The sequence below is a fragment of the Physella acuta genome, unplaced genomic scaffold (genome assembly GCF_028476545.2).
Source record: "Physella acuta isolate Inbredline_101_S28 unplaced genomic scaffold, ASM2847654v3 ptg000472l, whole genome shotgun sequence".
NCBI lineage: Eukaryota > Metazoa > Mollusca > Gastropoda > Physidae > Physella > Physella acuta.
Genome location: NW_026731991.1, coordinates 38,681 through 110,769, shown reverse-complemented (window position 1 = coordinate 110,769; position 72,089 = coordinate 38,681). Strand labels below are relative to the sequence as shown.

Sequence of the window (72,089 nt, the reverse complement as noted above, 5' to 3'; positions counted from 1 at the left end):
AATCACCATATTCTAACGTAGGTCTCACATAGCTGGTGTAGGTTTTTTCAGGATGTGATTATTTCCTCCCCAGTCTGTTCCTGCCAATTTCCTTATTAGATTAAGTCATTTGATCCTTTTACTTTGTGTGTTTTCTATTTGTTTTCTCCAGGAGTCGAGTGTCAAAGTGACTCCTAGGTTTTGGGGTGGTAAAACAGCATCTGAAATTGCATTGTTTTACTCTTAGACTGATTTATAATTTAAACTACTTATATTTTAACCGTTTTTTAACTTGAATTCTCGCAAAATTTAAAGCTGAACAATAATTTTTTTTTTTTAATTAAAATATGTGTACTTTAAATCAGTTTAACTAGATCTAGCAGTTAACAACTAAACATTAACGAATGTTACATGACTATTCAAAAGAAATATGAATTTAAGAAAAATGTTTTAAAACGTTTGAAATACAATCTTGGTGAGACATATCGACTTACATTTTCTTAATTGTTGCAAATTTCAAAATCATGTTATTATTTTTAAAAATTCTCCTGCAAAGCTGTTTGATTGGAATTGAAAGCAGGCTATAACCTTTCTTTTTATATGTTATTATTGAAGAAATAAAAGACGAACAGCTGAATAGCTTGGTTTTTCTTGAGTGAAAGCTTTATAAGTTGAGCTTAGACTAGACCTAACTTTTCCTAAAGAGCTACAAAGTGTTGTATAGGATTTTATTTTTTCAAATTAAGTTTCGAGACAACAAAAAAAAAAGTTCATATTAAAAAAATTTTTTAATCATTTTTTAAAATTTAAATATATACTATTATTATGCGTACTAATTATCTAAATATACAAATAAGAGTGCTCAGGATCTTCCAGACGTCTCCTTTAATATGGCAGTTACTCAGGTCTCGCAACCAGAAAATCACAAACTGGCGTTTTATCCCGTGGAAGCAATAACACACACACACACATATATATATATATATATATATATATATATATATATATATATATATATATATATATATATATATATATATATATATATATATATATATATATATATATATATACATACATACATATACACACATGCACATTTAATGATTTCAGTGATGGATTTCTTTCACAACCCTAGATTGACAAGAGCCATTTATACCTGCAGCGGCAGGACCAAGTACTTTACCGAATGTTCGTACCAATAGGGCTGGTAAGTAGGTCACCAACCAGTTCTACGCCTCAATAAAACCTGCACGAGCCATAGAACTGATTGCTGACCTACTTACCAGCCCTATTGTGCAAATGTCGCTTCTGCTGTCGTGATACCGTATCCATGCTTCTATCACATAAATAAATGTGTCAACATACATATCAAGACGGTTAAGACGTAGCATCAGAAAATATAGTGTATTGAGCTATGAAGATGAAAATATATAAAACGTTATTGGAACTGGTTTACAAAAAAAAAAACACAGCAGTAATTAAAATATATTTATATATTAATATATATATATATATATATATATATATATATATATATATATATATATTGCTATGATAACTGTAATGCAATAAATAGTTTAATTTAAAGCCGGATATATTATTATTATTATTGATGCTAAAAAAGTACTACATTATTTTAAGACCAATCCAAAAGTCATCGTTGACATAGCTATAGTCTATGTCTACACTAATCACATTTGAGTGAACACATACATCAGTTGTATGTAGCATGCAATTGTCTCATCTAACACAAACTTGGTGAAATATTCATGTAATAACCTACAACATGCAGATGTAACTTGTTTATTAACTAAGACATGTGTATTACTAGTGGAGTCTTTATTTGGACATAAAAACCTAGTGCATATGTAAATCAAGTATGCATTTACATTAGTAAATGTTGCTAAATTCGAGTTAATATCATATTATAAATTTGAAAACCTTTTACAGAAAGATTTTTTAAATAAAAAATGATGCCTACAGAAAGTCACGGAGTCCAATACATTCATCACAGCCTTAATTATTTTATTTTTGCGCACTATATTGTCGGGTTCTCAAATGGGGAGTCTAGGGGTATCATCGTACATACTATTAAATTTTTGCTGTGAGATATTTTGTCTGAGATATTTTGTCTGAGATCATTTGTCTGAAATCATTTGTCCATATGTATATATATATATATATATATATATATATATATATATATATATATATATATATATATATATATATATATATATATATATATATATATATATATATATATATATATATATACTGGCCACCAGTTGTTGCAACCTACTATTATGCCACTCAACAAAATCTAAACAGTTCAAGTAGTTTATAATGACCCATAACACAGCACACGTCACTCCACACCCAGTCAACTTCACAACTCGACTGCCAATTGTAACACACTAACACGCGTCCTAGCACAAGTGAAGATTAATGTCCCATAATAAAACACACCAACAAAGAGCTATATAAAAAAACTTATTGTTTATTTAATTACATTTGGTTAAACAAAATCATAATGGGTGAAGACATTTTAATAGAAAGATTTTTTTTTCATTTTCTTAGAAGAAATACCAATATGTATAACATGTATGGAAAAAAACCACAACAGTTAAACACCTTATCAAAACGAAATCCGTAACGCTCTTTACGCATGGGCGGTCGCCAAGGTGTGTTCTACTTCACTATTATGGAATGTGATTAACGTATATTCAATGAGGTCATACAGCACGCCCTGGAGCTTCTGGGCTTTAGTGTGAACAAACCCACATTCCAACAACTATGTACCAAGTAAACAGCGTCTGCTTTGTTTACATTTAACTAACTCCGTTTTAGAAAACAAAATCACAGTCTAAAAATGCAAGATAAGTAACCCGTTGATGAAACATTTATAAAATGTTGCGTCACTCTGGTGTGTAGGACAAGATCGCAGCAACGCGCGACGGATATGATAGTAGAAAAAAACCATTATGAAATCTGTTTCGAAGAAAAAAGATATCCAAGTAAAGATCAATAATACAGACAACTTAATTCGCTATAGTTGAATGAACAGCCGCTTCGGATTACCGAATGGTAGGCTGTGTTTTGAAGAGATTTATATTAAATTTAGAAAAAGATATTGTACGTAAGAGTATGTTATCAGACCAGAGTAAGATGTGGCTACCTATCGCATCAGAATAACATAATTATCTGTTTTAGAACACATAACAGAGGTAACACGTCTTAAAATGGACCAATAGTAGCTGTTAAATCGCTTAAAGAGTTTCTTTGAATTTCCTCTCTACTTCGATCGGGTACGTTAGTTTGCATATAAAACCAAGCAAACTGGTGAAAAAAATATATTTAGGTTTTACCTATGTATAGCTGATTTATAAAGAGCCTTATATTATTAGTGTAGATAAACGCATAGTTAAACTACCATCTATCTTTCGGAAAAGCGTAGGCATACGCATAGTTTGCTATATGAGAGCTTATCAGTATTATAAACTTTTAGTAATCTTTATTTATAATATACAAGCCCTAAAAGAGGAGTTGGTTGTGAGTGTGTATGTGTGGTATGTGTGTGTGGAGGGTGTCGTGGGGAGAGGTTACCTGTGGGATACACTGTACGATGTTGATTTATAACTCCACGAGCTAACCCGCGACGTAGAATACGCCGCTATTTAGTTTAATTCCTATTTTTCAGTATTCATAATTTGTGAATTCGACACTACCGAGGCTGTAACTGAAAATATTTTGCTTAAAAACCCTATCAGTAGCTAGTGAAGGACGATTATCCTCACCCTCACTTTGAACTCCCTCCACCCCCCCCCCCCCTCCCCCACCCCGCCTCCGTGAATGCAGCCGTCTTAGACGACAGTTTATAGGCGACAATGAAAAGAGCAATCAGAACATGTTAGTATCTCCCATTAGTTTCAAATCGTTTAAAAACTAAATTATCTGCCTCTAATAGCTGTCACTACCATTGTAAACAGCTCAGCAGACTGGGGAGGGGGGCGGTAGTGATATAGTCTGTTGAGCTTACGTCTTGGTGTCTCGCATGGTCCCGATGAAGAGAATTATATATAGAGATTGTTCGTTCTTTCACGCCTGACGTCATTTTTCACTCATTAAACGGGATAGAACATCAAAGTGATTCAAATTACAGAACTATATTTTTTGAAGTGTTAAGATCTAAAGGTAAACTTGTAATGGGCTAGATCTTAAAATAAAGCTGACGTTATTTTCTTGGCAGCAGTTAGTTTGTGTAGGTACTGTATACATTTATAGAGGTGACGTGTTTGTCTACACGTCTAACGTCTGGCGTCATGGTTACATAAGAGTAAGATAATACTCGGCGACATCTGAAACTTTGGACTACATGCCAATCAAATTGACATTGGCTTTAAATTAAACACCGACAGCATAGTTCAGTAAAAATAAATATTCGTCTTATTTTTTTCGAGGAAGATATTTGGGACCCTTACTGAATACCCCTCTCATTTCCCCAATAACCATCCAATATTGTATTGAACACTATAGCCTTAGTTATTAAGGCTCGCAAAAACTAACGGGCATAGGTACATGTGATATAAATAATACTAACGTTTTTCTTAATTAGCTTATATTTAGACCTTGAACTTGTTTCATAATTAAAAACATGTAACGACATTATCCTCTACTAGAAACTATTTGTTTGTATTTTTATAATTCTAAAGTTGTATAAAATCTTGAACAATTTACATGGATACATACATAATATTTACTTTCTTTATAGTCGGCTGTATAATTACTAGTGTGTGTTTTTGGGTCTACTTTCTAGGCGAACGTAATATTAACTTTACAACATTTGGATTTGGAATTCCCGATTACGTGTCTAGGAAAGAGCAGATAAAAATAGCACAAATCAAGTCAGCCCACCACTCTTGCAATATAAGAGAGAAAGAATGGGCCACAAAAAGCGGTAAGCCACGGGTTTTCAGTTAAACTGTTTGTTCCCTATATATCTATATCTATATCTATATCTATATCTATATCTATATCTATATCTATATCTATATCTATATCTATATCTATATCTATATCTATATCTATATCTATATCTATATCTATATCTATATCTATATCTATATCTATATCTATATCTATATCTATATCTATATCTATATCTATATCTATATCTATATCTATATCTATATCTATATCTATATCTATATCTATATCTATATCTATATCTATATCTATATCTATATCTATATCTATATCTATGTCTATGTCTATGTCTATGTCTATGTCAATATCTATATCAATATCTATATCTATATATAATATATATATATATATATATATATATATATATATATATATATATATATATATATATATATATATATGTATACATATATATGTATATATATATATATATATATATATATATATATATATATATATATATATATATATATATATGTATATGTATGTGTGTTTGTGTGTGTGTGTGTGTGTGTCTAGTGATTTATAAATATTTTCTCTAGATTAAAATCAGACAATAATGAGTGAAGTAAAAAAAAATACAAATTATATTCTTTACGTAGCATAATTATTAATTAATTTATTTATAATTTTAAATACAATTCTCCTCCAACAAAAATCTAAAAGTCATTGTAAGCTTATTTGAGTTAATAAAGATAACAGTAATGTGTATTTAATGTTATATTAAACTTACTCTCCCGTGAAAGTTTGATTGTCTTGTAATTAAGTTTTCTCTTTTTGACCATATGGTCATCTAGCTTTTAAAAAACATAGCGAGAAGGCCTACTCTTTCTTTATTTAAATATTTTTTTAATGAAATACGTTGTTATTTAAGGATACTTAATGGCAATGTTTTTCTGAAGTTTTCTTCTACTGTTTTTTTTAATGCAAAACATCTATAAGTTTTTACGCAGACTTATTTATTGCAGAAGTAATCACTATAAGGGAGACTTTAAAAATGAAGTTATATACATATATCTGGAAATGGGTGATTCAGATATTTGTGGCTATGTAAACAGATGTGCAGATGGCTTATTTATAAAGTGTGGTAAAGCATCGAATTTCAATATTTTTTGGGGTCTAAAATAAAAATTCATGTTCGTTCCTAATTCTGGTATTTGTATTGGTTGTACAGAACTTTGCTGTATCTATTGAGATGTGGTATGGATTTGTATGACGAGTTGGGGCGATATGGGGAAATAAATCAGATTTTAAAGACTGACGTCATTTATGGACGAACCCTTAATGTTAAATAAATGCGCCATACGAAACCAGTCAGTATCTTTTCAACACGACACATTGGTTTACCCCACTTGTAGCAATTTCCGTGTTAGGAGTAACCTGATTCAAGAATGATTCTTTAGATTTGAATCTCGCGAACTTCCTGAAACTTAAAAATAGATGTGGGAAATCCCCAAACGCTGTTACCACAAAAGGAGATTTATCCTCGAAAACTCACCAACCCACTTACTGTTAAAACCCTATTTTTCCGAATAGAATGCTAAATCTATTTTCGGTATATTTAACACGTTGGTTCCGAAATTAGAATGTTTTCCACGTCTAGCCCATTTTTACTTTCTTGCATATACAAATTTAGAGAAAGTGTCTTGTAATCGTGAAAAAAAAATCGCATTTTTTGCAAATCTCGACGTTTTACACATCCCTGAGTCGGAAAAACATAGTTTTGCAATCTTGTCCTTATGTATGTGTGTGTGTGTATGTGTGTGTGTGTGTGTGTCTGTCTGTAAACACGATAACTTGATTACCGTTACAGCTACGTTAATAAAGTTTCATATATAAGTATAATATCGAAATCGTTGATACGTATCAACTTTTGAACGATTTCCGATAACCGGAAGTGGAATTTTTTTCAAAAGCCTTTAATTTGAGTACTTTTTCAGATAGATAAATGAAATTTCACATATAAGTAAAAGATATAATTCTCTGCCTTCTATCACATTTTGAGTAATTTCCGTTGACTGGAGGTAGTAATTTACGCTATTTCCGATTTCTCAAAAAATGCATTTGAATTTATAAAGTACTTATAATATCCGACACTATTATGCACATTTTGTTTGGCGTTCACTTGGTTTTGCAATTCTTTTTTCTTCGAAATTCTTTTCTATTATAAAAAGTTTAAGTAATTAAAAATGGATTAAAATATTGTTTACATCCCGAGTTGCCATCCCCCGTAGTGTTATACAAGAATATTCGAGAAAGTTTATGGGAGATCACTCCAGGTTTATTTAAATATAGAAACAAATATGTACAAAAAAATTAATTTTACCCGACACACTAGCACAATGCATAATTTTAAAAATAAAATTTCCTATTCGTTTGTATACACCTAAGGTACTTTTGGATATTTAGACTGCCGTATGAGTAAAAACTTTTAAGATAGTATACATTTTAATGGCCTCTCTAATGTATATATCATATTTACAACTGTATTTGATTTTTTAATTTTTGTTGTAGTAATACTATTATTTTTTATTTTAATGTGTTCCCTTAGTTCAAAATGCAAAAGACGAGGTAGAAAAAGTAAAGGTACGCGACCCACGTATTCAAAAAATAAACCAATAAAGAAAAAAACCACAAAGAAAAAATGTGAACTAAACGTTACAGACGAAAATAAAAGGTAAAGAACTTCAACCACTTTTTTAGTGTTATGTAAACTACAAAGCTTTGTTTGGCATAAATTAATAGAATTTGTTTCACAGCCCCAGAAAAATGGTCTATAACATCCATCTCACTTTATTAGAATAGTAAAGCCTAAAACAAAGTAAATAGCACGCATGGTACCTAAACAAAAATGTAGCCTATCTGTAATTGTTTTAGCCAATTTATATTTCATTATATATATATATGTGTGTGTGTGTGTGTGTATATATATATATATATATATATATATATATATATATATATATATATATATAGTCATGGATAATGAAAGTATGTTTGTGTCTTTGATGCATAACTACTCCTTTCATCCTATCGCTATAAAATTCATAAAACGTAAGGAAGTTATTGAGGATGATAAATATCTAAGTCGCAGCGCCCCGATATCCCCATTCGCTACCTTAGCACATGCAGTCTGTTACAGGGTAACAGGGACACTACTTGATTCAACGGTTAAATCGCACCAGGGTCGAGTAGTTATCCATGAGCACCTCAGGCTCCTATTTAAGCTCTATGGCGCCTACATTAGTTTTAAAGAGCACACTACAATAGGAAGATACGACGGGCCTCTACATTATACATTCAATGACTAAACAACGATGTTTTTAGATAAGTCACGGGGAAAATGTGGGAGAGCATAGGCGGGTGGGAGAGGGTTGGATTACTAACTCCAATCATCCGAGTTCACACCCTGGGCCAATGAGCCTCGATAGCTGACGATAGCCACCATCTAGCAAAGAACACTAAAAACACTCTAAAAAGAAACAAAGAAGCCCCCACATCAAACAGACTTCAATAAACAGGTTTTATTTAAAAAGCTGAAAATCTAAAAAATGGAAAAGGAATATGATAAATAGAAAACAATACCCAAAAATTTTAAAACGTAAAATCTCTCTTCGCCATTGCACTTAGATCCCCCATCAACCATCAGCGATTTAATGGGTACCAAAGATAAAAAAAAATATGACTACGATCATGGATAATTAAAGAAAATAATATTAGAAGCTCATTAAAAACAGTGCCCCGGAAATTATTGGGTTAGGATATAAACAAATGACCCAGCTGAAGATGCCACCGAAATGGCGTTGCTGGAATTCTTATTTAAATAGCCAAACGGTGAATGATTTTAAAAAGTCGATTACTACAGGCAGTCTTTCTGATAAATTTAGAACAGAGAAAGTAGCTATAGAACATGCAGATAACATCCGGTCAGGTCAATCTGAAACCTAAAACAGTAAGATAGTCTTTTTAACATATGCCAAACCGTCTTACAGTCTCCGAAAAACCAAAAAGTCTCTTAATTGCAATTCTTCGGGAAAGTTCTTGGAGGGTAAAGTAATAGTTTTAGCAAGATGAGCTATAGTGGATCCCGGGACACACCCAGATACCAGGAAATGAGCTTCGGACAAGGTTGAAAAAATTGGAGAATAGTCAAAACAAAGCCGCCAGAAACTTCACTACACCCAAAAGAAATACAAATATTTATAAAAGGGAAACAATTGAATAGTTGGTATGACACCTATCCAAATTATAAAAAGACCCACCACTAGCAGACACGCCATAGAGTTAGACCAGGCCACATCAGGATGCAACAACATGTTTTGTCAAATAAAAGTTGATCCAAGCGTGACATACCTTTGTTGTATGGTCCCGGAAAATACCGAACATGTTTAATAGCTCAGCACTTTGTACTCACAGACTCTGGTCCCTAAACACCCCACTCAGAGAAAACTGGTTGAGACGACTCAGCAGTTTGTCTGTGATGTTGGACTAGAAGTATGAACCTTTATTGTATTAAAAGTAAAAACGAAGAAGAAGAAATAATTAATGTGAACGAGAATTATTGCTGCCGACTCCATCTTCATATTTATCCGTATGTCGAGACTGAAGTTGACTCAAGTCTGATATAAACAAAATCTAAATATAACCAGTGGCGGAACTAGAAAAAATGGGCCACCCCGCAAAAAAAAATTGTGGGCCCCCATATTATATATATATATATATATATATATATATATATATATATATATATATATATATATATATATATATATATATATATATATATATATATATATAAACACACAATACGAACATACGAACATAGGATACTCATTTCTGGCCTGATCGGGTTGTGAAAAAAAAATCAATTTGATCTAATCACAACAACTCACAAGTGCGTGAGTACATTGGTCTGATTTGAAAATCTCTGTTTTCATTTATGTTTAAAACATGAAGCTTTGTATAAGTAATGGTTTCTCGTGTTATGTTTATTTTTATGATTTTTTGTATTTATATTATTAATTTTAACTACATTTCATTTTTATACTATACGATTCTATAGTACTTATTTTAAAAACAATTATAATTAAGATAAGTAATTGCTGTTTAATTTGATTATTACAAATCTATTAAAAGGAGCACATGAGCACCCCTATTTGACTATTTGAAAAAGGGAAATAATTTATGAAAGTGATTTGAACGTTTGCCTATCTTTCACACTACAGCTCATGTGTATATTTTTAAATTTTTTTACGCAACAGCATGTCTTAGCTACTATATAACATCACTACAGTATTAGATCTGTTATCTGTTTGTTATTTACAAAACCACTATCAAGGTGCCAGTGATAAAACTAATCTTTGTATATATATATATATATATATATATATATATATATATATATATATATATATATATATATATATATATATATATATATATATAACACGCTATTAATCGTGTATTTATTTTAGACGTTTGCCTTGTTTTCTAGAACAGTGGTTATTAAACGTAAACAATGTCGGCACTTTATTTCTTGGATATTAGTTGTTGGAGCGCTAGTTTGTCAACACTACCACCACTACGAGCCAGCTTAGTTGTTGAGGCGCTATCTATTCCCTTCTTGTAAGGCTAAGAGCGGGAGGGGAGGTCTGAGAAAGGAACTTAAAAGGGACAACAAAGCACCGATTTGCTTTTATCCATCAGTACCAAATTTGGGATGGTCTCAAAAGGCCGTCTTAATATCTAGCGGCCTCTTGCGCAATTGATGTTTTTTCAAAAGAATTATGCCGACAACAGCGTATGTTTGATTGTAGGACAAAGAATATACAAGAGCGTGGGATGGTGTCTATAGAATAAAGATACTCAAACCGCAGCTACAGTATTCTTTTTTTCATATCAACCATCAGGTCAAAATTGCAAGAAAATTAATTTTAACTATAAAAAAATGATTATCGGCGGCTGTGGGCCCCCTAAACGGCGTGCCCCCCCCCCCCACATTGCAGGGTCTGGCGGCACTGTAGTTCCGCCCCTGAATATAACACATCAAGTGCAAGGATTTTTTTAAAATAACATTTTAAAACGTCTTATTAGTTTTTTCTCTGTACTTGAATGTCAAAGTTAGAGTAACTAGGTCTGAACTCAGCGAACAACAATCGTTTATACCCTACCCTCCCTACCACACACACACACACACACACACACACAAACATGGGGAGGGGGGGCTAATACTATACACACGAAAAGCCAGTTCAATCTCCGCACTAGTTTCTAATGTGTACACACATTTTTAATGAAACATATCTTTTACATTTCAGTATATGTAGGCCTATATTACCTCCTAACAAAAAAGAAAATATAATAATTAGTGTAGAATTCATAGAGAAGCTTACGGAAGAGATTCCAAAATATAAAAACAAAGATCATAAAGACAAGGAACCAAATACTAGAGTCTCCAGTGAGCTACATGCAAAAGATATAATTAATGATCTCTGTAGTTTTAAAAATTTAAAGGTCAGGTTACAAAACGTACCGGTGTATCATGTGCAGACAGCCACACGAAATCATCCGGTGTCAATACAAAATATACAGTGGAAATTATTTAACAAGGAAAGTCTAAGATTAGTGACGTATATTAAATATCCAGAACGAGGCCCGAAGTCGGCCATGTTACTGGCGAACCATGGGTTTGTGTACACAGGGGAAGGTAACGACAACGACGACAGAGTTACCTGCTACTCTTGCTGTTCGACCAAACAAGACTGGCTTCTCTTGGACGACGTGGCGGAAATCCACAGGCAAATGTCGCCTGGGTGTTCAATGGTAACCAACATCAACAGCGATAACATACCAATGTCAATGGACGTTGTCACTAATTTTGATAACATGCTAGAGAATGCGGAAAAAATTTTGCCATTTTATGATGAAAAAGTTAAAGAAAATAATACACCGTTACCTCTTCATAGCCAACTACATAATTTCAATAATAGTGAAAATCAAAATATAGGAAACAGAAATTATCAACAAAGATTGAACCAGACAGATGGCAACATTAGAACACAAGGTGACGTCATGGAGATCGAATCTGACTCTGTTCCCTCAATAAATCGCGAATCAATCACCAACAGGAGTCAAAACGTAGGTGTTTTAAACCCTCAGTTGCAAAATGCCCAGACCAAACAACTCTCATTAGGTTCACCCAATAGAATATCATCTCAAACTCCTACCATCCCTGCTGCTGTTTCATCTTTGTCAGTCTCGGAAAACAGAAATCTGACCACAGGCAATCTTATAGAAGCTCAGCATCTAAACCTACAACCAGATTCAAACAGTGATATTCAGTCACTGAATATGGCTTCACAAGAACAGATATCGCCTTTCATAGAAGTTCAAATTTCTCTTCCTAAATCAATACCATCCAAACCTCATGAAAATAGAGAAAATTCTGATCAAACATCAGCTAATTTAACATCCCAAGTACCCAGTATTTCATCAAGGTCTTTATATCCTAATTCCCCAACAATAGCGACTACAGGAGTAGTAGACACCAGCAGACAAACAGAACCATCCCAACAACCAGCACCAACCAACACAGAATCAGCAGCCCCAACAAGTTCAAACCCAGACGCAACTCCACAACTCACCACAGTAAACACCAACAGTGCAGCGACTAACAAACCTGGCAAAAGAAACCCAACATACTCAGAACTTGGCATAATCACAGAGAGACCAAAACGTCCGGAATATGCCGTCAAATTAAAAAGAAAAGAAACTTTCTCTAGCTGGCCGAGAAATCATCGCTTGACTGAGGATGAACTAGTGGACGCTGGTTTTTACTTCGCTGGTAAGGGGAGTTTCATAGTTTCCTGTATTCTATCACTGTTTTTTATAAATTGATGTGTTAACTCCAGTTTGCTTACTGGGTGTTAGTTAACTATTTATGTTGGAAGCACAATTAATTTTTTAAATATTCTAGAAAAAAATGCAGGTTGCTTATTTTTAGTACAGCATTCTATAATTTCTTTGAATTTTTTTTTTTTGGCATTGAAATAACTTAGTGCTTAAGTCCATAGAGAAGAGAAGAAAAAACTGTGATTTTATACTTTACTTAACTGGGATAGTCACTGTGTTGTTGAATGTTCCCCACAGGTTACGGTGACTGTGCCAGATGTTTCTACTGTGGTGGTGGACTCAGGAACTGGGAGGATGAAGATGACGTGTATGTTGAGCATGCCAGATGGTTCCCTAAATGTGCTTTTATTCGTCAGAGAATGGGCCAGGTCTTCGTCGACCAGGTCCAGAAGTTAAACAAAGACCGTGATCAGGTAAACAACGTCTACTTTTATTGTCCAGGTGAAACGATTGTGTGAGCAAGCTCGTTGATTAATTGAAATGAGTGTGTGAATAATATCAATTCTGAGAAATAGCTATTTGAGAAACCTATTTTAAAAACTATTATTTTACTTACTTCTGATTACTATTTTAGTTAAAATGTTTGTCTTTTTCAGATTTCATTTTCTTTAGTATTAAGTACACTTAAAGAAACATCTTCAACTTTTCAACTAGGTATATATGTGTTTAAATTTCACTGATTAAAAATACTTAGCAAGTTATAATAAAAACGGCATAAATATACTTTAAATACATGACAAAACAGATGATGTTCGAAACGCGGAGGTTTCATAATTGGATCAGAGAACCAACTTTTAGTTAATTACACTAGAGACAAAATGTTATGTAGACGGTATGAAATGTGTACTGTAATTCTATATTACAGAGTCAAACGACGAGCCTTTAAAGCGAGATGCGGCTGTGAAAGTTGTTGTTGAGATGGGTTACAACATGCTCGATGCCATAGCTGCAGCCAAGTTCGTCAAGGAGAAGTGTAAGTTGCTATAGTTGTAGGAATCATTGCGTTGGTAGGGGACCCTAAGTTTCTTAATCACTTCAAAATATAAGTTATATTTAAATAATTTAGATATATGAAATTTCAAACACATATTGTAAACGATAATTTAGATAAAAAGCAACAAAAAACATCAGCTGCAATCGAGGACAGAAAAGCAAATATTTAAATTATTTTGGAAAAACATCCACAAGTTAAATGTAAATTGTGTATTGTTAGAGTAAATAGTTCAAGTGAATAAAAAATGTTAAAATTTCTTTCGTTTCTAGAAATATTTTGAATGTAAAAGGTAGTATGTTTTAATTTTGTAATCCACAGTTTCAATTGTTTCTGCAGATGCTGTTGTAGAATGTAATATCCTAAACTTTCTATCCCACAGACACGATAATTTCTGCGGATGCTATTCTCGAGAAACTACAAGCTGATCAGCGACCAAGAGACCAGACTAAAGCACCTAGACCAACCAATACAGGAGCTTCATCAAACGATGCTAAACATTTGGGTATGTCCGAGCTTCAGCAACATCTGAATTAGAATTTAGTAGTATAGTAGTGGTATGTATTATAATGACGAATAAAAACACTTTTTAAACATTAAAATACGAAGAGCTAATCGGAAAAAATAAGCGGCTATTTTAGCCTGGCCGTAACTTAGGCTAGTTAGTAAATACGAACAACCAAGTGAAATACCGAACACAAAACAAGCCAAGAAGAATAATTGAGGCTTAGGGATTTTGAGATTTAAACATTTATTTTTTAAATTCCTTACGTCCAACACGTTTTGCTGCTTGATTTTAATGTCTAAAAATAATTTCACAACTTAAACCACGTTTTAATCATCTCACCCATCTAAGAAACATTGAGGACAATAAAAGAACAGAACAACCAGCTACGTCAGCAGACTGTGTGTAAGATCTGTATGGACCAGGAGGTGGCTGTCGTCTTCCTGCCCTGTGGTCATCTGGTGTCCTGCAATGATTGTGCTTCAGCCATGAGAGACTGCCCAGTCTGTAGGAAAACAGTGAAAGGAACAGTTAGAGCATTCATTAGTTAAATTATGATTTTATAATTAATAAATAGTTAAAAATAAAAAATAAGCTATAAAATCATGTAAATTTTTATATTATTACTTACTAAAATTTTGAAATATTATGTCAAAATAAACATCAATAACAGGATTCAAGCTTTAATTGCATATTTTTGTTAATTTTACAGTTGAAACGTTTATCCCTACAACGACATTTAGTGGAATTATTTCTGTACTTTGTCTAAAAAACGTATTATCGCATATAATATACATGTATTTTTTTAATGCCAGAATATTCACAGATTTAAAAAAGCATTATATTTCCAGGCGTAGACATGAACAACACCCACAGTCAAAGTTTAAAACGTTTATACTTTTAATGAATGTTTTAAAAAAAAAATATTTAACGTATTTTAGAAAGGCAGAAGACATACAATTTAAAAATGCACCATGTTTGGCATAATCTTGATCACAAACATTTTTTACTACACTTCGGGGTAAAAGGCACACAACATGGTGTCAAAATGTTATATCCAGTTCATTATGTTTACTCGCCACTGTCATTGCTTGAGTATTTTGTAGATATGAATTAATAGGCGCAGGGTGCCTCCCTCTTGTGTCTAGTTGGTTCAGTTGCTACTTCCTTCCTTATTCTTTCGTGCACCTTGATGAGAAAAGGGCTGCAACCACACCTCTCCACCGGACTTGATTTAGAGCGTCTCTATGTTTGCGCCCACGTAAGCCCGATAGCCCTTGCCTCATTTTGTTCTGTCCTCCTCCAGGATTTCCTTTACCGAGTTACTTCCCTCTTCCCCTGGGGATTCCAGTCTAATGTATTCCTCGCGTTTTTTATCATCTCCCCTTCTCAAGTTATGTCCTATCCATCACTTTTTATGGGTTTTAATGTCCCTGTCTATTTGCTGCTGTCAGTTGGTACATCCTATCCACTTTCCTCATGACTTGTGAACAATATATTCCTACATCTGAATTTAACAACACCACCGTGTATCTCCAGAACTTTCTTGTATATTTTATTTCATTTCCATTTGCAAGATACTCTGGATTTTATTGGTATTTCTATCTAATAAACTTTAATTCAGTTTGACTGTCTTAAAAGAATAAGTGATAGTTTTAGTTGCACAACGATTTGCTATAGTATTCATCTTTGCGCTGTTTAGGTCGATTTTGCTAAAGATCAAGTGATCTTTATTGAGGGACAATGCAAAGATCGGAAGATGTATAAATAAAATGGTCAGATTCTTTTATATATTTGCGATACATTACCGGGTTATTTAGTTAATAGTTCCCGGAGTTATCCTCTCAACAATACTTCTAACGAAAATTACTGGATATATTATATATATATATATATATATATATATATATATATATATATATATATATATATATATAGACTGCTATATACTAACATTTAGGAAGATATATATTTCATATATGGTTGCATATTTAATTCTTGTAATTTATAAGGTTTTCTAAATGGTTCTTGATAGTCAAGGAGTGACCGTATTTGTATTTGATAAAAAAGTAAACACCAATAATACAATAGATTAACGGCATCCAAATGTAATCGCCCAAAGCTGTAAAACCTAGACCTTTATCAAAGCAGCAAATCACCTAGCAATACAAAAGGTCTAATATTTAAATATGACTTTAAGACTATTGTTGATTGTGTAAAACCAAAAAGATTGCCAAATTGTATTGCATCACATGAGAGTGGAAATGAAGCAAAAGAGGACATAATGGAAAGCTGAAATAAATTATTCCCGTTGAAGAGCTTTGATGTAGTAATGACCAGTCACATGGACCAGATTTATCTCAACTCGAAGCTCCAAAGCAGTGCAGCAGCAGATACTTAAGCAACACCCCAACAAATCATCACTCACTCCACCACTCCGCTTAGTTGAGATGTAAAAGCCAAACTGCCCTCAATTCCACATATAATTTGTAACAGGAGGCGTCAGTCAACGTCATACGATTTAACATCCCACACCTGATCAAGGAATGATGCTCACATCTTTACTCCAGATCTAATTGCTTTTAGCTATTAAAATTTCGACGAATCAGATTTACCAGATGTTTAACAAGTAAATAAAAGTGTTTTTAATCTAGTTATGAAAGAGAATAAGCAATTCGCGTGCTTCATTTTTATAGAGATCAAGCTATTAATTAAAAAAAAAAAAGAAATATTATTTTGTTACTTAATTCACTGAAAATTTAAATTAAATTGAGACAAATGACTCGTTAGCGTGGAAATAAAATAAACAATAGGCGAATGATAAGAACAAAATTTTAATTAAAAATCTATTATTTAAGGCTAGCCACACTCGTTAATAGTTGTTCCCTAATTTGTAAGCACCGCACTAACATAGTTATTAAATAACAAAATCTATTGCGTTAAGATTTAAATTTCCATACTTTTTACTTTCTTGGATACGATGTATAGAGGAAGTATTGAAATCAAGCTAAACAAAATAGAAAGGGGTCAAGATTTTTACAAATATCGACGTTTAACACCTCCCTGAGTCGGAAAAACTAAGCTTTGCGAAATTTTTTCTGTATGCTTCTGTGTGTCTGTTAACACGATTACTTGAATACCTTTTCAAATTTCCAGTTTATTACTCTACTCTATTTCCGATAATTTTATAACAATTTCAGTCTGATACTTGAAATGTTTATATATAAGTAAAAGATATTATATTTAAATTACTTTCTATTTTTGAAGGACCTCCAGTATCCGAAAGCTCGATTTTTGGTTTGTAAAATACTGATAACTTGAGTGCCGTTTCAGTTAGGTGGACTAAATTTCATACATACGTATGAGATCTTATTCTTTTGTTTTGTTCAAATTTTGAATAGTACTTTTCGCTGTTTCTGATTTCTCAAAAAAAAAGTATATTAAATTCAATTTTTAAAAAGTAATAAAATTGTCATTTATAAAGCATTTATTTTCCGCTCAATTATTCACAAACTGTTTTGTTCATTTGGTGCGCAATTCTTTCTTCTTCGCAATTCTATTCTATTTTTTAAAAATATAGTTTTTGTCATGAACTTCTATATTGTCACGAACTGCAAATGCCACCTCCTTTACTGATTTAGAAGAAAATGCAATAAAGTTTAAGAAAGATCCCTATCGCTTTATAATTTAATCGTTTAAAAATTCTAACTCAAAATATATTGCTACAAATGCATTATTTTTATTTTAAAAAAAAAAAACAATAATATTAAAAAGCATCCAGTGGGATTTTTTTAATTTATAAATCGTAAAAACAAAGTAGGCATGAATATTTTTTAAATTAAAAAATTCCGTTTCTGATGTTGTTCCTGCTACTTGGTTGTATTTTTGTGAGCGCTGTGTTTGAAAACACGTATCGTCTCAGACAACGCCACTTGGTACGGCCCCATCATCACAGTAGCAAGGCGAGCTGGGAATAATATTACAAAAATAATCAGGAGTTATTGATAAGATAGGAAATAAATATTTATTTATAGCAATCGAAATAGAGCTTCTTTTATTGAGAATTTTCGAGTTAATCTACGACTACTACTAGATCTACATTTATTTTTATGAAATTATCAACTTTTTTATTGCTACAAGTTTAAATTTGTGTTTTATTTATTAAAGCCAATTTCAAATTTTGTTGACAAAATCAAATAAGTAGTCAGAAGTGCGAACTATATTTGTAACTAATGCTGTATGTTATAAAAAAGCATAGTAATTAATATTCTGCTGTTTTTTTTCTTACCCTATTTTTAAAAATTGCAACAATCAAAAGACTTACTTGCCATCTTGTTTCTTAAAGTAACACTTGCACTTGTATCTAGGCCTATATCTTTTGTAGAAGAAAAAGTAAAATTTCATTGAGTTTGCAAGTTAGTAAATATTCATAGCTACTTTTTGTGTTGTTTTAATACCATAGCTATGTATTTATATATGAAGTGGAGAATTTGTTGACAGCAGCCAATAGATAGGGACATTAAAGCTCATAAATGGGGATGGATAGGACATAACTTGAGAAGGGGAGTGGATAACATCGTGAGGAAAGCGTTAGACTGGAATCCCCAGGGGAAGGGGGAAAGGATATCCTGGAGGAGGACAGTAGAAGATGAGGCAAGGGCTGCTGGGCTTACGTGTTGGCTAAGTTCGTAGGACAAACAAAACTAACCACACTTATATCCAGATTTTTGTTCTTCAATAGATGACAAAACTTTGAGCTGAAACAAACGAAACAAATATACTTGAGCTCTTCTTTTTAGACTAACACCTTTAAAATTCTTTGTATTTATATTTTAAAATAGTTTAAGTAAAGCACATACTTTTTTGTATGTATGAGTAAGTTGAATAAAAACACTACACTACTAACACTGTAAATTTATTAACATTTTCTACAAAATATGTATCTCTCTTTAAAATGTTTAATATATTTTTAAATTGTGAACCCTCCATGAATATAATAATTATTTTGCATTTTATATATGATGCTAATTGATGCATTTGGCGCACAATTACCCAGTTCCAGCCACATTTAGTGTATGTAACATACTTAATTTATGCATAAGTACCACTTACCCCCACATTTAGTGTATATAACATACACCATGTATACATATGTACCACTTACCCCCACATTTAGTGTATATAACATATACCATGTATACATATGTACCACTTACCCCCACATTTAGTGTATATAACATATACGATGTATACATATGTACCACTTACCCCCACATTTAGTGTATATAACATACACCATGTATACATATGTACCACTTACCCCCACATTTAGTGTATATAACATATACCATGTATACACAAGTACCACTTACCCCCATGTATAGTGTATATACCAAACACGATGTATGCACAAGTACCATTACTCCCACATTTAGTGTATATAACATACATGATGTATACATAAGTATCAATTACCCCCACGTATAGTGTATATAACATACACGATGTATACACAAGTACCACTTACCCCCACATTTAGTGTATATAACATACACGATGTATACATAAGTACCACTTACCCCCACGTATAGTGTATATAACATACACGATGTATGCACAGTACCATTACTCCCACATTTAGTGTATATACCATACACGATGTATACACAAGTACCACTTACCCCCTCTTGCAGTGTGTGTATACTACACGATGTTCGCACCATGCATACCAAGTAATCGTTGATGTACCTTTATGTCAAAATAAATGTATTCAAACGATTGTTATTTGACCTTTTTTCTAATTATTGTGTTATTTTATTATTAACTAATATATCATGATTTAAAAAATTTAGTCTTTTGTTTGGGTAACACGAGTTGAAACCCCCGGGAAGATCAGGCTCTATAATTGGGTACAGCAAGCCATCTGGGGAGAAAACTCTTAATTCAAACATCTGATTCTAACACGACATCATTGGCAGTTTGGCCTTCCAGTTCAACGGCCACGAGTTCGTGACCAAGGCGAGCCTCCTAGATGCAGGAATCCAAGTATGGTCAGGTATGGAGAGGGTTGGGCGCCGCCGTGCGACACTTAGCCCCAACATCACTCTGTGGAGCCCCAATGATCCCAACAAGGGTTAAGGAATTGTTTATATTTATATATATTGTTATATTGTTAAGACGAATCTCCAAAGTATCTTTAAGTCAGCTAATTAAACAACTTACGGGCATTTCGAACCGTGAATGTCCTTAAAAGCGCCATCGGATTGCTTGTGAAAATATGACGTCAAACACTTTCCAGCGCCCACATCACAATCTGCAGTTAACAGAAAGCAAAGTCATTTGTTTTAAATCAAACCATGGAAAACTTTCTTCTTCTTCTTCTTCTTCGTTCTTAATTTTTAGTGTTGGAAGGGATCGAGTCTTATCTGCCCGAGGGTTTAAACTCGAATTTATTTCGAATTTATGAACCATGAGCTTTTGCCGACTCGACCATGCTTCCATCACAATTAAGGATTACGTGTCAACTGGTTATGCGCCATTGAGGCCATTGACTCCGATTTCAGCCTGCTTTTTCTTTTTGGATTTGCTTCCATAGCCTTTGTCCAACCAAGAACAAACTACAAGGCAGCAGTTGTTTGATTTTGGAGCTGTCTCTCCTAGAGGAGTGGCTGTCCCCAGCTAACGAGCCTCATCTGCCCGAGGGTTCGAACTCGAGACTTTTCGGTTTAGCAACCATGAGCTTTACCGACTCGACAACGCCGACCCCCCCCCCCCCCCCCCCCATGGAAAACAAATTTCGCCTTTTACTTAGGTAGCAGTAGAGTGCTGACCCCTTTAATCAAATGGACTAGTATAGTTAATCATACTGTTTTAATTAAACGTTAGGAGAGAAAAATTGTGCAAAACAATTTTAAATACATTAGATGTGAACATATTAAAACTGCATTACAACTCTTATATAAATTTCATTATTATGACACATATGTATAATTTTTTAAAATATTTTTAGCAAACTGTTTATCTTCTGCAATATAATAGTTAATTGAAATATTATCAGCAAAAGATTTTTTAACCATGAATTTAATGTTAAAAAACCATGAATATGATAAGTTTAAATTTAATATATCATAATCATATACATTTTTATAATTGTATTTTTTATAATTATAAATTTGTCAAAACTTGTATATAAAATTTTGTTTATGTACAAAAGATAGCTAGGTTGTTGACCCTAGTCTAGTCAACACATTATACCATAATTAAGTTATACTCAAATAACGCTACACATGCTAGACGTCTAAAAGTGAATCCATATTTTATTAACAAAAGAAGAAACTGAATGTTTCACTGAAAAAAACGTACCCATAATTACTGTCTCTCTGGTGAGATCTGAAGCGAAAGAAATTTATTTCAAATTAAATTAAATTAAACGAATAAATTGTGCGCGCAACACAGTCATTAAAAGCTAAATAAATTTTGAGGTAACGTTTTAAAAAATCTCACTATATTATTATTTTATTTTGTGTTCTAAATCAAACCTGAAGATATTATATGATATATTGATTTTCAACGTATGAAAAGTAAGTATTCTATGAACTCCATAATTCTGCTATGGTTTCCTATTACACACATAAAGGATTAACGGTAACACGAGAAACGTTAAAAGAAGTGATTTAAACACAACAATGAAACTACATAGACAAAAGACAACATAGACACAACAGTGACAGAGAAAAGACAACATAGACACAACAATGACAGAGAAAAGACAACATAGACACAACAATAAATGGAAAAAAAACAGACAAAACAATCAAACTACAAAGACAACAAACACAAGAATAAGAAAACAGAGAAAAGAAAGACACAATTTTGAAAGACAAAAGACAACATAGACATAATAATGAAAATATAAAGACAACATAGACAAAACAATGATATAAAATTGCGAGTTAGATACAACAATTAAGGAAAGAAAAGAAAGACAACAAAAGAAAAGAAATCTTACTACAAAAGAGACCGTATTCCTCCAGCACGTAATTAAAGAGAGTGATGGCCTTGTCCAGGTCTTCAGCTGACCTCTGGTCACTCACACATTTGAGGAAGACGTTAATGTCCCTGTTAGAAAACGTGACGTTTGAAAAAACAAAACTAGGCTAACATTTGTGTTTCAAATATTGAAAATACATCTACGCCATGACATTGGTGCTTTAGTGGTCACATGGGCTAATGCGTGGATAGAACAGCGTCACAATACTGGGATGTAGAGGTACAATTATAAAAGTACTGTAATAGTAGAGGGATGTAGCGGTACAATTATAAAATTACTGTCACAATACTGGGATGTAGAGGTACAATTATAAAAGTACAGTAACATTGTAAAAGTACAGTAGCAAACGTAGTATGTACTAGTACTGTAAAAGCGATCGACATGTTAAAGTACTGTAGCAGTAGTGTCGTGTTACTGTACAGTAACATTCGTTTAGAGCAAAAGTACTGTAACATAAATTTTATGTCAGCACTGTAGTAGTAATATCGTCACAAAGTACCTTAACATTAGCGTCGAGTAAAAGTATTGTAATGATGGTGCTGGTATTATAAATAACAACCAACCTCCAACTGTAGTTTGACAAACACAAGCCCACACTTAATGGCAAACACATGTGACCATATTGACAAACACTTGACCATACTCACTGGCAAACTAGCGACCGAAAGTTGACGTGTGAATCTATATTTTCCAGATAAGTGTCGAGACAAACACTGCCTGCCTCTGTATCGACTGTAAATATATGCATATATATATATATATATATATATATATATATATATATATATATATATATATATATATATATATATATATATATATATATATGCATATGCATATGCATATGCATATATACATAAATATGTATATATACTTATACGTATGTATATATATAAATATATAATAGATAGAGTGATATATAAGGTAAGTTGTGTGTACAAACCTTTAAAGACGTTTACATTCATTAAATTCGCAGGTTTATTTTCCAGCCCTGAAAGAGAAAAGAATGTTTTAATGACACCAGGTTTTGTTGCTGGTTTCACCTGTACCTGTCTGTTATTGGTTAAAAATGTATTTGACTTTTAACTACAAAAGATAAAAACAATAAAAAAAATATGTCTTGTAACTTGTATAACGTTGTTTCATCTTGGTTGTGATAACAAAACTGACATCGCTATTTTCTTTTCAAAAATTAAACACGGTATTTATCAGTGGCGTAGGCAAGGGTGGGGGGTTAGGGGGGTTATAACCCCTTCCATGTACCCCACTCTTATAAATATAGCCTATGTATACTATATATATATATATATATATATATATATATATATATATATATATATATGTATATGATTGTATACATATGGAAACAAAATTGAACCCCTTCCATCACCAATTCCTGGCTACGCCACTGGTATTTATGTACAATATTTCGCGTTGGTTACTGAAAGAGGTTTCTTCTAGTGATAGTGGTGGTAGCTTTTTTTTTGTTGTTTTTTTTTTAATTCAGTCTTATTAATTCCTTGTTTTAAAGAAACACCTCAAAATTGTGATCTTACAGAACAGCTAAATGTAAAATAAGAGGGTCTTCCAAAAATGATTTCTACACACGATATGGTTTAGAGAAGGGAGTTTCAGAATTATTTTAGGATTAAACCGCGTGTGTGTGCGCGCGTTTGCGTGTGTGCATGTGTGTGAGTGTGTGTGCGTGTGTGTGTGTAAGTGTGCGTGTGTGTGTGATTGTTGGGGGTGGAGGGGGTAAAATAAAGACATGCTTTTATGTTTTAATAAAACCAAAGTATTGAAAAAGTAATGCAAGCCTTACTTTACAGAGTTATTGTGGCTATTTTTAGTGATCTGTGACATTTTAGCAATCCCAAGTAGATCAGACGACTTTGTAGCTATAAGCTGGGCGGGGTGGGGGGGGGGGGTAATTTGACTTAAATTGTGTGCTTTTTTAATGGACGATTCCTTAAACATTAGATTAGATTACGAGATAAAGTGGAAAGAGTAGATCAGAGGCGTAGGGAGGGGGTGCGGACCGCACCGGGTGACACCATTTAGGGGGGTGACACCAAGGCAAAAAAATAGCAAAATATATAGAGAAAAATGATAATTCCACTTAATTAAGTGTTAAATAGCCTTTTAAGAGGTGCAAATCGAAAGTTTGTGTGTGTGTGTGGGGGGGGGGGGGGTTGATGCAAATCGAAAGTTTGAGAGGGGGGGGGGTACAAATCGAAAGTTTGAGTGGGGTTGCAAATCGAAAATTGAAAGTTTGTCCCCGGGAAGGGTCGCTACGCCTGTAGGGGGGGGGTGACACCATTAAGTGTCGCACCTGGTGACACCCGACCTCGCTACGCCACTGGAGTAGATGAAATACAAAAGGAAAAAAAAGGAATAATATGGGCTAATGGATAAGGGCTTAAATATAGTACACGGTCTAAATGGAAGAATTAAAGACAGAGTGGTGACTAAATACAAGAGAACAGAATACAAATAACAAGAAACATAACGAGCAACAGTGGAGATATATTTAAAACTAATGAACCACATTCTAGTTAAAAATAAACTCCCATGCTATAAAACCACCTGACTGTTAACTAGGTTAGTAGGTTCCCAACCTAGTCGCACCAGCCCTAGCATTCAAGTTGAAAAACCTGTTAGTGGAAACTAAATAGGACGGAGAGTTGAACGTGTAGGAACTTACTTAAAGTTGATAACAGCTCAGTGTCGATGTCTGGAAAGAATAAAGTCCTTATGACGACAAGTAATTATAGATTATAGGTTATCTAATAAATGACGTAACTATACGTGTATATATATATATATATATATATATATATATATATATATATATATATATATATATATATATATATATATATATATATATGAGCTAAAGGTTAGTTAGGTAGTATACTAGAACACCCATGATCCTATTCAGAACTGAGAGTATAGCAGATGCTGCTATTTTGAATCCTTTAAGCTATCTACAGCCACACAGCACACCATAACTAGCTTCCTGCTCATCTGCTAACCTCATCTCACTTATGTAATACACCATCTACCACATACATCTACCAACATGATCTCACTTATGTAATACACCATCTACCACATCTACCAACTTCATCACTCTAATGTAATACACCATCTACCACATCTAACAGCATCATCACTCTAATGCAATACACTATCTTCCAACTTCATCTCACTTATGTAATACACCATCTACCACATCTACCAACCTTATCACTCTGAAGTAATTCACCATTTACAACATCTGCCAACCTCATCACTCTAATGTAATACACCATCTACCACATCTGCCAACCTCATCACTCTAATGTAATACACCATCTACCACATCTACCACAACTACCAGCATCATCATTGTAATGTAATACACTATCTTGCAACCTCACCTCACTTATGTAATACACCATCTACCACATCTGCCAACCCTCTTCTCACTTATGTAATACACTATCTGTCACATACATCCACCAACATCATCTCACTTATGTCATACACCATCTACCACATCTACCACATCTACCACATCTACCACATCTACCACATCTACCACATCTACCAGCATCATCACTCTAATGTAATACACCATGTTCCAACCTCATCTCACGTATGTAATACACCATCTACCACACTCACCGCATCCAAGGCCTCCAAACGTAACGTCTGCCATTAACCTCTCTATCATCTCTTTAACCTCGCCGTCAGTGGCAAGCCCCACGCCCATCTTACAACGTAAAAACTCGTTGACATTTCTAAACAAGAAGTATAACTATTGTTTTTAAAAAATAAAACTGGCATTTTCCAAAAACAAAATAAATATAATAACATTGTAATTAAGTAACATTAAACAAAAAAACGTATTAAATAAATGAATTTCTTTTTATATTTTCCGGATGGTTTTATTAATGCTTTAGTTTCTAATTTAATAGAAAATAATTATTTATTGTTGAAAAAGAAGTTTTTATTCTTGAAAAGTATGCAATAAATAATTGTTCAAATACACAAGTGCATAAAATTAAGGAAAGTATTAAACAATGAGTTAGTTATGATATAAATATTAAAAATTCATACCTCTGAAAAAAGTGTTAAGTGTTAGAAAAAAGAGCCCGGGCTATCATGGCGAATGAAATCAGAATTTAGCTACTAATAGCTAGTTAATCACAAATAATTGTTATGATACTTACTTGCATAATGTAGAAGATGTGTCTTCTAAATTGTTGATCAATAAAGTCTGGCAAAAGTGTTCATTTTTGCAGCAAGCTGTAACTTAAAAGATGATTGTTAGTTTTAATTGAAGTGTTATTAAGTATAACATGTTTAGCTGTGTGTTTGTATGGAAGTACAATTAAATGCATTGGATGTATTTGTGTATTTATTGATATGGTACTGTGTGTAGGCCTGCTGATGTATTTTCTGTGTATTATATATATTATTGATAGAAAACATTACTAGTTTTTTCTAAATTAATTATCATTAATCTAGTATGTGTAAATTAGATTTATTAAGTATATTGATGGATGTATTTAGTAAATTACTGCAAGCTGCTTTGCAAATAACCAAATACATAAATTCTACTATCAAAATTTAATTCGTCTGCGTGACCCACAATATTTTACCGGTTTTTTTTTATAAGGCATACAGCCTGCTTATTACGTCTGTAGAACAATAACGGCGATATCGACACCTGTCTATTATATGTCAATTGTTGTTTTCTTACGTAATTTTTAAATACTGTAGCGAATACCAATTAAATTAATAAATACTACATTGTTGTTAGTTTTCTTATTCGTTCTTACTAAGGCACAATTAAGTATAATGTATCAACTTGGTATGGGCCGTTGACATTGAATTAGTTTCCACAGCCGTTGCCCATCCACGAACAAACTACAATACAGCAGTTGTTTGATTTTGGAGTTTTCTATACTAGACATGTTCTGTCCTTAGCTACTGAGCCTCATTTGCTCCGGGGTTCGAACTCGGAACTCTTCGATTTAGCAACCATGAACTTTACCAACCCGACCGAGTCGTCCCCAATTTTTTTTTATTCTGCACTTATTATTTTAAAAAGATACCTTTGACAATCTTTCTCGAGCATTGCCCTCTTCCAGTAAATGGGGGTCTTGTGATTATCGCAATAGTTTAATAGCAGATATAAGGCAGAGGTGTAGCGACCCTTCCCGGCGCCCGGGGACAAACTTTCGATGTGCACCCCCTCAAACTTTTGATTTGCACCACCCCCCCCCTTCAAACTTCCGATTTGCAACCCCCCCCCCCTCATACTTTTGATTTCCACCCCCACCCCCTCAAACTTTCGATTACTTTTTCCAAACCATTTTGGCGCCCCCTAAGGTCGGCGCCCGGGGACATATGCCCCCCCCCCCCAATCGCTACGCCTCTGATATAAGGCTAAGGTTATAATTACAATAAGAGCTATAACTTAGTCTAGAGTTGATGTTGATGGTACGGTTACACAGAGGTAGAGCATTCGATTTCTAGCTAAGTTTCGTGATCACGATCTCGAGTCCAAAATATGTTTATGAATCTACCCAGCCCTAATGAGTACTTAGCCAGGGAAAAATAAAACAACTAGGCATTGTGTTGAGCACGATTTCTTGATGCTTACATAATCTTGTTTAAAAAGACTACCTCTAGCTACTAAACACATAGTTTATAGTCCATTATCTATACAAATATATAACATAATCTATGCCACGTGTAAGAACAAGTTTTTACCTGAAAATATCCGAGCAATCAAACATTGCAGTATCAACAAGAATAAACGAGCATCCATGCTAGAACCAAAACACGAGAGAACAAGCCACAGATAAATGTTATGAAGACACTAACACTAGCAGCAATGCTAAAATTGTAGCGTGTAGCTATGTAGCCTCGTTCACCACAACTTTATAGTCTGACAAGTTAGCGAACAAGTATCTAAAGGCTGGTCTCTATTCTATAAGCAAGCAATTTGAATTAAAACGCTGAACAATAGATATATAGTATGTTGACATGGTTGGGGGCGTTTTAGAGATCGTTCATGGCTCGGTGGCTACACATACACACACGGTACAAGAGTTGTTTCTTTGGTTGATTGAGTGGTGGGGTATTAAGCTGAAGACTGAAACACGACGATGTCAAATGTTACAACCGATTACAGCTGGATCATGAAGCAAAGATCACTGCCCTTATTACTGTATTCCGTCCACAACTCATGTGGACCCATCCCAGCTGTTTAAATGTTAACCTACCCCAGTCACCCTCACCTGTTAACATACCCCATTTGTTCAACCAACCCCACAAACTCATCCTCCCGATATGTTCACCCACCCCACCCCAACCCACATATTCACCCACCCCATATATGCATCCACCCCACATATTTACCCACCCCACATATTCACCCACCCCACATATTCACCCACCCCACATATTCACCCACCCCACATATTTACCCACCCCACATATTCACCCACCCCACATATTCACCCACCCCACATATTTACCCACCTCACATATTCACCCACCCCCACATATTCACCTACCCCACATATTCACCCACCCCACATATTCACCCACCCCACATATTCACCCACCCCACATATTTACCCACCTCACATATTCACCCACCCCCACATATTCACCTATCCCACATATTCACCCACCCCACATATTCACCCACCCCACATATTCACCCACCCCACATATTTACCCACCCCACATATTCACCCACCCCACATATTCACCCACCCCACATATTCACCCACCCCACACAGTCACCCACCCCCACATATTCACCCACCCCACAAGTTTACCAACTCCACATATTCACCCACCCCACATATTCACCCACCCCCACATATTGACCCACCCCACATATTCACCCACCCCACATATTCACCCACCCCCACATATTCATCCACCCCACATATTCACCCACCCCACATATTCACCCACCCCACATATTTACCCACCCCACATATTCACCCACCCCACATATTTACCCACCCCACATATTCACCCACCCCCACATATTCATCCACCCCACATATTCACCCACCCCACATATTCACCCACCCCACATATTTACCCACCCCACATATTCACCCACCCCACATATTCACCCACCCCTACATATTGACCCACCCCACATATTCACCCACCCCACATATTCACCCACCCCCACATATTGACCCACCCCACATATTCACCCACCCCACATATTCACCCACCCCCACATATTCATCCACCCCACATATTCACCCACCCCACATATTCACCCACCCCCACATATTGACCCACCCCACATATTCACCCACCCCACATATTCTCCCACCCCCACATATTCATCCACCCCACATATTCACCCACCCCACATATTCACCCACCCCCACATATTCATCCACCCCACATATTCACCCACCCCACATATTCACCCACCCCCACATATTCACCCGACCCCACATATATTCACCCGGCTACAGGACATTACCCCCCGGATATTTCCCCCCCCCCCCCGGAGCAATTACCCCCCTGTCAATTACCCCCTGTCAATTACCCCCCGGGGAATTACCCCCCCCCTATCAAGTTAAAATCCTAACTCTAACTAGAATTTTAACCTATATACTACTTTAATCCAAACCTTAAGAAAAAGACCAAAACCTAAGCATCCACCTTAGCCTAAAACTTCACACAAAGCCAAAATCAAAGCTAGACACAACCCTAACCCTAACACTAGCTCTAACTTTAACCCTAGCCCTAACCCTAACCCTAATCTTAACCCTAGTCCTAACCCTAACCCTAACCCTAACCCTAGCCCTAGCCCTAACCCAAATCCTAATCCTAATCCTAATCCTAACCCTAACCCTAGCCCTAAAACCTAACCCTAACCCTAGCCCTAATCCTAATACTAATCCTAACCCTAACACTAGCCCTAAAACCTAACCCTAACCCTAACCCTAACCCTAACCCTAACCCTAACCCTAGCCCTAATCCTAATACTAATCCTAACCCTAACCCTAACCCTAGCCCTAAAACCTAACCCTAACCCTAACCCTAACCCTAACCCTAACCCTAACCCTAACCCTAACCCTAACCCTAACCCTAACCCTAACCCTAATCCTAACCCTAACCCTAACCCTAGCCCTAGCCCTAGCCCTAACCCTAACCCTAACCCTAACCCTAACCCTAACCCTAACCCTAGCCCTAGCCCTAGCCCTAAACCTAACCCTAAACCCAGCCCTAACCCTAACTCTAACCCTGTCCCGGAGGGGGGGGGGTAATGTCCTACTGGGCGGGGGGTAATTGACAGGGGGGTAATTGACAGGGGGGGTAATTACTCTGGGGGGTAATGTCGGGGAGGGAAATATCCGGGGGGTAATTGACAGGGGGGAAATGCCCTGTTCCCATTTACCCACCCCACATATTCACCCACCGCACATATTCACCCACCCCACATATTCACCCACCCCACATATTCACCCACCCCACATATTCACCCACCCCACATATTCACCCACCCCACATATTCACCCACCCCACATATTCACCCACCGCACATATTCACCCACCCCCACATATTCACCAACCCCACATATTTACCCACCCCACATATTCACCCACCCCACATATCCAACCACCCCCACCTATATTCATCCACCCCACATATTCACCCACCCCCACATATTCACCCACCCCCACATATTCACCCACCCCACATATTTATCAACCCCACATATTCACCCACCCCCACATATTTACCCACCCCACATATTCACCCACCCCACATATTCACCCACCCCACATATTCACCCACCCCCACATATTTACCCACCCCCACATATTCACCCACCCCCACATATTTACCCACCCCACAAGTTTACCCACCCCACATATTCACCCGACCCCACATATTCACCCACCCCCACATATTCACCCACCCCACATATTCACCCACCCCACATATTCACCCACCCCACATATTCACCCACCCCACACAGTCACCCACCCCATATATTCACCCACCCCATATATTCACCCACCCCACACAGTCACCCACCCCACACATTTACCCACCCCCACATATTCACCCACCCCCACATATTCACCCACCCCACATATTTACCCACCCCACACAGTCACCCACCCCCACATATTTACCCATCCCAAATATTCACCCACCCCACATATTTACCCACCCCACATATTCACCCCACCCCACATATATTCACCCACCCCACATATTCACCCACCCCACATATTCACCCACCCCACATATTCACCCACCCCACATATTCACCCACCTCACATATTCACCCACCCCCACATATTCACCCACCCCACATATTTACCCACCCCACATATTCACCCACCCCACATATCCAACCACCCCCACCTATATTCATCCACCCCACATATTTACCCACCCACACATATTCACCCACCCCACATATTCACCCACCCCACATATTCACCCACCCCACATATTCACCCACCCCACATATTTACCCACCCCACATATTTACCAACCCCACATATTCACCCACCCCACATATTCACCCACCCCCACATATTCACCCACCCCGCATATTCACCCACCCCACATATTCACCCACCCCACATATTCACCCACCCCACATATTTACCCACCCCACATATTTACCCACCCCACATATTTACCCACCCCACATATTTACCCACCCCACATATTTACCCACCCCACATATTCACCCACCCCACATATTTACCCACCCCACATATTCACCCACCCCACATATTCACCCACCTCCACATATTTACCCACCCCACATATTTTCACCCCACATATTTACCCACCCCACATATTCACCCACCCCACATATTCACCCACCCCCACATATTCACCCACCCCACATATTTACCCACCCCACATATTTACCCACCCCACATATTCACCCACCCCACATATTTCCCCACCCCACATATTTACCCACCCCACATATTCACCCACCCCACATATTTACCCACCCCACATATTTACCCACCCCACATATTCACCCACCCCACATACTCACCCACCCCACATATTTACCCACCTCACATATTCACCCACCCCACATATCCAACCACCCCCACCTTTATTCATCCTCCCCACATATTCACCCACCCCCACATATTCACCCACCCCACATATTTACCCACCCCACATATTCACCCACCCCACATATTTACCCACCCCACATATTCACCCACCCCACATATTCAACCACCCCCACCTATATTCACCAACCCCACATATTTACCCACCCCCACATATTCACCCACCCCACATATTTACCCACCCCACATATTCACCCACCCCACACATTCACCCACCCACATATTCACCCACCCCACACATTTACCCACCCCACATATTCACCCACCCCACATATTCACTCACCCCACATATTTACTCACCCCACATATTCACCCACCTCACACGGTCACCCACCCCCATATATTCACCTATCCCACACATTCACCCACCTCACATATTCACCCACCTGCTCCTAGTACAGTTTGCACGTGATTACAATACCACCCATGACCTTCCACTAAACAGAACGCTCAATCAGCCGCCCTAGGTACTAAAATAGTGTAAACCAGAGAGCTAAAAGCTTTACTACCTCCAGGGTCCTACGGCACCCCTTAGTGCAGCTCAATTGTTGTATCACACAAAGACTCTAATCCCCTAAGCAGAATGCCAAATACGCAGAACCTGGTGCTAAAACAGCGGCTGCTGAACACTGGCTCCAAACGATCATCTACCGACGGGGCGCCACCTCACAGGTATTTCATTTTATTTTTGCTGAAATTTTCACTGGAGTGTACTAAATAAACCTGAAATGTATCATGGCGATAGCGTGAATGTTGTAATAATGCATAGAAAACAGCCACACGCGCGAAGGTATGCTAGTAATATAATAAATAGGGATATTGCTTAAATGCGCATTATTCGTGTTTTTTTTAATCAGTAAGCCTACTTTATATTGAGTTGAAAAATGAGTAAATTATAAACTAGGAAGAATTTTAACAATTCAATTTTAAGTAATGCGACATGATTCTTTGGAGTTCATGTGTGTGAAGAAGGGATGGGGAGAACATGGTGAGAGTGTTTTGTGTGTGGCGTAGTGCAGGCGACACACCGTTTACCAAAGAGAAACTTGGTCGTCTAGTATACTACATTGACTCACAGATGTTTTCGATTAACTGTTTATATATTTGCAAGACGTCGCTTTCCTTATTCTGAACACCTGTATACATTCTAGGTTGACTCTAATAACGAGTTGCCTAAACTAATTTGCATAATTAGCTAAGCCAAAACATGGCATTATATTCTGCAAGATCGAATATCAGACAACAACTCTTCAAGCGAATTAAGCCGCTAACATCACACTATTTTATGTATACTGAAATTGGAATACCCTACCCTCCTCATGAATAATGAAAGCTGTCAAAGCCGTCTATGCATAACAGGTTTATCTAGGTATGTTGACGACAATAACTCCAAAACTTCTCGTCAGATTGGCGCTATATGGATAGGGCCATCACAATATAGGAAGAGGCCATTCTCATAATTTTGGTTTGTACTGCCGGTGTGGAGGGTTCGGTGATTTTTCCTAATGAATCAAATCTTACTGTGACGCTCATTTAACCGCAGTTAAGAATGTTTTTCGCACTTGTTTAATCATTTGTTGATTATAAATAGGGTCGTTGAAAAAAAGCCTAACTCCTTAGAATAATTTTTTATTTAAAATTAAAAATGTCGTATATATATATATATATATATATATATATATATATATATATATATATATATATATATATATATATATATATATATATATATATATATATATATATATATATATATATATATATATATATATAATATGTATATGTATATATATATATATATATATATATATATATATATATATATATATATATATATATATATATGTATGTGTGTGTGAGCGCGCGCGTGTGTGCGTGTGTGTGTGATTGTATGTGTGTGTGTGCGTGCGTACGTGTGTGTGTGTTTGCTTTCTCATAAAGTGTATGTGTGTGAGATAAATCCATTTTTCTAATATACTACTAAAATTCATCGAGCCTCGAGGTTTTAATATATATAGATGTATATTTATTTATTGTGTCGAAAATCAAAGTTTTAAAAAAATGTGCAGTATGTGTGGAACTGAAAAATGCCTACTTATGTAGAGAACAAAAGTCTTCTTACTAACAAGTATAAACCGAATTACATTCTAATATGGTAATACAAATATAAGACCTATTCCAATGTAAAAAACATTTAAATATGCAACCGTAAAGCATTACAAGATCTATATTTTTCAATCCAGCGTCTAAACTGCGTTCCAATACAACAAAGCTATAGCCTTAATTATATGTCTCTCAGTTTATTTGTAATGGTTTTACAACAATTTGACTGATTTTTTATAAAGATCTTATAAAAGAATATAAAGATAGATTATAACAACTCATAATCGTTAAACTCAGCCTTGTATCGGCCGATAAATTATCCAAATTAATTAGTTAACTATTCCAGTTGTTTTTATTGAACTATTTCAAACTATACGTTTGATAGATCTTCCAATTCGAGAATATAGAGACGTGAATAACCGGACAACCACAAAAACATTTGTGAATACACATTATAAATAGATCACCCAGACCAAATGGGCAGGAGTTCATGCATGACAAAAGTCAGTTCGGTTGAGGAGGTTTAATATGGGTAGGGCGGATATAGTGTTATTAGCTTGAGTTGCTCAGTGCAGTCCACAAACCGTTTTCCAAGTGGAAACTATATCGTCTTGTCAAAATACTACTAATACATAATACTATCTACGCGTTTGAATAGTTATTTATTTATTTAGTTTAATTCCAAAACTAGATATCAGAAAATCAGTAGTAGTATCTCTAGAATTTTCAGATGAGTACTTATTTACACACAAAAAAACATATTTTAGTGAACAATGCTTTTTAATATAGAAATCAAGATTTGTAATTTTTTCAGCACAATTAAGAGAAGATTATTATAAAGCACACTGCTGGCTTCTAGTTTATTTTTTGGTTGGACAAATGCTATGGAAGCAAATCCAATAAGAAAAGCAGGCTGAAATCGGACTCATGGCTTCAACGACAATGGCGTATAACCAGTTGACACTAATATATAATTGTGTTGGAGGGAATCCCTTCCAACACTAAAATGAAGAAAGAAGAAGAAGAAGAAAGATAAAGCACACTGTATGTTGTAATTATAAAAGTACAATTTTTTTTAAATGGAGGTGGTGGGTGCGGGAATGGGTTTGGTGTCAGGATCAGTAATTGGTGTGTGGGTGGGGCGGAACAAGGTGGTTTTGGTTTGGTTGGGTTGGGTTAGTGGTGTGATGCGGTATGTGATAGTGTGATGTCGGTGTTGAAAATGTAGGATGTGGGATGTTGGGTGTGTGATAGTGGAGTGTTGGATGTGGGATAGTAGGGTGTTCAGGCGGGGGGGGGGGGGGCTATTGCCCGTAGAGTAATGTCTTGCTGTAGTTTTTGGAATTACTCCGGGATAAATGAAGAGGGGGAGGGATAGGTAACTAAGAGAGGGGCGAGTAATGATCTGCTTCAGCAAATATCTATATAGAATACCAAAAAATATTATATGTGTCGTAATCTATTCAATGCTCTGCGTTCTTTACATTGCCGTGCTGCAATAGTGGAAGCGTGCAGAATTAACCTAATTTTTTTAAATGAAAATTTTTAATTTTTCTTAACCCTTTATCTACTGACGGTACTTATAAGTACCACTTTAATTAAGCGCCTGTATTATTTTTAATTTAAGACGAATTTTAAAAATTATTGATGTAATTGATAGTATTATCTCCCTTGAGTCACAGGTAGGTGGAGGGAACGATGTTTTTTGAAAATTTCTGGTGTGGCGCCATTTTCAGTCTCTACCTGTATCGGTAGTTCGCAATTGTTCTGTGCATATCTCACATGTGTTCCTGATTTCCCTTTGTTTTACCTTATTCTTCACGTTTTCAACACCGAATATTTGTTATTGGCATCTTCAATAGTCAGGCAAATACATTTAACTTCTAGTTATACAATTTTTATCAAATTGTCTTTGTAATAGATCAATGTTTACAAGTGGACTTATAAGTACCGTCAGGGCACACTGACATTTTTTTAGGATTTCTTGGAAATTGCTGATTTTCGATGTGGAGTGCCATAAATATTATTTTGATAATTATTTATCGGAATGTACTTAAAAAAATATATTTATGCATTTATAAGAAGGTTAGCATAGGGTTTTCTTCAGAAATATTGTAATTACTTGCAGATATCTAGTAGTAAAAGAATAACAAGACTAGAGGTGGCAGTTGCAGGCTCGTTTACTAGGTTTGGTATACGTTATTTGTATACCAAAGTCTAGTTCTAGAAGTAAGATTTGTAAGTTATATTTGTTGAAAAAAACTATCTTGCATACAATAGCTGGCGTGTACGTAATGTTTACCTGTAGACTAGTAATAGTACATACTTCTGCGTGTAGTACAGATCGTTTTGTAATTTTGAATCAGTAAACACAAAACAGTAGGCCACTACGGCTATTCAAAACACATTGAGCTCACTTCTATTTATGTACTTTACACTGTAGTGTAGACCTGTCATAACATTCTAGTAGGCTACAATTATACTAGTATTACTAGTAGTAGTGTACTGAATGACTAGGATTTCGTTTTCAAAATATTTGTTTATGCGGCTCATTCTAATGGCTATTGGAAGCCTCAAGCAAAAGCAGGTTCAGTCCGGCAACTATTGCCACACCAGAAAGACGACAGACAAGAATGTCTCAGGAATGAGTAATGAGGGAGCATGACATGTCGGCACCTTTTGCTGTGTTTGAGGTCTAAGATGTGTTCCGATAGAAAATCCAGTAAAAATCGTACTCAAAATATACTTTTGTGCTGTGTTTATGTGTGGAAATTACAAAAAATGATTGTTATAATGATTGCCATATTATTATTTAATAAGTTGTATCGTTTTTACCTGTTTTGTAAATTTTTTAATTTTTGGAAAAAATGTCCTACATTCCTGACGGTACTTATAAGTACCAATACATGTTTGAGCCCTTAAAAATTTATGAAACAAAATTTCCTTCGACATATGCTTTAATTGTGCCAAAAGCAATATGATAACACATTGTTTAAGAAAAAAATTCATTCAGAACATAATTCCGTAAATAAAGGGTTAAATGAGAGAGGGTGGCTGAAATGTGGTGTGCCCCTTGAAGTGGAAGGGTAGACTTTAATTGACGATGAATGAAGTTGAGGGAAAGAGAGTGGAAAGGGAGGGGGGGGGGGGTTGAAATGTCCAAAAACTTTGGAGTCAATAACGGATAATCCTTATCGTTGTGTGAAATGTAGGTCAGTAGGCTTTAGTAGCTAATCCGTTGCCGAAATCGCTTTCGCTCGATCACCCAAGCCTAAAACATGTGCGTGCACTCTACACGGTCGAGTGTCATCCACGCACGTATGAAATCTTCAAGCGAATCAGCCACTAAAACCAAGTTATTTTATCTACAAGGTCCACCCACTCTTCCTCAAAGGAGCTCTCCGCTCTTCCCCCCCCCCCCCCCCCCAAAAAAATGTCGAGCAAGACATGAATAACGTCTATACACGACGGATGTATTGTGAAAGGTTTTCAATGCATGTTGACGAATACAGCTCCGAAACACATACCGATCCATAGACGGTTGTTCGCAAGCCTGGAGTACTTTTAAAAAGGCCGTCACTATCTATCTCATAATCTGGTTTGTTCCGTCTATACGGTTTGTTCGGTGATTTCTCCTCATGCAATCAATCACATTGGGTCGGTCCATTAACCGTAAGTATAATTAATTTTTATTCGCACTTTAAAAAATCAGTTATTGTTTGTATACGGATTCGTCAATTATTAGGTCCCGTTTTTACGAAATTTAACCGCTCCCCTCTCAATCGTCACCCATCGTCAAATTACCCCTATAAAATGACGTCACATTTCACCCTGCCCTATAACTCAAATTTGATTTAAAACAAACGTAGCACAAAATCTAAAACAATCTGAAATCCTTAACTGAAACTATCAACAACTTCAATTTAAATATAAGACTGAAATTAATTATAAGTCTACGCCTCAAATTACATTTTAAAATGTTAGAGAACGCGCAAAAAAAGATCACTACTGACCCACAACTTACCACATATGGCGTTATGAAACCTCCCTCAAATTGGTTTATACAAAGTTGCTTTAAAATCACACAATTCATTACACAAACAAAGTCAGGCATTTAGAAATAACGAGCAGACTCGCGACGTAGCATACGCCGCTATTTAGTTGTTTTATTGTCTACTTCTCCGTAATTCATAATTTATGAATTCGACACTACTAATGCTGCGACTGAAAATATTTGCTTTAAAACACTATCAGTGAAGGACGATTATCCTCACCCTCACTGCCCAACCCCCCCTCCCCCCCCCCCCCCCCCCCCCCCGCTTGAAAGCAGACGTCCGTGACGACAGTTTACAGACGATAATGAAAATATCCCACATCATTTGTTATTACTTCCTCTTAGTTTCAAATCGTTTAAAAACTAAATCATCTGCCCCTAATAGCTGTCACTAATTCGACTCTTCTGTACAATTGTAAACAGCTCACCAGAGTGGTGTGGTGGGGGTAGTAGCGATATGGTCTGTTGAAGAGAATTATATATATTGATTAAAATCCGGAATCACATCATTATACAGAAACAGCTTGTTACATATTAATTAAAGATAATTGCAAAGCTTTATTTTTACTTTAGAGTAAAAATGGGTACGCCATTTGATTAACTAATTTCAGGGAGGGGGGGATTTTAATGCAGTGTTGTATAAGATTTATTTACATTCAGCTTAAAACATAACACATTCTAAAACTAATAACAAAACCTGAACTGAAACGCTTCGTAAAATCTAAATTTTATACCTTACATTAAAAAAATGGTAACAATAGACTACAATTAACTTTTATAGTAAAAAGTGGGACAACGATTTTACTCCTCCACAAAAAAAAATGTTTTTTTTTTCTCTTTTATCTGTCTAGAATAATCCCCAATTTTCAAAATAAAATACGCAAATTTTTACGGCTTCGACAATCGTCGCAAGGACTCTGGTTAGTAAATATACGCACACATACACACAAGAAGGCCACGTTCTATTCCCTTAAAAAACACAATATGAGCCTTTGAAACCAATCTGACTGGCACTAAATGCATCCTAATGCTGGTGTATCGAGAAGTTAAATCCGGTGTTTTCTTTTTCCTTCGAAAATAACTTGCACTATAGTAAAAATGTAAAGAAGTTTGGTGTGTGGTTTTCTTTGAGGCTTGAAGGTTAAAAGGCTAATGCGGGATGGGTACCTGGTTCAGGCCGAGCGGGTATCTAGTTCAGGTAAAATGGCTCATTGGTCGCAAAAAACTTGAATAAGAGCTTTCATAAGCGACCAATGCTTTTATTATAGAAAACAAGTTTGTTTTATTTTCTTCATTTCATTGCATTTAAAAGCTTCTTATTACCAAGTTTTTACATTTGTTTTATTTTAAACTATTTCTAGACTATTTCCCACAGTAGCCTGGACTTGAAACATACAGAATGATCAATATTTCCGTATCCCATTTTCGTGACCCTGTTGTTGCGATATGTGTGTTCCTTGGCTGGACTTTGTTTTCTTTCCTGTGTCACCTGTGTGGTAAGCTATTCATGGACCGACTCGTGGAAGATGAGGCCTCTACGAATGTGCAGCTACTAAGGCTGCTCTCCGCCTCTGTGCTAACGTTTGTACAGGCGAGGACATTTTTTTTTAAATAATTAAAATATTAAATTTGATTGCTTGTTGGATGAAAGACCATCATCCAAATGCACTAATTTGTCCAAAATCCTGCTTTTAAAATTATTAAAATTATATACATTTAGCAACATTTCTTTTCAAAAATAAAAGTGATGTTTTTTTATGTGCGTGTGCAGAAAAAGTTTTAGTAGAATACTACAATGCTAGTAATTATCTTTCTTTTAAAGGGGATATGCGCGGAAAAAAATCAAACAATTTCTAGTTTTTCGTCATGATCGGTTTCTTGCACTTTTGGATACTTTGTCCATTTTTGTATAAAGAAAATAATAACTTTAAAGAAAAAATAATAATTTATGTGTTTGAATTACGATTTTTATGACCCTATTGATTAAAAAATAATCAATTTTTCCCAATCTTACAAGCTCTCTATCAAAAGTTATATCCGTCATTATATTGTATTTGACATCATTGGAAAGCTGGATTTCTCATGAATCTAATAAACTTAATTTCCTACATTTCGGAAACACCCAAAGCTTACAATCGGCTTTGCAGTTTACACAGATATGGTACTTTCATGACCTAGTTTTCGTTACTTTTGGCTGTTTTTCTCAGTTCGTATGTTTTTAACACTAAAAAGCCTACTACTTTTTTATTTATTAAACATTGCCAACCATATTTTCAGTAATTGTTCTTGATGCAAAGATACAACTTTTATCACGAGAGAATTGTGATTGCTTTCACAGAAAAAAGTATTTGGTAATTAATATGCAAATTTTGAAACTTTTGAACACTAAAAAGGGTACGATTTTTTTAGACCTTGTAAAATTCTTACTAGTAATTATTTCAAAAAGTTGTCGTGACAAAAGTTTTAATATATACTGAAATATAAGCAGTTTAAATTTGATTGCTATAGGTGCATAAATAAAAATGCCTTAGTATTTTTAAAAGTACCGAAAAAATCAAAATGGCGGAGGTTTTTTGGGTTTCCATGACAACCAAAATTGTTTTCCACCTTTTTTTTCTGTTTAAAACTTACTTTTATATGCCAAATACGATAAAAGTATTCAAAAGGCTTTAGATCTTAAACTGTAAAAAATAGAAAAAAAAACATAGCATATCCCCTTAAACAGTCAAATGGCCCTAGGTGTTGTTTTATTAAAACTAGAAACACCGTCGGGACTTTAGAATTTAAAATATATACACTGTCTTGTGTAGAGTAATTCATTAGACAAGAAACGGAACGACTGGAGAGTCTATGGCGCTTCTTACTCGCAATCAATCGAGTCGAGATTCAAGCGACAAAAAAATGCGAGTTTTCGGCTGGGTTGGGAGTTAAGTTATGCTTTCTATTCCCCCCCCCCCCTCGCTCTCAATCTAATCACTTTCTCTACCTGGTTCTGCTCTCTCTCTCTCTCTCTCTCTCTTTCTCTTTCCCGTTCTCTCTCTCTTTCTCTTTCTCTCTCTCTCCGTGCTTATAACCTTATTTTCAGTGTATGATTACATTGTTCATTCTTATTGTCAGTGCGTGTCATGCGTGTCGACATTCGTCGTCAACACAAGCAACCAGAAGAGGCAAAATTTTATACTGCTGGGTTCTCATGTTTTGGCCACCATGACTGCCAATTATAGTATGGCCTACACTGAGGTAAGCCTCTCTTCTCAACGTAGGCTACAAACATCCAACATATTTTTTTTTAAAATGAAGTATTTTTCAGGCATACTATGTGGGGTGTTAGCAGTTAACGAGATATTTAAACTTAGAATTTATGCACTAAAATCTTTCTAGAAATATATTAAGATGTACGTGTTCCTCGATTCGTTGTTTACAACAAAATTGATGAAATTGCAGGCTGCCTCAACTCAAGCCATGAAGCTGGCAGAGCCGGTGTTTATGTGTATAGCAGAACTGTTTGTCTTCCATAGGATGCCCAGTCTTCAAGCGATGATTGGCATTCCTCTCATTATCTTTGGATCTCTAAAATTCGCTAGTAATTTGTAATGTGTGATTAAAGATTTAATTATATGTTAGTAAAATGTTGCCGTGTGACAACATTTTACGCTCTATAAATATGTATGTATATGTTACGGTCAATGTCCCAAATTGTCGTTTCCAATTTTCCCGAATGGACCACACATTTTTTTTGGCATTTCAAAAGTTTTATGGGGTGTTGGGGATGACATTTTAATAAGTACGAGCCGACCCGCGGTGTAGCATACGTCGCTATTAAGTTGTTTTATTTTCTTCTTTTCAGTAATTCATAATTTGTGAATTCGATATTACTGCCCCCCCCCCCCCCCCGTGAAAGCAGCCGTCTGTGACGACAATGAAAAGATCAATCAAAAATTGTTACCTCCTCTGAGTTTCAAATCGTTTAAATACTAAACTATCCGCCCCTAATAGCTGTCACTAATTTGACCCGGCTCTACGATTGTAAACATTTGTCGTGAACCACAGCTAACCAGACTGGTGGGGGCGGGGGTGGTAGCGATATGCCTGGAAAGCGAGGGAGGGGGGAGCTAGGCGTGCGTACGTGGTGGTGGTGTCCCGCATGGTCCCCGCGTAGAGAATTATATATATATATATATATATATATATATATATATATATATATATATATATATATATATATATATATATATATATATATATATATATATATATATATATATATATATATATATATATATATATATAGATAGATAGCCTCATATAAGTAGGTGGTCCGTTTTTAGCCCTCGGCGAGGTTGTAGAGGTTTACAAGTATTTTTCACACATGCACGATTGAATAAGGAAGGTCCCAGCAAAAGATAAGCCCCATGTATAGCGTAAATACACACTAAATAAAGCGGGAGTGATCTATTCTAAGCGTTCTTATATAAGGAGGATGGCACTTTCAGGATTTGTTTATAAAGTACTAATTTTCCACACTATTACACTATTACGCCATTCTTTTTTCTACTAGATTCTTTTCTACTTAAAAACATTATATATATATATATATATATATATATATATATATATATATATATATATATATATATATATATATATATATATATATATATATAATGCGTTCAGTTTTCTTTCTTATTTATTGTTTCAGTGTTGAATTCAACCTACTCACTCGCCACGCCTGGCATTTTTCTGGCATTTATTTCCAACATAGTCCTGGCAATCAGAAACATCATGCTAAAAACCCTCCACGGTCCCGAGTCCTCTACCTCAAGTTTGAAATTTAGGCCGTCCTACGCTAAGCACGTCTGGTACTGTCTACTGCTGGGTATCCTGGTTGCCAGTTTGGCTTTAACCAAGGAGGAAAATCTCACACTGTCAACGACTTTCACGATTTTTCTACTTTTTTCGTCGGGAATATTTCATGTCGTGTATTCCTACATATCTGTCAATGTCGCGCTAAAGGTAATAGATTGTGTTTTTATGTGTTTAACATCCATGTTGATGTTATATCTTCTTTCTTTTCTATTTTCATTTTAAATGTATCTTTTTTTTTATTATGGGGCTGTCGAATCCTTTAAGAATAGTAGATAATTGGAAAATAGAACTAATAAATGTAGAGGCACATATTCAAAGGGATTTTCTGTATTGATTATTATATTACTAGAGGCTTTGAGTAATGTTTCTAGTTCGTTTTTTAATTATTAACTCTTGTTTACCCCCATCTTGTTTTCACACATGACTCAATGAATATTTTCTAACAATCAGGTAATGGATATTGTCAGCCATTCTGTGGTCAACATATTTAAAAGACTTTTTGTCGTCATTATGTTGTACCTCAGTGGGAAGCAACAAGCTAGTACGGGGAACTTTTTCGGTCTGGGCGTGGCTGTTTTGGGATTATTTCTCTTCGCGGATAGTAAACAGACCACACCCAGCAAAAAAATAACAATAAAGAGTAAGAAAAATGTCTTCTTTTAATTACATTTTGTAATAATTTACGTGACCGGCTTAATTAATATTAAAAAAATAACTAACTTTCGCAAGCGAGAAATTTTCTGATTAATATTTTTATTGAAAGTTTTTACTTACCTTTCATTTTAGATATTCTCGTGGTTCTACTGTGTACTTCCTGTGTCATATCAATACCGATGTCAACAAGATACATCAGTAGGGCCGGGATCAAGATTTCTTATTTGAGACAAGAAACGGATAGTCACAGCATTTTCAACGTGCAGGAAAGACCAATTGATGCACGGTTCGCTGATTTCCTGAAATGGAATTTAACACAACACCCGTTTGAGACGAATACATTGTCTCAAAATTTGACGAACGCCCATGACATCATCAAAGAGAATCAGCGTGTTCTTCTGAATCTTTTAGACAGCATCATCGGGACAGCCCCGAATGTGATGCTCATGGATATTCCAGATCATGACAACAAAGGGGACTCCGCCATTACGGTAGGGGAGGTTATGATCATCAAAAAATTAAAGAAACAGATCGTTTATCATTGTGAAACCTTAAAGTGCTATCAACAGAAAAATATAAACAGATCAATTATAATTAGTCAGAGGTATCCGATTGAGGATATTGTGATTTTGCTACATGGAGGGGGAAATCTTTTGGGCTATAAGCTCCATGACAAACTTAGACACAATCTTCTTGACGTGTTTCCTAAACATAAATTCATTCTTCTTTCGCAAAGTATATGGCTGCATGACGACTACGTGAGCCATTTAAACTTTTGTATCCACGCGTATTCTAATAAAACAAACCTTAACATTCTGATAAGAGATAAACAATCTTTAGCAATCGCCAGAGAACATTTTAGAGGAGTGAAGTTGTACCTAGCTCCAGACATGGCGTTTGGGATTGGGCCAGTTCCACGAATGCTGCCTCCGTACTTTGACATCATTTGGCTAAGACGAACAGACAACGAAACTTCGAAATACCCCCTCCCAGTTCTACCTAAAGGCGTCACCGTTCACGTCAGTGACTGGTATGATGAGTGGGCCTTAAACTCTGGAGCGACTGACCTCGAACGTGCATTTATAAAAGCCCATGACGGTTTCAGCTTTCTCCAAAGGGGCAGGGTCGTTATAACAGATCGCCTCCACGGTCACATCCTGTCTGTCCTTATGGACACGCCCCACGTCCTGATAGACAACCCCCCGTTCTATAAACTCTCCTCCTTCGATAACACCTGGACTGCAAGCCTGCACAATAAAGTTATGGCTTCTGGTGGCACTGACGCTGTTGAACAAGCGCTTGCATTTTTGGCCAGATTTAACCAAACTTTGCCTCAAATTGTTCCGAGCACTCTGCGTGATTAATGGAACGATGTAGAACAATAACAGACTGGTGTGATTGGATATACATTTAAAATATTATATAGTTATTACTTGGCTGATCGAACGCGGATGAGGGTGCCTATGCCCCCCATATATTCTGTATATTTGTAATTTTTATTTAAAAAGGTATGTTCTTAATGTTTAACAATCTGTTCTATTCTTATTGTTTCAAAATCTATATTTGTAAAACTAAGGGCTATTTTCAGGAGAGATGGAAGATTGCCTTATCATTTTACTTAACGGACCTTCAATTTATATCTGCTTGTATTCTGTGTTTCTTTATTATCTTATACCCTACATCGATTTCTATTACAAATAATTGAAAATGGACTGATTATGTATAAACTTGTCTCTTTTTTTAAATAAAGCTATTAATGGAAATTTATCTATTCTTTTTTTTTTTGCTCAAACAAATTGTAAGCCTACTTAGTTATAAACTACCTTAACAAATAATTTTAAATGAACTTTACTTACAGGTCTGGTGTACATTAATAACACACTAATTGCATTTTATATTTCATTGAATAGCATAAAGCCATCCGTATCTCCCAGGTTTGTATTGTTATTTATAAACTAAACTTATTCCAGAAGGTTGAAACTTATATTTTTATATTAGGTCTCAAAAGTTCAAAAGTATCTAGAAAAATTCCATCATTGCTGAGGTAACAGAAAAAGTTCTCAAGTAGCCTAAACAAATGATGGAATTTTTCAGGTCCACACACCTTGCCCATCCAGCTCTCATAAAGTCAGATTTATTCCCACTTTGTATGTCTGTGGACACCATAAAGTCTGTAAACACACCAGATGTTTTAACTGAGTTAACTAAAGCAGAAACACCACAAACCTGTAGCCACTGGCAGTCAGAATGTCACTTATACTGCCATTCAGACCTCCTCTTATTGTATCAACTTCCTGCTTGGTTGTTTCTGTTTTTGCTTTTTAGCGTATGTAGGTATTTAAAACATGGGCGAAATATGTTTAATTATTGACTGATGATTAAATTTGCGTTAATGAATTTGTAAACATTAATTATATGTTAAAATTTTAATTATAAGAAATGATCAAATCTTAGTTTTGTTCTAAACGTTTCAATATTTCTTGAAGATGCCTAAGGTAGATTATTTTTACAGCGTGAGGCGTGGGTGGAGGTGGGGCTGATAGTTTTCTGCTGCTTTTTTTTTTAAGCCATGATTATAACTTAATCAAACATTTAGTACAAGAATCTATATAAAATATGAATTTTAAGAACATTAGATAATACGCTCATTTTGAACTGTCGATTACATGCTGTTTCTTAATATGAATTAGTAATTAAAAGTCACGCGACTCTTCCAGATCAATTTCATTTAGACTGATGACTCTTACCATCCTAGTCCTAAACACAACAGCACGGAAACTATGCCCTCGCTCGATTTTATTTTTAAATATGGAGCCGGTGTGATCGGGCAGGTAAACGCATGATTTCTAAATCGAAAGTTTTCCGTGCTCGCTTCCTCTTGCAGGTTAGACTCGTTAGCTGGGGACAGCTGATCATTCAGGAGAGAAAATCAAACACGAGTGGAGCCTCTTGTGCGATAAGATTTCCAGCTCGGTTTATTTTCGGCAGCTCATGTGAAACAACTGATGTCCGAAACGGCACAATATAATGGAATCGATGTTGTCCCCACGCGTTGTAATGTTATGCGACTCAACAAATAACATTTGAAATTATAGAAACTCTTCCGATTTTTAGAAATTTGTATCTCAAGTTTTGTAACTTTAGCTTACACAACCACGTGAAGACAAATGCCAAATCTTACATAATTAAAGTTTCCTTGCAGGTTTAAACCTTCAAGTTGTAAACTTAATCTTTTCGAAGGGAGTAAAATTCCGGAATATTCAATAATGCAACAGATATGCATTATACAATACATGTTCCTGATAATTATTCCGGAAAAAGTTCCGTGTTTTTATGACATGACATTATGGTCTAGAAAAACAAACAGTATTTTGATATACAATATGTTTGAAGGACACTACCGATGTTTTATCAGAAACATGGGAGTATAAGATTTCTAAAATAAAAATAACATCTTGATCGGGTGGAACAAATGTGATGTATGTGCAGCGAGTCGGGAGTATTTACAATACAAGGTCAAAGATTCAAATATTATATTGTGTTAAAAAAAAAGATCTTTTTAAAATTTAAAACAAAAGAAGTAAGCCATCCGCAATACAAAAAGTTACCAAAACCGAAGGTCAAATTTAAACACAAGTGTCAAGTAAACAGCTATTATACTTTCCATGCATCTAAAAGACATGTATGGCTATAGTTTGAATAATTCTCATATTGTTACTCCGTGTGTTTTGCACATGACACCGATTTGAAAAATGGGCTAAAATTTTGAGAAAACAGCAGAGCACAGCCCTACATATCTAAGAAAGTATAACACATAGGTAAAGTTTTTGGTTCCAACTCTAGCGCCTACAGCAGTGTATGTGTGTGTAAAATTTCATCACAATCTGACAATAATTGTGGAAAATAACTGAAAGACTCTTTGCAAATATTTCGTTTTTCGATAACTTTTCGCGTACTTTAAAAAAAAGTGATTTTTTTGCATGAAAACAGCCAATACAATTTGATAAAAATGACCCTCTTTTTCGGCTTCTTTCTTATCAGCACTCAGCACTTAGTTGCTTGTGTTTTCCTACCTGCCAAAGAGTCTTGGAAGCCAAAAATGTCTGTTTTGGGGTAATTTTTTTTAACATGAGAAACATGAGGATTCGCAGAATGTCAACAGATGTATGTCTTTCATCCTTAGACAGCCACCAGTTTAGTGTTCCATTATTAAAGATAGCTGCTGTCATTGCTACAGACGTCTTCTATTATTACATGATAATTCCTTTTCTTTGGGAATCACTTCCCTATCATGCTGTTGTGTTACTCACTCTGGTTTTGGGTCTAGCTGACCAGACACTTTTTTATTATCTATTTCTTGGAAAGGTCTTCTCCAGACTGGTCTTATAGCTTCTATGACTGCAGTATGGCAGTAATGATGTGTTCCATATGTCAATGCCCACTAGCTTTAGTGTTTTTTATTTAAGTCCATAGATAACAAAAAGACTAATTGTGATCTGTCCGCGCCTAAGCTTTGCATCATTCCTTCATTTAGTGCCTAAACTAAACCATATTAAAAATTAAAACATTTGTGAATAATATTATTTAAAACAGTTATCGTAGTAAAGTTTTTTTCTGCGTTCGTAACAATCTGTTAAGTTGAATGAAGAAGAGTAAACTATTGTATTTGAACGGAACAATGACGTACTTAAATCGCTTCTTATTTGGTTCCATGGCCTTTGTCCAACCAAGAACAACCTACAAGGAAGCAGTTGTTTGATTTTGGAGTTGTCTCTCCTAACGAGCCTCATCTGCCTGGGGATTCAAACTCGAGTCAGCAACCACGAACTTTACTGATTTGACTACGCCGACTCCTTATATTCGTGTCCAATTTAGTTAGGAATGATGGTGTATTGATGACGTGGACTACTTTTTAAATTAATATTTTATATTTACTGCATATACATTGGCAGATAAAAGATGGGGATGTAGATTATCTGAAAGATGAAATCTACCGCTCTGCATGGGCAACTATAATTTACTTCAACCAAGCAAAAGGGGTGCGCCCTATTGTTTGAGTGCATTAAGCATCCACTCTGTCAAATACAACATCGTTAGCCAGAGCGACTAATTAGCCTGTGCAACTAATTAGCATGTGCAACTAATTAGCCTTTGGATCTAGTAAGCCATCTCAGCATGTTTGGATGTTTATACAAAGTTCATAAATAAATTATACCAATTTGATATTTAAATAAATAAGTTTTTATAGTGTTATAAAATTTTAGTTTCAAAGGAATAAATAATTCAAAGAGGTAATCTAATATGTTAGATATATATTAAGTTGCTTCAACGTTAAACTTCCGCACATTTCTATATAAAGTACGAAAATACGAGTTTTAGATATTAGATGAAAACTAGGCACATTCGATAGAAGAATGAGGCTAGTACATGTCTCAACACTTCTCCTTTACTTCCAGATGCTTATTGAGGTTGATCCAATACTCGGGCTCACGTTTGAGGAGCTAAAATTTAGTTGTGTGAATAGATGTGGCAACCACGGTTATGACCACTGCTCCTGCGATGAAGCGTGCGCAGTGTACAATACATGCTGTGAAGATTTCGAGAAGGATTGCCCGGGCGTCTACAAGGAAGGAATAAAAAAATATCAGGAACTCACCCAACTGGAACTTTATTGTACGCCTTATGACGTGCTGATGGTATCGTCATGTCCAAACACAACGGAGACTCATCTTGTCAGAGAAAACGGCCATGGGCTCAACATAAAGGAGGTTTCATTGTCCACACTAGACATGTTTCATACCATCTTGGAAAACAGACCAGTGACAAATCTAGACACAGGAATTGTCTTTACCAGAAAGAATATTTACGACTGTAATAACAACAAGAATTCTAATTTTACTCTTTGGCAACCAAGTTTTGCAGATATACCGCTGAATTTTTCCTTTATGAGAGAAGGAAAGCGTGTTTTGGATTTTATAGCGTACCAAGCCCCTTATAGGTATGAGGACCTTACATTTTGTACAAACAAAGCAGTCATGTCGTGTAACGACACAAACATGGTTTTACCATTAGAAGAACACAATTTTTTAGCGAAAAAGTGTACCTCATTTAGGTCATATGTCAAAATTGCTTATCAAATCACGGAACATACATTCTATCAAAATCGATTCTGTCTTGTGTGTAATGAGGGGTATGGCGACTTTAAACTTTTCTTCAATATGCATCACACTGCGAGGTTTCAAGTCCTGTTTCAGATTGATGCCAACTCTACGATACGGCTCATAGCTAAAAACATTCCGCTAAATCAGGTTTGGAGTGAAGCGACGTGCAAACTCGATGATTTGAAAATCATGACCGATGTAAGGGATCTACAAAACACCTCCTGCACTATTCAGGAGTGTTCACATGGTTTCTTTCAAAGTCCGGACAACAAATGCCATCGTTTGTGGCTCATAGGTATGGTTGACATTGTTGGAAGTTCTGTTTGGTGGGAGCATAAATACCTAAACGTGTCTGATGTGTTCGCCTGTTTGATGAAGGAATTTCTTTATTTCAATATTTACAAACCCTTAAACAAACTGTATATCTATGATGATAAACTTGAAAAAGAAATGGTTTTGGAATTGATACAAGTTTATACACTAAAAGATGCAATGAATTATGATGTTAATCAACGTGAGCCTGATATAAATAAAAAGATTAAGATAAATTTAGTATCAATTTCTGCGGTGATTCAGAAATATCAAAATGACTCTGCAATAACTAGTGCATTTATCTACAATGACTGGTTTTCTCAAACTCAAACTTTTGAAAAAAACGTAGATCTGATATCAGAAAACAACTATCTGAACGGGATGTTTGTTTTCAACACGAGTGTGACGGTGTGTATCATGAACGATGTGTTGCGACAACGTAGGCACCTGTGCACGCCACGAACAGAACACAACATTCAAGCAGAAGTTGAAGGCGTTCAAAAACTGTTTCAGTCAAAGTGTTTGTCGACTAATAATAGTAGAGGCTTAGAACTGATCACCTCAAAAATTGTCAGCATTCTTCTTGTTTTCTTCTCTTGGGCAATGTTTGAATAAATTCACAGATGTCTACACTTAATAAAAATAAACTTATTTTAAAAGCAAAAAATTTGTTAACATCATGCATTGATTTGGGAAAATATAGAAAATAGGGTAGGAGGGTATGTGTGTACTGAAAGGATCTATCTATATATATATATAATTCTCTTCTGGGAGACGTTAGAAAACAAGCTGCAAGCGCGCCTTGCAGTCCCCTCTCTTCCTTTCTATCACTATCACTACCACCCCCACCCCACCCCCACATGGTCTGGTGAGCTGTGGTCACACTAAATGTTTACAAATCGTAGAGTCGGGTTTAGTGACGGCTATTAGGGGCAGATAATTTAGTTTGAAACGATTTTAAACTTACAGGAGGTAACTTAGAGGAGGCTGCTTTCACGGGGGGGGGGGGGGGGGTGTAGGGTCGGGGTTAGGGGAAAGGGGGGGGGGTAGTGTTTTAAAGCAAATATTTTCAGTGGCAGCATTGTTACTGTCGAATTCACAAATTATGAATTACGGAAAAGTAGAAAATCAACAACTAAATAGCGGCGTATGATACGCCGCGGGTCGGCTTGTATTATATAAATAAAAGATCATGGCGGTGTGGAAAACGACATTACCTCCCTTTGTCCATTACCTCATTCATTTCTTCCCCCCCCCCCCATTCCCCACCCCTCCAGGCTAGGGCTAGGTTTTTGATTTGGCTTAGAGCAAGGGCTAGTTTTAGTTAGTATTAGGGTTAGTGCTAAGGCTAGGGTTAGGCTAAGCGTTATAATTGGAATTAGCATAGTGTAGAGAACTAGGGAAAAAAATTGTTTTAATTTATAATCGTAGTTGTGTCTATACTACTATATTGTGTAATTATAGGTTAGATAGTTCATAGCAGCTGTAAAAGGAATAGTCCTTAGTGTGTTTGATTGTATGTCTCCTGACTAAATACAGCTTGCAGCTGCCCTAGTCGTTCAGGTTAGAATTAATGTATGCATAAATTAGGCGCCCCGCCCTTCGCGGGACTGCCGGTTTAGGCAGGGGTGGGGCTACCTTAGGGTGAAGCTGCGTGATTAATGGAACGATGTAGAACAATACGTGACAGGTGTGATTGGATGTGCATTTAAACTATTAAATTATATAGTTATTACTTGGCTGATCTAAGGTAGATGAGGGTAATTATATGATTATATATATATATATATATATATATATATATATATATATATATATATATATATATATATATATACATATGTGTGTGTGTGTGTGTGTGTGCCTGCGTATGTATGTGTGTACGTGCGGGCGGGCGTGTGTGTGTGTGTATGTAAATACATAGGCCAATCAATAGATTAATAGATAGGTTGTTCATGTCGGTAGATTTTTTATTCATGTTATTGCATACAAAAATCTCCGCTTGTAACCAAATATATAGTGTAATAGATCTGGAAAGTACAACTGGCAATACCCAGCTCGAACCGTGTTCGAAGAAAATTTAGCTGGATGAAAAAACGATTCCACTGTGTAGTAGAAACGGAACGTGTCTTTCCTCTCCTCCATCCAAAGAGACTTCCCGTGGATGTAGTGGATGTCGCTGGCACCCAGCCCTCGTAGAACGGCCGGGACGGCTATCTCCAGGTACACGTCATGCTGGAGGAACCTCGTGAGGTACCAGCAGGTCTCGTGTAGCAGACGTGATGGGATGTAGAAGAGATCGCTCAGCCGAATTTCCGTCACGTCTTCAGAGCTTGTGTGAGCCGCCATGTTGCTCTGGAGTTCTTGCCATGCCCGGACGCCTTTGGGGAACTCTTTGGTGTTTCTAAGGTCTTCTAAAGTTTTTAAGTACGCTTCTCTTCCGATAGACATACCCCACCAGATCCAGCGAGACGTGGCTTCGGATTTCTTAACTCCGAACCAACGGCCTTCGTCTGTGACCCAGATTTTGTTTTTGTCGGCCTTGAGCAGAGTCCATGGCTTAAACATGACGTCATCGCCGGCCATAAGATAACCTTTGACCTTGTGCCCCATCTGCATAGCCTTGATGACGCAGTGGTACGCGGTGAATCCGAGAAAGACCGATGCCTCGATGAAGGTAAATTGGGTCCCGTTGTCTTTCGTCTCTTTTTGAAACTTGGCCAGGCTTTCTCCGCAATAGACAATATGGCGGAACATCGTTCTGTGAATTGTATCTAAATACAGTGTATTGTTATAATAAAAGTGATTGTAAACCACAATCAATAGAATATCATGGAAGAATGTGGTCTTGTCGCTGTCATCAGCGTGTGTATTTCCTTGTTCATGTAACTTTAAATTGGGACACATTGCAGTAATTTTAGACGCTTGTCTCGAAATTTGACTCCTAGATGGGGTTTTTTCAAACGGCGCAGGTGGCGCTTGTTCTAAAGGGGCGTAACTGACTCTCGTGAATTTTCGATCATCTCTATATCCAACCCTCGATGTTCTTTTAGAATAGAATTGAAATTCATCCGTGTGTCTTTTGCGTTGTGGCTGTGTGTATCCTATGTGGATTAAATCCTCTACCCACACCATCATCATCTGTAATTCCTTACTAGTCCAGAACTTCTGAGCTACTAAATCATTGCTTAGTTTAACAACGCATTGGAAAAACGTCAAGTTCTTTGGACAAGACCATTCGGTCAAATACGACATCAGGCCTTGCACAAACTCGTCAGTAGACCCAGATTTTGGTGATAGGCTTGGCTTGACGACACGTACTTCAACGTCGTCTAACTGATAGAAACCTACTCTCCCGCCTATCTCCCAGAGAAGTCGCTGACATGAAAGTCTATGGACCAGTCCTGATGTAAACGTGTCTTTGGACGTGGGGGCGAAGAGTGCCCAGAAAGCTGATTGGTGATACAGAACGTTTTTGAAACTTAACGGGCTGAAGACTTCCCTTGGGACTAGTACAGGTGGAGCAGCTGGATCAAAGGTCACGTGTTGTACTGCAGACGGCTGATCGTTTATCGGCTGGAATATCCTGGCCATATCCATGTGGCCACTGGCCAGTCCTTGTTGGATTGTAGGCGTGTCCCATCGGTCGTTCAATCTAAGGAAACGGAACCATGATTACTTTTGAAAACTAGGGAGTTATCTAAACTATTTAACTGCCCGGGTAATACCTATAGTTTAAGGAAATAAATTTTAAATATGGGTCATATTTGGCGCCGAATAATCAGAAATCTCAGCCACAAATCAAGGTTTGGTGTATTTTGTTTAGTTTTTTACTTTTATTTTTCCAACCAGCTATAGAAAGGACACATACGAGAAATATTACGTTAAAACTTGACTCCAGATGTGTGGATTAGGGATACCCCTAACCAGTGTTTCTTTCAGACTTTTTTCTTCTCGGGGAGGGGGTGCGGACTTAAATTTCCGGCGTGATGGGGGAGATGGACGATGGTAAAGGTATACATTTTCGTTATAGATTATATATTTTTCTAATTTTTTTTCGGGGGGAAGGAGGGATAGGTTGCCCCACCCTCGAAGAAACACTGAAACAAAAACTGATCCATAATGTAATATGTAATAATATAATGTACAAGTACAAATACCTGTATAAGTTTGAAGGATGTGCCCCACCCCCCAGCATCGGAAATCCCCGTGGCCTCAAGTTAGATTGTCCGAAATGTGGGTACGGGTTAAAGATTGTATCCCCCTCATACAGTAAACCGGAAGTTGTAGGTTTGTAAGTAAACCCACTTAGGTTGCCCGGAACTCTGAAGTAAGACAAGAAGAAAAACAAGATGTAAGTCTGGATAATAATATTAAAAAAACAGCAGTTATTATTTTAACTAAAAAACACAGAAAACTAAATAAGCAGTATTGTGAAAACCATAAGAGTTCGTCGGAATGTCCAAAAAATTCATTTAAACGCTTTTTAAGTACACTACAGTTTTATGGGTTGTTATTGTTTCGTTTCTTTGAAACAATAAAATCTTTTTTTTTCATTATGTATGAACTATTGTCTAAACGTCATGTAATGTTTGATTTAACTGTATCTTCTCATTAGTATTAAATTGTATTATGCACTTTAACCACCAACCCTGTTTACACTTTCTAATTTTAACTTGTCAAAACAGTGTTAGTTACAATGTGCTGCATTTCGGATGTTTGAATAAGATCAGGTTTCTGTCTAATCCAATACGTTTGTTGAGTAGCCGAAATAGGCGCAAATCCGTCGATCGTAACCAAACAAAGATCGTATGAGAGTTCCCACGATTGAGGGGGGGGGGAGCTTAACCTCTAACCCGTAGATAGTTGTCTGGCTAATAGATATCGGTTGTAATTCTACATTTAATTTTCAGTTGCATGGGTAGTTTACATACACGTGATCAATATTGTAAATACTTTGAGGTCAAAATTCAAATTTAATGAGCTATTTATTGTTTTTGATAATTAAAGTAAATTCTTACATACGCGAGTCAGAACGTGCTAATTAGGTAATTGAGGAAATTCTTATATAAAAAATAATTTTAAATTAAAAGATAACGGGATGGGGTTGCAGTTTACTTCTTTAAAATTCGACCAAAAACGTGATGCGATTCCTATAATTATCTATATATATACTACTAAAAGTCAAGTTTGTTTACATGTTTGAATATTTTTTTTTTGTTTTTTTGTTTGTTTGTTTGTTTGCCTGATCGACTATCTCGCATGGTTGCACTCATCGTGGAAAGCTGTAAAATAGTATGTAGGTAGAGAAAAAATTTTGTTTTAAGACAGACTGTTAATCACAAATTTATTTAAAGACGTTAATTAATTTATTGATTTATTCATAGGTAAATTAACCGTATTTTTTTAAAAATGTTAATACATTGAATAAACTTTGTGGGGATAGTGACGTCCCTTGATGTGTTTACTTTTTGGTAAAATAAAAATGGCGGACTCCATCATAGACTTTGTGGCCCATTCAAAAGTTTAACGCGTTACAAAGCTAATTTTCTGCCGGCTATAACTTAAACAATACGTCCGTTTGCTGTATTTATTACGTTCCAACACTTATATCAATTTTCAACTGTCTTTTTCATTTAGTTTTACGATAAATTTCTCTAGATCTAAAGATCAGCTGTCGAAGGAAAGTTATGAATCTAGCCTAGATCTAGCCTAGATCTAGGTCACTACTAGACTCAATGTAAATTCTAGATCTAGACTTAATGTAAATTCTACATCTAGAATATATTTCAGGCCTTAATACATCTAGAATCTATTTCAGGCCTTAATTATTTTATATAAATCTTTGTTTGGCTAATTTAAGATTAAATTTAATTTGAAAGTTAATACTACTAGACTTAGATCTAGATCTATGCGCGCAGACTCAAAAGTATAGTATAAAAATTCATTTGTGACGTCACGAGTAAATAGCTAAGTTGGTAGCGTAGCCCGCTCTCATGTGGGTGGCATAGGTTCTAGACCAATATGTCAATGGTATTTTTTTTCAATTTTTTTTTTTTTAAATGTGAATGATAAAGTTGCCTATCTGAACTTGGCAGGATACAGGGCAGGTGAAGTAGAGTTCATCTGTTTCTTTGTCCTAAGCATATGAAAGGATAGTGTGGTCAAAGACATGCTCGGCTGGAATCGTTTTTTAAACGATAAAAACATGTTGTCTGAGACTTGGCGGGACACTGGGCAGGTGAAGTAGAGTTGAGTAGGTCACATGTGACGTCAGTATATGAAGGGATAGTCCGAAATCGGTGTTTTCGGTGTTTTTAAAAGATAAGAAACATATTTTTGAATGTGGGGTCTGTTTTTTGTGACGATAAGTGACACTGCAGTAGCGTAGCGAGGAGGGGGGGGGCGGGAGGGGAGGCGGGGGGGGGGGGGGGGGGGCGGGAGGGGAGGGGGGGGGAAGGGGAGGTGGAGGGGGAAGGGGGGGGCGGGGGGACATATGTTGAGGCGCCAAAATGGTTTGGAAAAATAAATTGAAAGGTTGAGGGGGGTTCAAATCGAAAGTTTGAGTGGGGGGGTGCACATCAAAAGTTTGAGGGGGGGGGGGGGGTTGAAAATCGAAATCTTGGGGGGGGGGGGGTTAAAATCGAAAAGTTTGTCCCCGGGCACCGGGAAGGCTCGCTATGCCTCTGAGTGACAGACGTGATGTTTTTTGATGGATGACCCCCGAAACCCACAGTTATCCAACGGATGACGGGTATTCTAGTATTTTATTAAAATCCAAAAACGTGTAGCACCAACTTAACTTTATGTGGAGGGCGGAAACTAGAGATGATAAAAAATAAAAGTGGTTTATGTATGACAATGCTAAATAACATATTGTGTGTAGATCTGGGTCAAACTGCTCTTCTGCGTTACTTGCTACAAAATATGCAAAAAAACTCTAGTCGTTCTGAATTATAGTAATTATACCAAACAAGTTAATAAAAAGTCTAGTGACAATTTAAGCGCAGTTTCATTATGTTATCTAAAAATAGCTCTGTCGTAGCGTAAAGCACACACGGGGACAAAACACAAGACGTATAATGCTGGGGTGCGTTCAAGCTAGGAGAACGATCGGTTTGTAGGTGTTTATGTAATTTTTAAAAAAAATGTGTGACCGAAAAAAGGATATTTTTGAAAACTTTCTTCGGCAATATTGTTCTAAATTATGGCAGGAATCGATTGATAAATGTTTCAAGTCGCTAAGTGGTCTGGTTGCCGAGATATGGGCCGAAAACTGCATTTTTTTCCAGGTTTTTTGGCTTTTCCGGGAAATTCAGGAAGGAATTCCGGGAATTTTTTTGGCCCACAATCATCCTCGTAACTTGCTTAACATATTTGCTTTTGGAACTAGTCCTCGATATTGCTTCGTTGAGGAGGAGATACGACTTAAAGCTGCGGACACACATCGGACACACATCGGACACACATCCATCCTTGACGAGTTAATAATCGCAATTGTCCGTATGGAAATTGCGCTAAAAAATAGTCTTACAAATTAAAACCACCGTATCAACGCTAACTCCGTATAACATGATATAACAAAACAGTTTAACCTCAGTCCCACCCTATGACTTGTTAAATGTGTCTACGACTCCATTAACATTCTTGGGTATTACTGACACAATCAAACGTTGAAACAGCTTTAGTGGCTGATGTAAGAAAAATCGTTACAGACAGAAAATAACGGCTGTAAATTGAGACTTACCTCTGCTTACCATCAGTGCCGGCGCCAGGTTTTTTGGCACTCTAGGGGTCATCCATAAATGACGTTACGCTTTTTTGGACGCTTTTTATCTCCCCCCTCCGTCACACATCGTCACAAAAAAGCCTGACCACCCCCCTTAAAATGACGACACACTTCAGCCTACAACCCACCCTCAAAATTGCAGTTGAATTTTTTTTAAACATCGATATTTTCCCAAAATCTTGTCTGAACTCTGTCAAAATAGAGTATTTTAATCAATTCCTATTACAATTTATTAAAACAGCTTTCTAAAACGCGAAATAACGTCTAAAATTCGTTTTCTAATATTGCTTTTTTATAATGCAAAAGTGTGAAGTTACACCGTCTGAACCCCCCCCCCCCCTCCCCCACATCACACATCGTCACAAAATTACGGACCCCCCTACGAGTGTGACGTCATTTATGGACGACCCCCTAGGCAAAACTTATTAAAACGCCCCCTTTTATACAAATTAATTAAGAAAACATTTGTATAAGAAAACAATGAATTAAAAGTGGCATATTATTTTATTATAAACTGCATAAACGTTATAATTAATATGTAGACAACAAAATCAAATTTTACTTGCCTCCTTCGCCTGCAGACCTCCCAATGTGAGTTCCAGAACGGAACTTACCTGTTTAAAGTTTACTTTCTTTAGTTATAATTGTAAAATGTCTATATTGTGTGATTATGTAACGATTTCAGCCTACAATTAATAATACTTTCGGAGAGGGTGAAAAATATGAAAAAGACACTTAGTTAATCAGATGATTATTTTGCGACTAAAACGATTTTAGACCCATTAGTTACACTATCTCATACTGTATATCCACTAATATAAAGTATTGCAATCTACAACGGCTACTGATGTATTTATTTTTCAACTTGATAATGCTAAAAAAACAACCTACCAAACAATTTTATTTAGAACTTCTGCTCTATATAATTTACAATAGCAAATAATAACTTAAAGTTGTATTTATAACTTATTATAAGTAAGCGGTCAATCTAAGGTGCGGGAATTTGAAATGAATGTAGAGTTAAAGAACAAATTATCTCCCATTTTGAAATCCAAATACCAAAATTTCGTTCAAGGGAAATAACTTTCACAAGAATAGCTAAATTAACCAAGTGTAACTAAGACATGCTTGAAAAACACAATAAAACTCTTTAAATTTCATTACATAATCATTATACCTAATTTTTTATATTAATTATGTAGCCTTGTCAAAACAATATATTTTACCAATTGACTACTTACTTGTAGGTTGTTTGAAAGTATAAATACAGTAGCTTTATTTTAACATACTTCTAGTCAATATCGATGACATTCAACTAATGGTTACCTGACTTTGCTTCGGAAATTTAACACTTAATTTTGGATCCCCAAAATAGTGGGACGACTTTAAAAAAAATCAAATTCGGGTAACTGTTGAACAATTAACGAGCCGCGCTATGCTACTGCTACGCCGCTATTTCGTTGTTTTATTTCCTACTTTTCACTTAGTCATAATTTGTGAATTCGACACTACCAATGCCGCGACTGAAAATATTTTGCCTTAAAACATTATCAGTAGCTCGTGAAGGACGATTACTCTCCCCTCCCTCCCTTCCCCCCCCCCCCCTCTCTCTCTCTCTCTCGAAAGCAGCCGACCTTGACGACAGTTTACAGAGGATGAAAAGATCAGACAGAACTTGTTACCTCCCTTAGTTTTTAAAATCGGTTTTAAAAAAATTATCTGCCCCTAATAGCCGTCACTTATTCGACCCGGCTTTACGATTGTGAACATTCGGCATGAACCACTGCTCACGAGACTGGTGGGGGTGATAGTGATATAGTCTGTTGCGCATGCCTGGAAAGCGAGTGAGGGGGCGGGAGAAGGGCTAGATAATTGGCTTGCGTGCTTGGTGGCGTCCACGTAGAGAATTATATAAATAGATACTTTAAGTAAGACTGGTAATATAGATTCCTAAAAAACAAATAAAGATTTTTCAGCTAGAGGACGCCTACCCTTCTTCGTAGTGTGTTCCGTCCTGAATTAAAAGCATCTCACTTTCGATAAACACGACTACTCGATATACTCAAACTCTACTACATTCAAACACGTATCTGCAATCAACAACGATTCAACTGGACCTACTACTACTACACTAACAGCCATCTCACTTCGATACTTTAATACCGCAAGACTCGATACTCCCGGACCCCAGAACATCGATACTTCATCACCTACATTCTGATTTCTCTAATACCAATCAGATTCCACTAGACCTACAACTGTATATTGAGACTTACCTATGTGTACCATCAGTTTCGTATATATATTTAGCCCCGCGGTAAATGGCATGCAAGTACCCAATGGCTTTTTTCGACCAGGTTTCTTTCAGGAACTTTGACGTCATTTTCAGGTCTAGACCCGTCTGCTGTGTCATATCTAACTGCTCACACATTGGTGGTCTGAAATTATTGCATTTATATTTTTTAAGACAATAACTAGTATTTTAACAATATGCTGTAAGACTGTAAGGTAAGACTTACTACACGCACATTTTTTATGCTGCGGAGAATTAAACCACAGTTCGTACGGCAAAAGACTTTTGGGAAGATGCTATTTTGGGCAAAAGTCGAGATAAACATTTAACCTCCAAGTTTAGATAATGAGTCATCCTGTACGTGCTCAAGACACATGGGGCAGGTGAAGAACAGTTGATCTTTTTCAATGGCCTCGACATTCATGGGGATCATGTGGTCAGCACTAAGCCTAGCCTCCAGAGGCGTAGCGAGTGGGGGGGGGGTGCGAACCGCACCGGGTGACACCATTTAGGGGGGTGACACCAAGGCAAAAAATAGCAAAATATATAGAGAAAAACTTGAAGGGGGGGGTGCAAATCGAAAACTTGAGGGGGGGGGGGTGCAAATCGTAAGTTTGAAAGTTTGTCCCCGGGAAGGGTCGCTACGCCTTGGGGGTGACACCATTAAGTGCCGCACCGGGTGACACCCGACCTCGCTACGCCACTGCTCTCCTCCATGAATTCGTGAGGTACCCATCAGAGCTGGGTGGGCTCAGGGACATGCGACAAACTCAAGCCAGGGATTAAACTCGATACTTTGACGTTTACAGTAAGCTCAACCATTCTACCCTTAGATATAAGAGTTTATTATTGATCAAGTCTTTAATACTTACACACATAAGTTGCTGAACTCTATTAACCCCAACTCGTCAACCTCTACCAAAATATTGTTACTGTCTGTTATTGCAACTATCCATTATCAGGGGCGTAGCGAGGGGGGGGGGGGGGTGCGGACCGCGGGGTGACACCAAGGCAAAAAATAGCAAAATATAAAGAGAAAAAAATTCCACTTAATTAAGTGATTGATTCGAGTGTTAAATATTGTTTTAAGAGGTGCAAATTAAAAGTTTGAGGGGAGGGGGGGGGGGTGCAAATCGAAAGTTTGAGGGGGGTGCAAATCGAAAATTGAAGGAAAGTTTGTCCCCGGGAAGGGACGTTACGCCTCTGGGGGTGACACCATTAAGTTCCGCACCGGGTGACACCCGACCTCGCTACGCCACTGTCTGTTATAGTTACAGGTGACATGTCACCTTGAGTTACCTGCAGGCAGGTGACACCTGGCCATCACCTACAACCAAAACGTGCCAGTCTCTAACACTAACAAGACTGTCAGGCTCCATTAGTGAGACGTCATCGCCAGTTAAAACAATCCACTTTTCAATCGTCTCAGATCTGTAAATAAACATTCGAAAATCTCATTGCAAACTAATTGAAATTTGGTTTATACGTTTACATATTCAAAAGAAAGGTTGTTTTTCTAGAAAAAAAATAAACCGGGAGTGATCTTCCCCAAACTTTCTCGAATATTCTAATACATTACGTGGGATGGCAAATCGGAATATAGACATGATTTTTGTTTACTTAAACTTTTAAAAATAGAATAAAATCTAGTAGAAAAAAGAATTGCGCACCAAGCGAACGCCAAAACCAAATGTGCATAATAGTGCGCAATATTATTAGTACTTTATAAATTTACATACGTTTTTTGAGAAATCGGAAATAGCGAAAATTATTACTTCCGTTCAACGGAAATTACTCAAAATTTGACAGAAGGTAGAGAATTAAATCTTTTACTTACATGTGAAATTTCATTTATCTATCTGAAATAGTACTCAAGTTATAGGCTTTTGAAAAATTCAAAGTAGAAAAAGTACCACCTCCGGTTATCGGAAACCGCTCAAAAGTTGATACGGATCTACGATTTTGATAAAATACCTATATACGAAATGTCATCAACCTAGCTGTAACGGTACTCAAGTAATCGTGTTTACACACAGACACACACACACAGAGCGGACAAAAAAAAGATTGCAAAATTATGTTTTTCCATATCTGTGAGGTGTAAAACGTCAAAATATACTTCGTATATATCAGAAAGTAAAAAAATCCCAGTATCATTAACCTTATCAAACGTGAGATGTTTTAAATATAAGATATTTACAAATATTTGTATGGTTTTACTTTGAGTTTTAAAATGTCAAAAAAATATATTATCTGTAATTTTATATAAATAAGATGTATTATTTTTCTCAAATTATATAGTTAAATCCAAATATTCTATGTTTTAATCTTTGTGTTATCTATATTTTCAGTTTTTGTATACCAAAGCAGTTTTAGTACGTGCTTGTATTATTGCTAGAGTTCTCCCCTTAAAATTATAAATATGTTGCTAGGTTAAAACTAAAAAGAGCTGCAATTTATTTCAATAGAATGTAGCAGTGTATACGAAAATGGGGAAATGTTTGTATAGCAGGTAATATGTTATTAATTTTTAATTCAAAATATAACTTTTAAAAAAAGTCATTTTAATTTTTCATATATTTTATGAATTGATTTTTTTAAAAAAACTCTCTGTTGTGTCTTCGCCTTTACGCAATCGTTTAACTGAAACATTGTTGAACATGTTTTTGTGTTGTGATGTACTCCATTACACACATACATACACACACAGGCGCACGCACGCACATGGACGTGTATGCACGCACACAGGGTGTATGCGTTGGCTGTCAAAGAAATTTAAAATTAATTTGTAAGTAAAAACAATAGCTATGATACAACTAGAATATTTAAATTCGCTAAAACTGACTTAACTCAAGTAAATAAACCGGGAGTGATCTCCCCTAAACTTTCTCGAATATGTTTATATAAAATAACAGGGGATGGGAACTCGGGCTATAGACATGATTTTTAATCCATTTTAAATACTTAAAGTTTTAAAAATAGAATAAAATCTCGTAGACAAAAGAATTGCACACCAAGTGAACGCTAAATAAAAAAGTGCATAATAGTGCGCAATATTATTAGTACTTTAAAAATTTACATTAGTTTTTTGAGAAATCGGAAATAGCGTAAATTACTACTTCCGGTCAACAGAAATTGCTCAAAATTTGAAAGAAGGTAGAGAATTAGATCTTTTACTTACATGTGAACTTTCATTTATCTATCTGAAATAGTACTCAAGTTATAGGCTTTTGAAAAATTCAAAGTAGAAAAAGTACCACTTCCGGTTATCGGAAATCGCTCAAAAGTTGATACGGATCTACGATTTTGATAAAATACCTATATTCAAAATGTCATCAACCTAGCTGTAACGGTACTCAAGTAATCGTGTTTACACACAGACACACACACACAGACATACGGACAAGATTGCTAAATTATGTTTTTCCGTATCAGTGAGGTGTAAAACGTCGAGATTTGTAAAAATCACGTTTTTTTTTTTTTTTTTTTTGCACGATTACAAGACTCTCTATACTTCGTATAATCGAGAAAGTAAAAAGGATTTACTTAACTTAGAACAGTACAAAGTGGGGTTTACTGTGTACGCGAACATAATTATCGTAGTGTGTTACATTTGAAACAAGTAGTATAATAACTTATTGAATAAGAAAGACTATCTTGTCTATAGATTTCTGACTCGTGCTACTAAATGTGTATGTGTGGCTTGTGTGGGAATTTGAAAATAGACTACCCGTAAATACATCACCATACAACACAATAATTAGAGAAATTACCTTGGTGTAATAGCCCTTCGAGTTGTTGGAATTTGGTATCGATATGGCTGCAGCGTCCGATCCGTTATCATCAAATAGATAAGAAAACATGAACTGATTACAAGTATCGAACTGAGTACTCTCATGACACGATTTCTACGTCTGATTACATACCACAACGGACGAGATGAGCTACGGCGCATTTTCGTGTTTGTTTGACGAGAACCTAAAGCTGCTGTGGCGGATAGTGGTGATCGATGTTTACACAAAGATGGTGACAAGATACTCACGCACGTGCACATTTCACGCGCCTCACGTGTCGAGGATAGGACCACAATTTGTGTCCAAGATAGGAGGACCACCGGATGTGGCCAGCCCACCACAAAAAGACATTACTACGCCCTCCCCGATATTACCACACAGGTAATTTAATCCCCTGTGTATGCATACCCCCCTCTTTGTCCACCTTTACCGAAGACGTATCTAGCCTCTTGCCACTAAATTAAGTACAGGGCACACAAATACAACACTAACCCAAACGTTTTGCTTAAGTGTTTTATTGACAGTTCCACTCTAAAAACTACTCAAATACAATTAATACATGCAGTAAAAATAACAATCATTACAGTTACAGTAAATAAAACCTGGTTTCACAAAGCATTCAATTAAAAATCTTCCTTTTAAAAACGTCAAACCATTTTCTCATAAGCACAATTTTGGGTTTCCAACACAAAATAAAACAGTTTTAACTTGCCTTATATCAACCAGTTCAAACTTACATGACAGCAAGCCATGAAGTACCACAACCAGTGTTGTTTTTTTTTTACTTGATAATTTCATACATCGCACTAAATCTTTAAACATTTTAACTTTACAATTCAATGTTGGCAGTCACAACTTACTATATTACAGTCAAATTATTGAATTCACTAAACCACAGTACCCCACCTCAGACAATCTCAAACAGCACCAGATAAAAGTTAAACAATAAGTCTTATACAATAACTGGCAAACAGAAAGTAGACCCAAGTCCACTTTAACAGAAAGTTAAATAAGAAAATACACAAACATAAATTATCAAGTTTACTCAGCAGGCAACAGTGCCAAATAAACATTAACAAGTGTACAATAGCAAGTGAATAAACAACAAGTGTACCTCAAGTAAGGAGACATTAACAAGTTCATTTCAAGCAAACAGTAACAAAAATATAAGAACAAGTATACAATGTGTACAGTAAGTCAACATACAAAACAGTAACAAGAATATAGGAACAAGAATAACATAACATATACAATAATTCAACATACAGTGACAAGAATATAGGAACAAGAATAACATAACATGTACAATAATTCAACATATAAACAGTAACAAGAATATAGGAACAGGAATAACATAACAATTAACATGTACAATAATTTAACATATAAACAGTAACAACAATATAGCAACAAGAATACAAAGTGTACATTAAGACAACATTTATAAGCAAACAAATGCTGCCTATATCTGTGCTGCCTAGGTCAACTCCCCACCCCCACCCCCCAAATTCCTGATACAATAATATTGCCATCTTAACAATCTCAACAGCAGAACATAGTTCCATCACTGAGAAAACGTAAGTACAGATAGTGTTTTATATTCTCGTCATGTCAACAATCAGTGTGGTCAATTCATATCTACACACTGTAGGCCACAACAAGTGGATTTGGGTTGTTGGTTTTTTGCATCATTTGATACTGTGTTTCTCTGAGCAGCGACAAATGTGGTAGATGTTAGAGTTCCCAGAAATTAGAATCCTGAATGACAGGATGCGTATCCTTGAAACAGAGGACCCACTGTATGAATCAGAGGACCTGTTATATGAATCATCAGACTAGCTATAAACAAACTGCTATGTGAATTACACTCACAGTTGTTATTGTGTAAGAAACCAGCTATATGAGAGCCCAAAAATCTGAATCATAGACTCCCCCACTATGAATCAGATTAGGTCTCAGCCATCAGAGCATATGATCCCCCATGCTCACATGCTTGATCTTGCTATCTCCTTAAACATTCCTCTATTAAAGGCAGTGCTAGAACATGACCCACCTTTCACAATACAAGCAGTACATGTTCAAATTTTTTTTTAAACAATCAGCTATTTACCATGGCCAGTAACAAATTTTTTGTTAGTACCACATAGTAGAACCTTAAACCACACACAGCTTCATACTCACTAGACTCAACTTTATAGATTTAGAACAGAAACCAGCTACTTATCTGAATCTAACATACACAAGTAGATTTCTATCTGTAAAACATACTACTGGATTTACTACTGGCATGGTGTAGCAGTTAACCTGAAAGCTCTGTACCCGGGTACCAGACACAAGAATCCACCCCAGAACCAAACTACCCTGCTCAACTTTCTCTCCCCCCCCCCCCCCCCCCCCATTCCAACCAGGATTTAACAGAGCAGGTGGTAAATTGGGTTTGAGAAATGTACAATTCTACAGACTGCCGTGGTTCACATTAGGAGTATCACTTGCCTAACCCCCCCCCCCCTATTCAAAACAAGGATTTAACAGCAGGTGGTAAAATGGGTTTAAGAAATGTACAATTCTACACACTAATGTGGTTCACAAATAGGAGCATTACCTAAGCCAGTAACGCCCCTTTAACAGAGATCAGTTAAAACTTCATACTCATTTAATACATCTGTCATCATCCTGTTACAGTAAACCATAAATTAGGCAGTGAATTAAAAATCTGTGAATAAATTAGTAAAATTTACATTTCTGTTACAGTAATTTACATTTTATGTACAATACAAGCAGGGTATGATCATCTCGAGCAGATTAACTAATCTTCATGAGGTAAAGGCCAACACAAGGATTTATCTTACATAATATACAATGGTGCCAGGTGGGAGAAGGCTTCTATCCCATTCTTATGTTTCTAAAATTTGATTATGTCCAAAAAAGTTAATCCTTAGCACCACTTTAAAACTAAAAACTGATTTGATGTGCAATCTAGTCAGGCTGACACACAATCCAATGGTAGGCCTATGATAGGAGTTGGTGGGGTGGATATGGTGTATGTTGTCAGGGTGATGCTACATATCCCCCCCCCCCCACACACTAGACCTAGATAAGCCATTTTGACAGTTCTGCACCTATAAAGGTTGCGTCATGATTTGATGATAAGAGATTGTGCATATTATATATAATGCAAAGGGGTTTGGTGTGGTTCAGATTTTCATTGTACTTTTAATACAGTAAGTCTAGGTTCTCAAAAATAATTCATAATGAAAATCACTGTGTCTAGGTTTGTTATTATAATAAGGGGGAGGTTATAAAAATGTTATACAGTAAAAATGGGTGCTATGTAGAAATGATATGTGGGGGGTAGGGGAGTTTTGTGTTACAGATGTGCACAATGTCTTATCCTGCAAGGGGCCCAACCTTCAGATTAAACAGTTTAGCTGGTAAATGTATGAGGTCTAGGTTTGAGCACTACGTGACATCTATGTTTCTGAGGGAAGGAGCATATATCATAACAGTGCATGATAAAAATAAAATTTGCAATTGCTGATAAAATATCTGTAGTGTACATATTTACAGTTCATGTCAACTTTCTTCCCATACACAGATTTATTTCTACAGTCACATTTTCAACAGTCCAGATTTCAAAATCTTAGTTTCCAATAGCCACATTTTCAAGCTTTTTTGTTTTAACTGACGCATTTTCAATCAATTTTTTCAACAATCACATTTTCAACAGTCAAGCTTTCAATGTCTTTGTTTCAATAGCCACATTTTCAAGCTTTTTTGTTTTAATTGTCACATATTCAATGTCTTTGTTTCAATTGTCACATTTTCAACTCACATTTCCAACAGTCCAGCTTTCAATGTCTTTGTTTCAACAAGTGGTTGAATTGCCCTAGAAGTAACTGTGGTCTTACATGATGTATTGCACTGATAATAAAGTGGTCAGCTACTTAAAAACGGAATTAATACACCATCTTCTTGATTTTCAGCAATTTTCCCAGTCTCTGTTTTGCAGTGGCCAAACCTTTCTTCACTTTTTTTACTGGAAGATAAACAATAATTTAAAAAGAGTTATTAAACAAATTTTTTACTATGGTTACCTAAATAAAAAATTTCAGAGTTGTGACCAAAATAAACATCCACTCCTAGAATTAACATTACAATGCTAACAAACAGGCAAGATCCCGGCAATATTTTAATGATATATATTCAAGTGAAGAAGCAATGTAAGAAATTTCAATGTGATCATACATTTTGGTGGTTGCGTTGCAGCATTGGCACATGGATCAATTGGTCTTTTAATTCCTGGCCTAAAAGCATTTACTGAAATAAAAGTGGAAACAAGACTCTCTGATTAAGTCAACAAGAATTAATACGTTTATTTTAAAAATGTGTTAGAAGTTAATGTCATCAGCTGTAGTAATTGTGAGTTTTAAATTTATTGATAAATATCAATCTAAACTGAAACTTGGAATTACAAAATTTGGCATGTTTTTTCTTACCTGGCTCATCAACTGCAGTGGAAGGCCCTGGCAATGGTTCTACTTCAAATTCTTTTTTCTCAGGCACTTTTTGTTTGGGTAATTTCTTCCAGTGTTTTTTCTCAGACTAAACAAAGTGAACATAAAATATATAGTTAGCTTTAAACTTATGAGAAAAATACATAAACAGTACATCTGCACTAATGATTAGTGTCTACGTTACAGGGAGAAACCGTTTAATATTTAACCATTGAAATAATTTAACAGAACAAACATTCACAGTATTACATGATGGACAACTACATTGATTGAATGCATTCTGAAAGATTTCTTTAAATCAGATTTAATTTTTTTTTAGAGGTTTAAGAAGTGGATAAAGCTACAGGTAACATTCAGTGTTTCCACCCCCCCCCCCCCCCCCCCACACACACACACAATTCCTACAAATAAGGCTTAAATTTCTAGTATTTTTAGGTCTAAAAGATTGCCATAATGAACAATCCGCACCATATTAAGATTGAACATTCTCACATTTTTATGTTGAAAAAGATTACACTACTGAAGTGCTCCCACCATGCTAAGATAGAATGCTCTTATAGTTTAATGTCTAAAAGATTTAAATGAAAGGTCCCGCCCGGGTCAGATATTGATACACTTACAGGAGGATTCTCTGCAAGCTTGGCTGCTGTGTTAGCTAGACTTGTAGCCACTGATTCTTTCTGAACACCCACTCTGTGCTCCCTGTCTGGCTTGGCTAAAACTGAGTTGACTCTGGCTGCAAAGAGAACATTTAAAAACCATCCAGATTTTTTTCTTTTATGTGGTTTTAGCCACCTTTATATATTAGTTTAACAAAAAAAATTTTAAAATAAAAAAAAACAACTTATAATAACATGTTTAAAATGCTCTGAAAATATGGCTTTAATATGTTAAAGAGATGCTTTCACAATTATATTTAAGAAAGAAAAGTTTATTTTCTCATTATTATTTTACTTATAAAAGTAATATTATGAAAGGATTTTTTTAAAAACTAAGAATCGTAAAAAATAAAATAGTTTTTTAACTTTAAAAGCAATTATTATCACATTTATTCTTTGCATTCTGATCAGTCTAAATCTGGATGTGACCCAATATAAGTTATAACTAAATTATTCGCTTAATTACTAAAATACGATCAGTAAAATCTAAATGACACAGGTTGGCAAACAATATCTGCAAACTTCAGCTCATTTGACTAATATAAGTGGTTGATACTATTTAGTCATCTCCCCCTTAAATACTAAAACTAGTAAAAATAGTAATATTATTCTAAATTTGTAATGACTTATCTGTCATCTGATTAGACTGAACATTAGAATTTATATATTCTTGCCCTAAACTAAAAAGTTTGAAAAAAAAATCCCTCCATTTGATGTAGGTCACAGACACTCACTTAATAAATGGTAAAAAGAGGGTGTAAATGTCACAGAAAATGTAAGTGAATAACGATCAAAGATACAAAAAGAAACTGAAGAAATACCAACCTTTAGGGTTCCAATTGTCATCTTTCTCTGATTTTTTCCTCGATGAATACATGGAATCCTCCTCTTCATCTGACAACTCAAACGAAGGATACACTGAAAGAAAAAATATAATTAAACATGAATTTCAAAACTGGCAAAAATTGAGACTATAATGATATTCATACAATCATCAATTAATTAGTTATACAGAAAAATGTGCTTAGTTTTGACTGTAAAGGGCCAGTAAGAGTACACGGTCAAATAAGGATAAATGTCTATGTTGCAGATTACAGCTTGAAACTAAGAAACATTTTTAAAATGTTTTTTAAATACGATGGTTATTGTTTAAATTTATTACATATATTTTCAAATAGTATTTGATTGACTCATAAAAAATTATTTAATTACCTTTATTACATGTATTTATTTAAATCTATTACATCTTTTTTTAAATATATTTGATTTTTTTTTCATTTTATAAAGTATCTCTTTAAAATGTATAAGATTTAATTTATAATCTGAGTCAAGCAAGGTAGGATTAGAGTCACAACAGCCAGCTCAAACACCTTTAACATGTAAAATGCCACCAAGTCGCTAATTACATTTCCACATATTGTGTGTCATACTCACCAAATTCATCATCACGATAGCAATCAGCCATTAACTTTTCTTCCTCTTCTTGAACTGTTGTAGCTGCCTTTTCCTTGCTGCTCTGTATACCAGAGTCACCCATGCGACTCATGGTCAGCATTCCAGCAATTGCATCTCTCATCCCACTAGATAAAACAATAAGATACTTTAAAATGTAAAACTGTATTCTAAGCCAATCATACATCAGGTACATCCGATGTAAATTCACGAATGTCATTGAGGCAGATTTATATCCACCTTTCTGCAATAAAACCATATTTAAATTTTAAATTTTCTTAATAAATAAATGCTTGACATTAACGGAATGGCTTGGTCTACCAGTCAAGCTCTAGACTGCTGACCCAAAAGTCTCAAGTTTGCATCTCTTTCATTCTTGGGTCCATAGATAGCCTAGAGTCCACCCAGTTCTAATCACATTAGGGAAAGTAAAAGTGTCTGGACATAGTGCTGGCATATCTATTTTTTCATCTGCCCTATGGATCATTTGGTCTAAAATGGGCAGGCGGCTTCTATACTAGCCTAAAGCCATTTCTACCTCCTAGGTGTGTGGTGTCATTTATAAACTAAACTTATTCCAGGAGGTTGAAACTTATATTTTTATATGAAACCTCAAAAGTTCACATAAAATTCAATTTTTATATTTTTTCCACAAGTATCTAGAAAAATTCCATCATTTGCTGAGGCAACAGAAAGTTCTCAAGTATCAAATGAGAACTTTGTGTAGCCTCAGAAAATGATGGAAATTTTCAGATCGATTGCACCATGTCCAGCCACCTCTCATAAAGTCAGATTTATTCCCACTTGGTATGTCTGTGGACACCATCATCTGTAAACACACCAGAT

General features: G+C 35.9%; 6 protein-coding genes across 11 annotated transcripts in view; 3 read left to right on the top strand and 3 right to left on the bottom strand.

Moving 5' to 3' along the window:
* Positions 1-584, top strand: part of LOC131943884 (E3 ubiquitin-protein ligase XIAP) — a 17,660-nt gene extending 17,076 nt beyond the window's left edge. The window contains exon 13 of one of the 2 annotated variants that reach the window (XM_059304191.1): positions 1-584. This exon is cut by the window's left edge and continues 891 nt beyond it. The gene's annotated coding sequence lies outside the window, so the exon portion shown is untranslated. The other variant, XM_059304190.1, reaches the window with a different exon arrangement.
* A 4,229-nt stretch (positions 585-4,813) lies between these two features.
* On the top strand, positions 4,814-15,073 carry LOC131943882 (uncharacterized). 2 transcript variants are annotated; one of them, XM_059304185.1, is made up of 8 exons: positions 4,814-4,939; positions 7,520-7,645; positions 11,286-12,811; positions 13,117-13,292; positions 13,476-13,533; positions 13,745-13,852; positions 14,253-14,375; positions 14,727-15,069. In XM_059304185.1, the coding sequence occupies exons 1-8, from the start codon at positions 4,923-4,925 to the stop codon at positions 14,924-14,926; spliced, it is 2,334 nt and encodes a 777-aa protein (XP_059160168.1). In that variant the 5' UTR covers positions 4,814-4,922; the 3' UTR covers positions 14,927-15,069. The 2 variants fall into 2 exon arrangements, with proteins under 2 accessions (XP_059160168.1, XP_059160167.1); XM_059304184.1 differs by lacking the exon at positions 4,814-4,939 and adding an exon at positions 5,937-6,055 and having other exon boundaries at positions 14,727-15,073.
* A 3,068-nt stretch (positions 15,074-18,141) lies between these two features.
* On the bottom strand, positions 18,142-28,380 carry LOC131943890 (uncharacterized). Of its 3 annotated transcripts, none has more exons than XM_059304197.1 (13): positions 28,192-28,380; positions 26,643-26,724; positions 26,095-26,210; positions 25,130-25,159; positions 23,369-23,416; positions 23,073-23,157; positions 22,384-22,493; positions 21,738-21,764; positions 20,598-20,688; positions 20,057-20,123; positions 19,084-19,132; positions 18,700-18,750; positions 18,142-18,342 (listed from the first exon to the last, which is right to left on the bottom strand). In XM_059304197.1, the coding sequence occupies exons 1-13, from the start codon at positions 28,247-28,249 to the stop codon at positions 18,245-18,247; spliced, it is 912 nt and encodes a 303-aa protein (XP_059160180.1). In that variant the 5' UTR covers positions 28,250-28,380; the 3' UTR covers positions 18,142-18,244. The 3 variants fall into 3 exon arrangements, with proteins under 3 accessions (XP_059160180.1, XP_059160181.1, XP_059160182.1); XM_059304198.1 differs by having other exon boundaries at positions 26,643-26,718; XM_059304199.1 differs by lacking the exons at positions 23,369-23,416; positions 25,130-25,159.
* An 11,528-nt stretch (positions 28,381-39,908) lies between these two features.
* LOC131943881 (uncharacterized) lies at positions 39,909-45,633 on the top strand. Its single transcript, XM_059304183.1, has 6 exons — positions 39,909-39,947; positions 41,867-41,989; positions 42,194-42,332; positions 43,449-43,762; positions 44,066-44,255; positions 44,402-45,633. Exons 1-6 carry the CDS (start codon positions 39,909-39,911, stop codon positions 45,631-45,633), a joined length of 2,037 nt encoding a protein of 678 aa, XP_059160166.1.
* Positions 45,634-52,716: 7,083 nt separating this feature from the next.
* LOC131943877 (uncharacterized) lies at positions 52,717-54,336 on the bottom strand. Its single transcript, XM_059304178.1, has one exon. The coding sequence runs from the start codon at positions 54,334-54,336 to the stop codon at positions 52,717-52,719; it is 1,620 nt and encodes a 539-aa protein (XP_059160161.1).
* Positions 54,337-67,018: 12,682 nt separating this feature from the next.
* Positions 67,019-72,089, bottom strand: part of LOC131943879 (lysine-specific demethylase 7A) — a 23,786-nt gene continuing 18,715 nt past the window's right edge. For both annotated transcript variants that reach the window (XM_059304179.1, XM_059304180.1), the window contains 6 exons: positions 71,226-71,371; positions 70,617-70,709; positions 69,753-69,868; positions 69,115-69,220; positions 68,864-68,935; positions 67,019-68,654 (listed from right to left, as the gene is read on the bottom strand). In XM_059304179.1, the coding sequence (XP_059160162.1) occupies positions 68,575-68,654; positions 68,864-68,935; positions 69,115-69,220; positions 69,753-69,868; positions 70,617-70,709; positions 71,226-71,371 (613 nt within the window). In that variant the 3' untranslated portion in view covers positions 67,019-68,574. The remainder of the gene's footprint in view (positions 68,655-68,863; positions 68,936-69,114; positions 69,221-69,752; positions 69,869-70,616; positions 70,710-71,225; positions 71,372-72,089) is intronic.

Excerpts from the sequence above, each read along its gene's own strand:
- LOC131943882 (XM_059304184.1), top strand. The coding sequence starts at position 6,027 with ATGTGCAGATGGCTTATTTATAAAGTGTG. Across the intron at positions 7,646-11,285 it reads GTTACAGACGAAAATAAAAG|TATATGTAGGCCTATATTAC; the intron begins GTAAAGAACTTC and ends TTTACATTTCAG. Across the intron at positions 14,376-14,726 it reads AAACGATGCTAAACATTTGG|AAACATTGAGGACAATAAAA; the intron begins GTATGTCCGAGC and ends CACCCATCTAAG.
- LOC131943890 (XM_059304197.1), bottom strand. The coding sequence starts at position 28,249 with ATGGATGCTCGTTTATTCTTGTTGATACTGCAATGTTTGATTGCTCGG. Across the intron at positions 26,211-26,642 it reads ACATCTTCTACATTATGCAA|AAATGTCAACGAGTTTTTAC; the intron begins GTAAGTATCATA and ends CTTCTTGTTTAG. Across the intron at positions 19,133-20,056 it reads TACACACACTGCAAGAGGGG|CTCAAAGTTTTGTCATCTAT; the intron begins GTAAGTGGTACT and ends CGTTTGTTTCAG.
- LOC131943881 (XM_059304183.1), top strand. The coding sequence starts at position 39,909 with ATGGGTACCTGGTTCAGGCCGAGCGGGTATCTAGTTCAG. Across the intron at positions 41,990-42,193 it reads ATAGTATGGCCTACACTGAG|GCTGCCTCAACTCAAGCCAT; the intron begins GTAAGCCTCTCT and ends ATGAAATTGCAG. Across the intron at positions 44,256-44,401 it reads CAAAAAAATAACAATAAAGA|ATATTCTCGTGGTTCTACTG; the intron begins GTAAGAAAAATG and ends CTTTCATTTTAG.
- LOC131943877 (XM_059304178.1), bottom strand. The coding sequence starts at position 54,336 with ATGGCCAGGATATTCCAGCCGATAAACGATCAGCCGTCTGCAGTACAA.